Source organism: Staurois parvus, unplaced genomic scaffold (assembly GCF_062004578.1).
Source record: "Staurois parvus isolate SC_StPar_1 unplaced genomic scaffold, SC_StPar_1.0 ptg000647l, whole genome shotgun sequence".
NCBI lineage: Eukaryota > Metazoa > Chordata > Amphibia > Anura > Ranidae > Staurois > Staurois parvus.
In genome coordinates, this window is record NW_028318443.1 from 1,876,051 (window position 1) to 1,947,928 (window position 71,878).

The 71,878-nt window shown below is 43.6% G+C and overlaps 1 protein-coding gene across 1 annotated transcript; it reads left to right on the forward strand.

The window, feature by feature from the left end:
* The first annotated feature begins 7,404 nt into the window (after positions 1-7,404).
* Positions 7,405-46,039, forward strand: LOC149448969 (uncharacterized). Its single transcript, XM_089694021.1, has 4 exons — positions 7,405-7,416; positions 8,116-8,593; positions 34,072-34,368; positions 45,663-46,039. The coding sequence occupies exons 1-4, from the start codon at positions 7,405-7,407 to the stop codon at positions 46,037-46,039; spliced, it is 1,164 nt and encodes a 387-aa protein (XP_089550147.1).
* The last annotated feature ends 25,839 nt before the right edge of the window (positions 46,040-71,878 follow it).

Sequence of the window (71,878 nt, forward strand, 5' to 3'; positions counted from 1 at the left end):
CTGCCACGGTGCGTCTGGGTTCTCTGTCTCCTCCTCCTCCTCCTCTACCAGATGCTCCTGCTCCTCCACTCCTGTCCGCTGAGTGGAAAAACCACCCATTTCACTCAATAATTCCTGAGCACAAATGTCCTCCTCTACCTCCTCCTCTTCTTCCTGTCCTGCCCCCACAGGGGTCATGTGGCGTTGAGATCTGTGCGCCACGTCTACCGCACCCTGACCAGCCATTGTTAACAGCATTTGTTCCAGGACGTGCAACAGAGGAATGACGTCGTTCATCCCATAGTCCTGCCGACTCACGAATAGCGTGGCCTCCTCAAAGGGCCTGAGCAAACGGCAGGTGTCACGCATGAGCTGCCAATGGCTGACATCGAAGTTACACAGGGGAGTACCTTTATCCGCTTGTAACATCAGGAAATCGGTGATGGCCTTTCGCTGTTCGTAAAGGCGGTCTACCATGTGTAGGGTTGAATTCCACCTTGTTGCAACGTCGCAGATCAGGCGATGCTGTGGAATTCCGTTCTGCCGCTGCAGCTCAAGGAGGGTGTGCTTTGCGGTGTAGGAATGGCTGAAATGCATGCAAAGTTTACGTGACATTTTAAGGATGTCTTGCAGTGGGATGGTGGATTTTAGGAACCGCTTGACAACCAGATTGAACACGTGAGCCATGCATGGTGCATGGCACAACCTTCCTTGACGCAGAGCAGACACCATGTTCTTTCCGTTGTCGGTCAACATGGTTCCGATTTTCAGTTTGCGCGGAGACAGCCATCTGTCGATTTCTCTGTTCATTACACTGAGAAGTTCCTCCCCTGTGTGACTACGTTCGCCTGGACCTGGCAGCAGCATGAGGAGGCGGTACAGGGGCCCATGGCAGATTAGGGGCCTGGCAGCAGCTATGGGAGGCCCGTAATCTGCCAGCACCCTATGTCAAAAAATTGAACACACCAGCAGTGTGAGGAGACCTGAAAGTGGCACATGGCATGAGACACTGTGGACCTGGCAGCAGCATGAGGAGGCGGTACAGGGACCCATGGCAGATTAGGGGCCTGGCAGCAGCTATGGGAGGCCCGTAATCTGCCAGCACCCTATGACAAAAAATGGAACACACCAGCAGTGTGTGAGGAGACCTGAAAGTGGCACATGGCAGAGTGTGGCGATGGAGACAGCAGCAATGGGAGGCCGTACAGGGACCCATGAGAGACTCTGGACCTGGCATCAGCATGAGGAGGCGGTATAGGGGCCCATGGCAGATTAGGGGCCTAGCAGCAGCTATGGGAGGCCCGTAATCTGCCAGCACCCTATGTCAAAAAATTGAACACACCAGCAGTGTGTGAGGAGACCTGAAAGTGGCACATGGCATGAGACACTGTGGACCTGGCAGCAGCATGAGGAGGCGGTACAGGGGCCCATGGCAGATTAGGGGCCTGGCAGCAGCTATGGGAGGCCCGTAATCTGCCAGCACCCTATGTCAAAAAATTGAACACACAGGCAGTGTGTGAGGAGACCTGAAAGTGGCACATGGCATGAGACACTGTGGACCTGGCAGCAGCATGAGGAGGCGGTACAGGGGCACATGGCAGATTAGGGGCCTGGCAGCAGCTATGGGAGGCCCGTAATCTGCCAGCACCCTATGTCAAAAAATTGAACACACCAGCAGTGTGAGGAGACCTGAAAGTGGCACATGGCATGAGACACTGTGGACCTGGCAGCAGCATGAGGAGGCGGTACAGGGGCCCATGGCAGATTAGGGGCCTGGCAGCAGCTATGGGAGGCCCGTAATCTGCCAGCACCCTATGACAAAAAATGGAACACACCAGCAGTGTGTGAGGAGACCTGAAAGTGGCACATGGCAGAGTGTGGCGATGGAGACAGCAGCAATGGGAGGCCGTACAGGGACCCATGAGAGACTCTGGACCTGGCAGCAGCATGAGGAGGCGGTATAGGGGCCCATGGCAGATTAGGGGCCTGGCAGCAGCTATGGGAGGCCCGTAATCTGCCAGCACCCTATGTCAAAAAATTGAACACACCAGCAGTGTGTGAGGAGACCTGAAATTGGCACATAGCATGAGACACTGTGGACCTGGCAGCAGCATGAGGAGGCGGTACAGGGGCCCATGGCAGATTAGGGGCCTGGCAGCAGCTATGGGAGGCCCGTAATCTGCCAGCACCCTATGTCAAAAAATTGAACACACCAGCAGTGTGTGAGGAGACCTGAAAGTGGCACATGGCATGAGACACTGTGGACCTGGCAGCAGCATGGGGAGGCGGTACAGGGGCCCATGGCAGATTAGGGGCCTGGCAGCAGCTATGGGAGGCCCGTAATCTGCCAGCACCCTATGACAAAAAATGGAACACACCAGCAGTGTGTGAGGAGACCTGAAAGTGGCACATGGCAGAGTGTGGCGATGGAGACAGCAGCAATGGGAGGCCGTACAGGGACCCATGAGAGACTCTGGACCTGGCAGCAGCATGAGGAGGCGGTACAGGGGCCCATGGCAGGTTAGGGGCCTGGCAGCAGCTATCGGAGGCCCGTAATCTGCCAGCACCCTATGTCAAAAAATTGAACACACCAGCAGTGTGAGGAGAACTGAAAGTGGCACATGGCATGAGACACTGTGGACCTGGCAGCAGCATGAGGAGGTGGTACAGGGGCCCATGGCAGATTAGGGGCCTGGCAGCAGCTATGGGAGGCCCGTAATCTGCCAGCACCCTATGACAAAAAATGGAACACACCAGCAGTGTGTGAGGAGACCTGAAAGTGGCACATGGCAGAGTGTGGCGATGGAGACAGCAGCAATGGGAGGCCGTACAGGGACCCATGAGAGACTCTGGACCTGGCAGCAGCATGAGGAGGTGGTATAGGGGCCCATGGCAGATTAGGGGCCTGGCAGCAGCTATGGGAGGCCCGTAATCTGCCAGCACCCTATGTCAAAAAATTGAACACACCAGCAGTGTGTGAGGAGACCTGAAAGTGGCACATGGCATGAGACACTGTGGACCTGGCAGCAGCATGAGGAGGCAGTACAGGGGCCAATGGCAGATTAGGGGCCTGGCAGCAGCTATGGGAGGCCCGTAATCTGCCAGCACCCTATGTCAAAAAATTGAACACACCAGCAGTGTGTGAGGAGACCTGAAAGTGGCACATGGCATGAGACACTGTGGACCTGGCAGCAGCATGAGGAGGCGGTACAGGGGCCCATGGCAGATTAGGGGCCTGGCAGCAGCTATGGGAGGCCCGTAATCTGCCAGCACCCTATGACAAAAAATGGAACACACCAGCAGTGTGTGAGGAGACCTGAAAGTGGCACATGGCAGAGTGTGGCGATGGAGACAGCAGCAATGGGAGGCCGTACAGGGACCCATGAGAGACTCTGGACCTGGCAGCAGCATGAGGAGGCGGTATAGGGGCCCATGGCAGATTAGGGGCCTGGCAGCAGCTATGGGAGGCCCGTAATCTGCCAGCACCCTATGACAAAAAATTGAACACACCAGCAGTGTGTGAGGAGACCTGAAAGTGGCACATGGCATGAGACACTGTGGACCTGGCAGCAGCATGAGGAGGCGGTACAGGGGCCCATGGCAGATTAGGGGCCTGGCAGCAGCTATGGGAGGCCCGTAATCTGCCAGCACCCTATGTCAAAAAATTGAACACACCAGCAGTGTGTGAGGAGACCTGAAAGTGGCACATGGCATGAGACACTGTGGACCTGGCAGCAGCATGAGGAGGCGGTACAGGGGCCCATGGCAGATTAGGGGCCTGGCAGCAGCTATGGGAGGCCCGTAATCTGCCAGCACCCTATGTCAAAAAATTGAACACACCAGCAGTGTGTGAGGAGACCTGAAAGTGGCACATGGCATGAGACACTGTGGACCTGGCAGCAGCATGAGGAGGCGGTACAGGGGCCCATGGCAGATTAGGGGCCTGGCAGCAGCTATGGGAGGCCCGTAATCTGCCAGCACCCTATGTCAAAAAATTGAACACACCAGCAGTGTGTGAGGAGACCTGAAAGTGGCACATGGCATGAGACACTGTGGACCTGGCAGCAGCATGAGGAGGCGGTACAGGGGCCCATGGCAGATTAGGGGCCTGGCAGCAGCTATGGGAGGCCCGTAATCTGCCAGCACCCTATGACAAAAAATGGAACACACCAGCAGTGTGTGAGGAGACCTGAAAGTGGCACATGGCAGAGTGTGGCGATGGAGACAGCAGCAATGGGAGGCCGTACAGGGACCCATGAGAGACTCTGGACCTGGCAGCAGCATGAGGAGGCGGTATAGGGGCCCATGGCAGATTAGGGGCCTGGCAGCAGCTATGGGAGGCCCGTAATCTGCCAGCACCCTATGACAAAAAATTGAACACACCAGCAGTGTGTGAGGAGACCTGAAAGTGGCACATGGCAGAGTGTGGCGATGGAGACAACCCACCGACTGTTTTGCTCGCTGCCAAGCTGCCACCCTCTTCTCCTGATGATGCGGAAGCAATAGCCTGATGACGACGAGGCTGCCAAGTGCGATCAGCCTCATCATCATCAATTAGGGTCTCCGCCTCACTACTAGCCCCCTCGGCTGCGTGTGGGTCAGGAGACAGACCTGTCTCTAGACCGGCTACCGAGCCACTCTCTTCGCCACTACTTCTTCGCCTGGCTGCTGAAGAGGCGGATGTCTCCCCCCGTTCCTGACCGCCCTCTGTTAGCTCTTCCTCACTGTACTGGATGACACCGGGAGCACTGGCCTCTGGCTGCGAATAGTGCTGCCTCGACCCCTTCCTCTGCTGCCACGTCTGCTCGCTCCTAAAACATTGCCTCCTCTGCCACTCCTTTGCATGTTGTCTGACATACTCTTTAATTAAACGATTCTGTGTCCCTGAGTAACAATTCTGTGTCTGTCCCTGAGTAACAATTCTGTGTCCCTGAGTAACGTTTCTGTGGCCCTAAGTAACAGTTCTGTGGCCCTCAGTAACAATTCTGTGTCCCTCAGTAACAATTCTGTGTCTGTCCCTGAGTAACAATTCTGTGTCTGTCCCTGAGTAACAATTCTGTGTCCCTGAGTAACGTTTCTGTGGCCCTAAGTAACAGTTCTGTGGCCCTCAGTAACAATTCTGTGTCCCTCAGTAACAATTCTGTGTCTGTCCCTGAGTAACAATTCTGTGTCCCTGAGTAACAATTCTGTGTCCCTGAGTAACAATTCTGTGTCCCTCAGTAACAATTCTGTGTCCCTCAGTAACAATTCTGTGTCTGTCCCTGAGTAACAATTCTGTGTCTGTCCCTGAGTAACAATTCTGTGTCCCTAAGTAACGTTTCTGTGGCCCTAAGTAACGGTTCTGTGGCCCTCAGTATCAATTCTGTGTCCCTCAGTAACAATTCTGTGTCCCTCAGTAACAATTCTGTGTCTGTCCCTAAGTAACAATTCTGTGGCCCTAAGTAACGTTTCTGTGGCCCTAAGTAACGTTTCTGTGGCCCTAAGTAACGTTTCTGTGTCCCTCAGTAACAATTCTGTGTCTGTCCCTGAGTAACAATTCTGTGTCCCTAAGTAACGTTTCTGTGGCCCTAAGTAACGGTTCTGTGGCCCTCAGTAACAATTCTGTGTCCCTCAGTAACAATTCTGTGTCTGTCCCTAAGTAACAATTCTGTGGCCCTAAGTAAAGTTTCTGTGGCCCTAAGTAACGTTTCTGTGGCCCTAAGTAACGTTTCTGTGGCCCTAAGTAACGGTTCTGTGGCCCTCAGTAACAATTCTGTGTCCCTCAATAACAATTCTGTGTCTGTCCCTAAGTAACAATTCTGTGGCCCTAAGTAACGTTTCTGTGGCCCTAAGTAACGATTCTGTGGCCTTAAGTAACGTTTCTGTGGCCCTAAGTAACGTTTCTGTGGCCCTCAGTAACAAATCTGTGTCCCTCAGTAACAATTCTGTGTCTGTCCCTAAGTAACGTTTCTGTGGCCCTAAGTAACGTTTCTGTGGCCCTAAGTAACGGTTCTGTGGCCCTCAGTAACAATTCTGTGTCCCTCAATAACAATTCTGTGTCTGTCCCTAAGTAACAATTCTGTGGCCCTAAGTAACGTTTCTGTGGCCCTAAGTAATGTTTCTGTGGCCCTAAGTAACGATTCTGTGGCCCTCAGTAACAAATCTGTGTCCCTCAGTAACAATTCTGTGTCTGTCCCTAAGTAACAATTCTGTGGCCCTAAGTAACGTTTCTGTGGCCCTAAGTAACGATTCTGTGGCCCTCAGTAACAATTCTGTATCCCTCAGTAACAATTCTGTCTGTCCCTGAGTAACAATTCTGTGTCCCTAAGTAACGTTTCTGTGGCCCTAACTAACGATTCTGTGGCCCTAAGTAACGTTTCTGTGGCCCTAAGTAACGTTTCTGTGGCCCTCAGTAACAAATCTGTGTCCCTCAGTAACAATTCTGTGTCTGTCCCTAAGTAACAATTCTGTGGCCCTAAGTAACGTTTCTGTGGCCCTAAGTAACGGTTCTGTGGCCCTCAGTAACAATTCTGTGTCCCTCAATAACAATTCTGTGTCTGTCCCTAAGTAACAATTCTGTGGCCCTAAGTAACGTTTCTGTGGCCCTAAGTAACGTTTCTGTGGCCCTAAGTAACGATTCTGTGGCCCTCAGTAACAAATCTGTGTCCCTCAGTAACAAGTCTGTGTCTGTCCCTAAGTAACAATTCTGTGGCCCTAAGTAACGTTTCTGTGGCCCTAAGTAACGATTCTGTGGCCCTCAGTAACAATTCTGTATCCCTCAGTAACAATTCTGTCTGTCCCTGAGTAACAATTCTGTGTCCCTAAGTAACGTTTCTGTGGCCCTAACTAACGATTCTGTGTCCCTAAGTAACGTTTCTGTGGCCCTAAGTAACGTTTCTCTGGCCCTAAGTAACGATTCTGTGGCCCTAACTAACGTTTCTGTGTCCCTAAGTAACGTTTCTCTGTCCCTAACTTTGTCCCTGAATACAGCCAGGTCTGCCTCTGTTGAATGACTGGAGGCAAATGGAGAATTCTAAAATGGCCGCCATTTATAGCTCGACCATTACACAGTGCTGGCTGGCTGGCTGCTGATTGGCTAATGCGATCACATGTCATGAATGAATGCATTATGGGTCAGCGCACTTTGTCTGCGCGCCTTCCCAGACATCCCCGCTCCGTCGCCGCACATGTCGCCGCCATTTTAGGAAAAATTTCGATTCGCGCATCCGAAGTCTGCTTATTTTCGGATTCGGCTTATTTTCGGAAATTTTCCTAATATTCGAAACGAATTCCACTTCGCCTACTTCGATTCGCTCATCTCTAGTCGTGAACCAAAAATCCCTAACACCATCTACTACCTGACACACTGGGTACCATTTCAAAACCACTAAAGGCTGACAAACGGCTCCTAACCGATCATTTTTAAACTTCAAGTTGTTCGTCAACATGACTCCTTGCGTGAGTCATGTATGTTTCTGTTCCCCCCTTACACAGTAGCAACATCTGCTACATATGTTACTTGTATTTTTCACAAGTTTTTTTTAACCCCCTACCCACCTCAGTTCACCAGTCCCTCACATCAACCTCCTTTCCATCGAACATCTCTACTACAAGCGGAAACAACCTCTTCAGACCAGCGAATATATCAAGATCACTTCTACTACTTCTTTGTTATGGAAGTTTTACATACACGACAAAGAAATATTCAACTTTTCACACAACTTACAAATTATCCCTCCGACTCCATGCAACCCGTATATACCCAACAACATGATTAGCATATCATCTTTGAATGTCCGAGGCCTCAACTCTCCTTACAAGAGATCTCTACTGCAAAAAGAAGCTCGCTCTCTGCAAACTGATGTTCTTTTCCTCCAAGAATCCCACTTTACCTCCTCCAAAATTCCCAAATTTAATCTACACCACTTCTCATCAATATTTATGGCAACCAACTCCAAGAAAAAGAACGGCGTCATCACCGCCATAAGAGACTCCCTCCAATTCCAATATATCTCAGAATGAGCAGATCCACAAGGCCTCTACCATATTTTAATATGCAAGATCAATGAAATCCTATATACCCTGGTCAATATCTATGGGCCAAATACCAACCAACTCCAATTCTACAACAAACTAATCACAATCATTACTACCCAGAGACAAGGCAGACTACTACTAGGAGGAGACTTCAACATCATAAACAACCCACTCCTGGACTCCTCTTCCAGTAAACGCTCCTTTAAACATACGTTTAACCGTTTTCTACACAACAAGGACCTCTACGACATATGGCGATGCCAACACGGTACAGAAAAAGACTACACCTATTATTCTCCGGCCCACCTCTCCTATTCCAGAATTGACCTTTTTATCACAGACAAGTGGACCTTACAACATATCACCTCCTCCAAGATCGCCATCATAACATGGTCGGACCACGATCCAATTTCCATCACTCTGAACCACAATCAACACTCTTCGATCCCTCGAATGTGGAGATTAAACTCAACCTTACTGAAGAATCCAGACCACAGAAAACATATACTAAATGCTCATAACCTGTTTTTTGAAATGAACAAATCACCTGATATTTCTATACCTATACTATGGTCTACCTACAAAGCATACATGAGAGGTATTCTTATTCAACTAAACGCCCGTATCTCTAAACAAAGAAATCAACAAATAGATGAACTCCTCATGTCAATTAAAACAAAAGAAGAATTAAACAAAACATCCCCAGACCCCTCAACCTCTACTTCCCTCGCCATAGATAGAAACAAACTCAAAACCATCCTACTTTATAAATACGACCTCAACCTTCAAAAAACAAAAGCTAAATTTTACTCTATGAGCAACAAAGCTAACGCCTTATTAACCAAAATAATTAAACAACGACACCTAAAAACAAAAATATCCTCAGTTCCCCACCCAACCACACATACTTTAACCACAAATCCAGGAGAAAAAGCTAACGCCTTTGCGACCTATTACCAACAACTATATAATCTTAAAAACGATCCTGACACCATCCAACCAACACTTACATCCATACAACAATTCCTTCACACAACTAAACTCGCCCAACTCTCCCTATCCCAACTTGATGCTATATCTACTCCAATATGTATCACAGAAATAGAAAATATCACCAAAACACTCCCTCTTAACAAATCTCCAGGTAACGACGGTTATACTAATGAATTTTACAAACATTTTGCCCCAAATCTTGCACCATACCTATCCAAACTCTTTAACCATGCAGCCACCACTGGCATATTCCCCAAAGACATGCTACAATCGACAATAACAACAATTATTATTATTATTATTACATCTAGTTTATATAGCGCCAAAGGGTTTGCTCAGCGCTGTACAATAGAGGGGTGGACAATACATGAAACATTACAGCACCTACAAGCATCACACGAGGGGTTATAGGGCCCTACTCTTTCGAGCTTACAATCTAGGAGGGAGGGGGTAGTGGTACAGGAGGAAGTGGCTGTGGGGGATGGAGTGGTAGGAGGAATGAAGGAGAGCAGCAGTTAGGTGAGGGTGGGGTAGGCTTCCCTGAAGAGGTGGGTTTTCAGGGAGCGCCTGAAGGTGAGGAGGGAAGGTGACAGTCTGATGGATTGGGGTAGTGAGTTCCAGAGGATGGGGGAGGACCTGGAGAAGTCTTGCAGACGTGCGTGTGAGGAGGAGACCAGGGAGCAAGATAGAAGGAGGTCCTGTGAAGAGCGAAGGGTATGGGTAGGGTGGTACTTGGGAATCAGGTTGGTGAGGTAGTTAGGGGCAGTGTTGTGAAGGGCTTTGTAGGTCAGAGTGAGTAGTTTGAATTTGATGCGTTGGGCGATAGGGAGCCAGTGGAGGGATAGGCAGAGGGGGGTGGCAGAGGTGGAGCGGGTGGTGAGGTGGATGAGTCTGGCCGCTGAGTTCAGGATGGTCTGAAGCGGGGAGAGCCTGCACTGGGGTAGGCCGGTGAGGAGGGAGTTGCAGTAGTCAAGGCGTGAGATAATCAGGGAGTGTATGAGTAGTTTAGTGGTGTCTGGGGTAAGGAAGGTGCGTATTTTGGCGATGTTCCGGAGGTGGAGCCTGCATGTGTTTGTAAGTGATTTGACATGAGGTTGGAAGGAGAGGTTAGAGTCCAGAATGACTCCAAGGACTTTGGCTTGCGGGGCGGGATTGATGGTGGTGATGTTAGTAGTGATGTATAGGATGGAGGGAAGACGAGAAGCTCGGTTTTGGAGAGGTTGAGCTTGAGGAAATGGAGCGACATCCAGTCAGAGATGTCGTTTAGGAGGTGAGTGATGCGGGCGGAGAATGTGGGGGTGAGGTGGGGGGTGGAGAGGTAAATTTGAGTGTCATCAGCGTAGAGGTGGTAGTTGAAGCCGTGGGAGTGTATGAGTTTGCCAAGGGAGGAGATGTAGATGGAGAAGAGAAGGGGTCCAAGGACAGAGCCCTGGGGGACCCCAACAGAGAGGGGGAGGGAAGGGGAGGTGGCACCATTGTAGGAAACGCTGAAGGAGCGTCGGGATAGGTAAGAGGAGAACCAGGAGAGAGCAGTGTCTCTGATGTCAAGGGAGAGTAGTTTATTAAGGAGGAGGAGGTGGTCAACTGTGTCGAAGGCCGCGGAGAGGTCCAGGAGGAGGAGGACAGAGTAGTCGCCTTTGGCTTTGGCGGTTAGTAGGTCGTTGGTGATTTTGAGGAGGGCGGTTTCGGTGGAGTGTAGGGGACGGAAGCCGGACTGTAGTGGATCAAGGAGGTTGTTGTCAGTTAGGTGGGCGCTTAGGCGGTCGTAGACTAAGCGCTCCAGGAGTTTGGAAGTGAGTGGCAGCAGGGAGATGGGTCTGAGGTTGTTTGGGTCAGAGGGGTCCAGGGAGGGCTTTTTGAGTATGGGGGTGATGTGCGCATGCTTTAGGGGGGAGGGGAATACGCCAGTAGAGAGGGAGAGATTGAAGATGTGGGTGAGTGAGCAGATGAGGGAAGAGGGGGGTGACTGGAGGAGTCGAGAGGGGATAGGGTCCAGGGGGCAGGTAGTGAGGCGGGCTTCTGAGAAGACCCTGGTGACTTCCTCAGTGGTAGCGGGGCTGAAGGAGCGCAGAGCTGGGGGGGTTACGGTAAGCGGGGTCTTGGGTGTGGAGGGGGGCAGTGCGGTTGCGAGGTCAGAGGAGGGAAGAGATGAGGGGGAGATGAGGGGGGGGGGCTAGGTGGGGAGGTAGATTGCGAGTTGACTATGTCCTGACGGATTGCATCAATCTTGTTGTGGAAATGAGTGGTAATTTTGTGGGCGGTGAGTGAGGTACTGAGTGGAGGAGGGGGGGGGGGAGAGTAGGGAGTTGAAGGTGGAGAAGAGTCGGCGAGGGCAGGAGGAGAGGGTGTTGATCAGGTTTACGAAGTAAGCCTGCTTGGCGGCGTGGAGGGAGGAGGTGTAAGTGAGGAAGGCAGATTTGTAGAGGGAGAATGAACGGGGGGACCTGGTTTTGCGCCATAGTCTCTCTAGCGCGCGACTGCGGCGTTTGAGGCATTTAGTGTGGTCGTTCTGCCATGGTTGGAGCGGTCTGGGTTTGATGTAGCGTGTGGTTAGGGGTGCCAGAGAGTCTAGGGTAGCTGATAGTGAGTCGTTGTACGTGTTAATGGCTAGGTCAGGACATGACAGTGGAAGGATGCTGTCGTGTAGGCGGTCGGCAGCTGAGTGGAGGGGGGCCGGGTTCAGGTTGCGGAGGTTGCGGCTGGTGATGGTTTGGCGCTCTGGGGGGGGGGGGGGGGAGTTAGGGGAAGGGGAGATGGAGAACGTGAGGAGGTGGTGGTCGGAGAGAGGGAAGGGGTGTTATAGAACTGGTTGAGGGTACAGAGGTGGGAGAAGACGAGGTCCAGGGTGTTCCCAATGATGTGGGTGGAGGATTGAGTGTGCTGTGTGAGCGCGAAGGAGGAGGTTAGGTGGAGGAGTTGGGAAGTAGCCGGGCTGTTGTCGTTGATGGGGATATTGAAGTCCCCGAGGATGATGGTTGGTAGCTCAGAGGAGAGGAAGAAGGGAAGCCAGGCGGCGAAGTCATCCAGGAAGCGGGGTATGGATCCGGGAGGCCTGTAGATCACTGCGATCCTTAGGGGGGTGGGGGTGAAGAGCCGGATACAGTGAGCCTCGAAGGAGGAGAAGGTTAGGGAGGGAGGGTTAGGGAGGACCTGGAAGGTGCTCAGCGGTGATAGGAGCAGGCCGACCCCACCACCTTTGTGACCGCTCAGTCTTGGTGAATGGGACCAGACGAGACCTCCATAGGAGAGTGCCGCAGGGGAGGTGGAGTCAGTGGCCTGTACCCAGGTTTCGGTGATGGCTAGGAGGTTAAGGGAGTGGGAGATAAAGAGGTCATAGATGGCAGTAAGTTTGTTGCAGACCGAGCGGGCGTTCAGGAGTGCAACCGAGAGAGGGGGGATGGATGCGGGGAGAAGGGGCACAGGTATGAGGTTGAGGGGGTTACGGCAGCTGGCGGGAGCAGGGGGGCCCCTAGAGGAGGGGTGAGGTGGCGAGGGGCCAGGGTTCGGGAAGATGTCCCCAGCGGATAGGAGAAGGAGAAGGGTGAGGAAGGTGGCATGGGGATGGGAAGTGCAGGAGCGTGTGGGTCTGATAGTGGTGGCACGTGGGTCGACGGGGGAGTGGAGTAGCAGGAGGAGGTGGTGAGTGCCGTAGTGGGGAGAGGGGAGAAGTGAAGGGGCAATGTAGAGCTGTTTTGGGGGGGTAGGCGGGTAGAGGGAGTTGATTTTTGGGATGGTGGAGAGGAAAACGAGGAGGAGGAGTGCAGGAGGCATGTTGGGGTGGGTGGAGTGACGGTTGGGTCAGGGGAGGTGAAGGGATACAGGTCAGGGCAGGTTGGTGTGGGGAATCTGTATTACCGTGGGAGACTCATTTGAGTCCTTCTGTAGGGGTAGAGTGAGGGTGGAGGGAGGCAGCTGGTTGGCAGCAGTCTGTGGGTGCAGTAAGCTGGCGACCGTGGGTGCTGTGGCATGTCTTCAGTGGGTACGGTGGTTCGGCTAGCGGAGGGGTCGTAGGGTGCGATGGCTGGGGGTGTTGGTAGGCACGGCGACTGATGATGCTGACGGCTCTGTGACTGGGGTTGTTAAGGCCAGGCGTCGGGTGCTGCGGGCTCGGCGCTGAAGGTGTTGAAGGGCGCAGCATCAGGAGGTGTTGAAGGATCGTCGTCAGGGACGAGCGGGGCGTTGCGGTAGCGATCGTCGGCCCTGCGTGGTTTGTGCTCAACCGTGATCTGTTGCGGCCGGTAGGAGAGACCGCGGCTTCAAGGGTCGTGGTGGGCCACTAGTCGCCGGGGCATCGCCAAATCCCAAATCCCAAAACCTGGTAAAGACCCGCAACTCGTCCAAAATTATAGACCAATCTCCTTACTTAACACAGACATAAAACTGTATGCAAAAATTATAGCTCGTAGACTACTCCCTTATCTTCCTAACTTAATACACCCAGACCAAGTAGGATTCATTCCAGGCCGCCAAGCACCCGATGCCACCAGAAGACTTATATCTCTTCTCCACCATTTAGAACATACCAAACAGCCCTCAATACTCCTATCCTTAGATGCAGAAAAAGCATTTGATCGAATACACTGGCTATTTATGCGATTGACATTACAGAAATTTGGAATTACGGGATGGATCCTAACAGCCATCCTAGCACTATATTCCCTCCCTTCAGCCAGAGTATTAACAGACGGAACATTATCTGAACCCTTTGATATCACCAATGGTAATAGACAAGGATGTCCACTATCCCCCATCATATTTGCGTTGCTCATCGAACCCCTAGCCTCTAATCTCAGAGATAACCCGGCATTTACTGGCATCAAATACCTTAACACCGAACATAAAATTAGCCTATTTGCAGACGACATTATATTGATGATTAGCAACCCAACCAAATCCCTCAAAACAATACGAACCCAACTTCAACAATACTCAATGGTTTCCTATTATAAACTCAATGAACCCAAATCTTCAATTTTAAATCTCCACACACCACACCATTCACAAATATTACTTGCTAAACAATTTCCCTTCTCTTGGGAAAAAAATAGCATTCCCTATTTAGGAATCAAACTCACTTCAACAACAGACCAACTATTCTCATCAAACCACAAAACATTACTTGAAACTATACCCCAAGAAATTGCTACCCTACGCACCTCAGAACTTTCCAAATTAGGCCGAGTTGCGACCTTGAAAATGTACATCCTACCAAAAATCCTGTACATTTTTCGCAGAGTCCCCATACCAGTTCCTAACACCTTCCTTTCCAAATTGCAATCGATTCTCTCCAGATTTTTATGGAACTCTAAAAAACCTTGATGCACTACCAATCTCTTGATACGCTCATCTTCCAAAGAGGCGCGGGCCTTCCACATTTAAAATCCTACTATAACGCTATTCTTTTGGACCAAATATATTTTTGGTGGAACCCAACTAGAGAAAAAATCTGGTCTACAATGGAAACCTCTCCCTTCAATCCACTTAAGCTCCAAAACCTACTCCTAATTCCTACAATACTACAAACCAACTACCAATTAAAACACCCATGTATCCAAGCCGCCCTTCAAGCCTGGCGCGATCTCCTGACCATAGAATACACAGACCCCAAATTAATTCTCACCCCAATTGAAATATTACACTCCATTACACCCTCACTGGATCTAACCCAATGGGAAAAACGAAACATACACAAAATAACAGACCTCTATAAAGACCACACCCTGCAGTCATTTCATATTCTCCAATCCATGTTCAACTTACCATCGACGGAACACTTCATCTACTTAAGGATTGCCCACTGCATGCAAACAAAGAGTATACCTCACACCACCTAATACTGCCTACCTGTTCTTTACAAAACTACAATACCCAGGTAAAGGTATCTCTACTTTCTACAAATACATAACGAACATACAATTTACTTTAAAATCTACCTCCTTATCCAACTGGGAAAAAACCCTCTCAGAAACAATCACAGCACACGCATGGAGCACAGCATTTAACACCACTTACAAATCATCCCGTTGCAGTTCACACTGGGAAGCATATTTAAAAATCATCCACCAATGGTATCTAACCCCAGTCAAACTTGCCATGTATTACCCAAAACACTCCGCCTCTTGCTGGCGACAATGCGGAGACATAGGTTCAACACTACATATATTATGGTCATGCAAATCAATTAAATCCTTTTGGAAACGTATCTTCCAACTAATCTCTGAAATAACCCAAACAGTGATCAACCCAAACCCTCTACTTGCGCTTTAACACATTGGGATTGAAAAATTCCCCCATACCTCTCGCACCATAATTGTCCACATACTTTTCGCAGCAAAAATCACTATAAACAGATTATGGAACACCACTACTGCCCCTTCTCTAAAATCACTAATTACAGATCTTAATTTCCAATGCGAAATGGAAAAAAGATCGTCCCTCAACAACTCCACCCAGCACAAATGTAATTCCCAATGGACTAACTGGTTAAAACACCCCAATTGCTCAGTACAAGCCTGATATTGTACAAACAATTGAATTACCTATCCATTTTAGACTGGTACTCCTCCCCTCATCCCATTATAACTTCCTCCCCCTCCCCTCTCCCTACCCTCTTCCTGTTCTCCCCATGTTTATATCCCTCTACCATTCTCTACACCTCACCAAAGTTCAGTATATATCCATATCTACCTATGTTACTATTGTCTTATTCCTTGTCCCCAGCCAAATGGTGGGGTACACATGCTCCAACAATATATTGTTTGAATACGATTTTTATTGAACTGAACGTTGTTATTATTATAACATTACCCTGTTATTGAAAATCTTCAATAAAAACATTTTGAAACAAAAGTAGTATTATTACAATGCAAATACAGAATTTTACCAATACAAAGAAAGATGACTATAGGAAAGAATGTTACAGAAAAGAAACAGAATAATACATTACGCAGACATCCTGATGACTGGGCTTCCAAAGAAGCAAGGGACAAAGCGGACGTTGGGCGTTTTGCTAAGGTGTTATATACACTCTGCAAAAGACCACCCCTAGACTCACCCACCCAAGTAAATTCACACCTTTCCACATATCTTAACCTCCAATGGATGGGCTCAGAACACTGGTCAGTTTAGTTAAAGAAAACCAGGAATTCCCAGTTGCCTTCTATCCCCATCACCTCGATTGAGTTCACAATAACCTTCATGAAAGTGAACATTATTATAGGCCCAAAATAGCCATCACATCCCTGAAGAGTTGGTTGTGGCCCGCTCAGTGGATTGCTTTAAAAATGTCCTGGATTCTTTCTTGGATACACAGAATATAACATTTATAGGTAAAGTTGATCCAGGGAATATCCGATTGCCTCTCGGGGGATCAGGAAGGAATTTTTTTCCCTGCAGCAGCAAATTGAATTGTGCTTTGCTGGGTTTTTCTGCCTTCCTCTGGATCAACTGTGGGTGTAGGATTATAACTTTTTTTTTCTTAATGGTTGAACTGGATGGACTTTTGTCTTTTTTTCAGCCAGACTAACTATGTAGTAAGACCTCATCTGGAATATGCAGTTCAGTTTTGGGCACCAATTCACAAAAAGGACAACCAAACTGATAAGAGGCATGGAGGAGCTCAGCTATGAGGAAAGATTAGAGGAACTGAATTTATTCTCTCTAGAGAAGAGGAGATTAAGGGGGGATAGGATCCCCATGTATAATACATAAGGGGGGGATATGATCTCCATGTATAATACATAGGGGGGATATGATCTCCATGTATAATACATAAGGGGGGTTATGATCTCCATGTATAATACATAAGTGGGGATATGATCTCCATGTATAATACATAAGGGGGGATATGATATCCAAGTATAATACATAAGGGGGGATATGATCACTATGTATAATACATAAGGGGGGTATGATATCCATGTATAATACATAAGGGGGGATATGATCTCCATGAATAATACATAAGGGGGATACGATCTCCATGTATAATACATAAGGGGGGATACGATCACCATGTATAATACATAAGGGGGGATACGATCTCCATGTGTAATACATAAGGGAGGATATGATCACCATGTATAATACATAAGGGGGGATACAATCTCCATGTATAATACATAAGGGGGGACATGATCTCCATGTATAATACATAAGGGGGATACGATCTCCATGTATAATACATAAGGGAGGGATATGATCTCCATGTATAATACATAAGGGGGGATACGATCTCCATGTATAATACATAAGGGGGGATATGATCACCATGTATAATACATAAAGGGGGGATATGATCTCCATGTATAATACATAAGGGGGGGTATGATCTCCATGTATAATACATAAGGGGGGGATATGATCACCATGTATAATACATAAGGAGGGATATGATCTCCATGTATAATACATAAGGGGGGATATGATCCTCGTGTATAATACATAAGGGGGGATATGATCTCCATGTATAATACATAAGGGGGGATATGATCAACATGTATAATACATAAGGGGGGATATGATCTCCATGTATAATACATAAGGGGGGATATGATCTCCATGCATAATACATAAGGGGGGATATGATCTCCATGTATAAATACATAAGGGGGATATGATCTCCATGTATAATACATAAGGGGGATATGATTTCCATGTATAATACATAAGGGAGGATATGATCTCCATGTATAATACATAAGGGGGGATATGATCTCCGTGTATAATACATAAGGGGAGATATGATCACCATGTATAATACATAAGGGGGATATGATCTCCATGTAGAATACATAAGGGGGGAGATGATCTCCATGTATAATACATAATGGGGGATATGATCACCATGTATAATACATAAGGGGGGATATGATCTCCATGTATAATACATAAGGGGGGGATATGTTCTCCATGCATAATACATAAGAGGGGATATGATCACTATGTATAATACATAAGGGGGGATATGATCACCATGTATAATACATAAGGGGGGATATGATCTCCATGTATAATACATAAGGGGGGATATGATCTCCATGTATAATACAGAAGGGTGGATATGATCTCCATGTATAATACATAAGGGGGATATGATCTCCATGTATAATACATAAGGGGGGATATGATCACCATCTTTAATACATAAGAGGGGATATGATCACCATGTATAATACATAAGGGGGATATGATCTCCATGTATAATACATAAGGGGGATATGATCTCCATGTATAATACATAAGGGGGGATATGATCTCCATGTATAATACATAAGGGGGGATATGATCACCATGTATAATACATAAGTGGGGATATGATCACCATGTATAATACATAAGGGGGGATATGATCTCCATGTATAATACATAAGTGGGGATATGATCTCCATGTATAATACATAAGGGGGATATGATCACCATGTCTAATACATAAGGGGGGATATGATCTCCATGTATAATACATAAGGGGGGATATGATCTCCATGTATAATACATAAGGAGGGATATGATCACCATGTATAATACATAAGGGGGGATATGATCTCCATGTATAATACATAAGGGGGGATATGATCTCCATGTATAATACATAAGGGGGATATAATATCCATGTATAATACATAAGAGGGGATATGATCACCATGTATAATACATAAGGGGGATATGATCTCCATGTATAATACATAAGGGGGGGGGATATGATCTCCATGTATAATACATAAGGGGGATATGATCTCCATTTATAATACATAAGGGGGGATACGATCTCCATGTATAATACATAAGGGGGATAGGATCTCCATGTATAATACATAAGGGGGGATATGATCTCCATGTATAATACATAAGGGGGATATGATCACCATGTATAATACATAAGGGGGGATATGATCTCCATGTATAATACATAAGGGGGGGATATGATCTCCATGTATAATACATAAGGGGGATATGATCTCCATGTATAATACATAAGGGGGGTATGATCTCCATGTATAATACATAAGGGGGGATATGATCTCCATGTATAATACATAAGGGGGGATATGATCTCCATGTATAATACATAAGGGGGGATATGATCACCATGTATAATACATAAGGGGGATATGATCTCCATGTATAATACATAAGGGGGGGGGATATGATCTCCATGTATAATACATAAGGGGGATATGATCTCCATTTATAATACATAAGGGGGGATACGATCTCCATGTATAATACATAAGGGGGATAGGATCTCCATGTATAATACATAAGGGGGGATATGATCTCCATGTATAATACATAAGGGGGATATGATCACCATGTATAATACATAAGGGGGGATATGATCTCCATGTATAATACATAAGGGGGGGATATGATCTCCATGTATAATACATAAGGGGGATATGATCTCCATGTATAATACATAAGGGGGGTATGATCTCCATGTATAATACATAAGGGGGGATATGATCTCCATGTATAATACATAAGGGGGGATATGATCTCCATGTATAATACATAAGGGGGGATATGATCACCATCTTTAATACATAAGAGGGGATATGATCACCATGTATAATACATAAGGGGGATATGATCTCCATGTATAATACATAAGGGGGATATGATCTCCATGTATAATACATAAGGGGGGATATGATCTCCATGTATAATACATAAGGGGGATATGATCTCCATGTATAATACATAAGGGGGATATGATCTCCATGTATAATACATAAGGGGGATATGATCTCCATGTATAATACATAAGTGGGGATATGATCTCCATGTATAATACATAAGGGGGGTATGATCACCATGTATAATACATAAGGGGGGCTATTATCTCTATGTATAATACATAAGGGGGGATATGATCACCATCTTTAATACATAAGAGGGGATATGATCACCATGTATAATACATAAGGGGGATATGATCTCCATGTATAATACATAAGGGGGGATATGATCTCCATGTATAATACATAAGGGGGGATATGATCTCCATGTATAATACATAAGGGGGGATATGATCACCATGTATAATACATAAGGGGGATATGATCTCCATGTATAATACATAAGGGGGATATGATCTCCATGTATAATACATAAGGGGGATATGATCTCCATGTATAATACATAAGGGGGGATATGATCTCCATGTATAATACATAAGGGGGGATATGATCTCCATGTATAATACATAAGGGGGATATGATCACCATGTATAATACATAAGGGGGGCTATTATCTCTATGTATAATACATAAGTGGGGATATGATCACCATTTATAATACATAAGGGGGATATGATCACCATGTATAATACATAAGGGGGGATATGATCTCCATGTATAATACATAAGGGGGGATATGATCTCCATGTATAATACATAAGGGGGGATATGATCTCCATGTATAATACATAAGGGGGATATGATCTCCATGTATAATACATAAGGGGGATATGATCTCCATGTATAATACATAAGGGGGATATGATCTCCATGTATAATACATAAGTGGGGATATGATCTCCATGTATAATACATAAGGGGGGTATGATCACCATGTATAATACATAAGGGGGGCTATTATCTCTATGTATAATACATAAGGGGGGATATGATCACCATCTTTAATACATAAGAGGGGATATGATCACCATGTATAATACATAAGGGGGATATGATCTCCATGTATAATACATAAGGGGGGATATGATCTCCATGTATAATACATAAGGGGGGATATGATCTCCATGTATAATACATAAGGGGGGATATGATCACCATGTATAATACATAAGGGGGATATGATCTCCATGTATAATACATAAGGGGGATATGATCTCCATGTATAATACATAAGGGGGATATGATCTCCATGTATAATACATAAGGGGGGATATGATCTCCATGTATAATACATAAGGGGGGATATGATCTCCATGTATAATACATAAGGGGGATATGATCACCATGTATAATACATAAGGGGGGCTATTATCTCTATGTATAATACATAAGTGGGGATATGATCACCATTTATAATACATAAGGGGGATATGATCACCATGTATAATACATAAGGGGGGATATGATCTCCATGTATAATACATAAGGGGGGATATGATCACCATGTATAATACTTAAGGGGGATATGATCTCCATGTATAATACATGAAAAGAATTTCATATGGGCACAGTGTTGCATGACCGCGTAATTGTCATTCAAAGTGAAACAGCGCTGAAAGCTGAAAATTGACCTGGGCAGGAAGAGGGTATAAGTGCCCCGTAGGCGATGGGTTAAAATGTGGTCCTTTCATTTTTGTTTGAGCAATGTACATTTGAAAATTGATCAGCCCTGATTTGAAAAAAATAATATGTCCCTACATGTAAAGCCATCATGAATGTTGATGAATGCCAGCAGCTGAGAAAATGACTGCCCATCAAACACGACCAACCCGGTCCCAACAATCATTGAATGACAGCGTTGCTTTACTATGTACACAAAGGGGTGACATCACAGGCCTCCCCCTGAGACCCCACCCATAGACATCATAGTAACCATGACCGCATGCTTGGATAAGGGTCTTGTATGAATTTTGGGGGGAGGCCATGTTTTCGCCATGGGGTTCACCTTAAAATTCATACCTAACTAAAGGGCCTGGTATGGGTTTTGGGTGGTGCCCATACATTTATTTTTTTTGCGGGTTCCTAACAACCAATTAAATCACTGCAAAAAAACTAGAAGCTTTAACAAAAAAGACAAGAGGGGGAAAAATGCACTGGAACGTATTAAAACGCATGAAAATGTATCAAACACATGCATCTGGATCACAAAAGCATGGTGTGAATCAGCCCTTATTACTAGATGTACAATGCTCTGTGTATTAGTACTTCTTCTTGAAGAGTGTTATGTAACGATACTACAGGTTTGTGCCAATATCTACTTCTATCTTTGTCTGTGAAGAGTCGGGGAGAAGAGGAAGTCCATCTGCGTCGGCGTCTTTCCACATATAATGCAGATATTGTAACAATATAAGTTCCTCTTTGGATGTTTTATAATCAGCAAAGATTGTCCTGATATCAGTTACTAATCATGATGTCCCATGTGCTGGTCCTGCTCATGCTGTGTCTATGGGGTATGTAGTATATATAGTCTGTAGTGATTCTTATATACAGTGTGCTGGTCCTGGTCATGCCGTGTCTATGGGGTATGTAGTATATACAGTCTGTAGTGATTCTTATATACAGGGCGCTGGTCCTGCTCATGCCGTGTCTATGGGGTATGTAGTATATATACAGTCTGTAGTGATTCTTATATACAGGGCGCTGGTCCTGGTCATGCTGTGTCTATGGGGTATGTAGTGTATATACAGTCTGTAGTGATTCTTATATACAGGGCGCTGGTCCTGCTCATGCTGTGTCTATGGGGTATGTAGTATATACAGTCTGTAGTGATTCTTATATACAGGGTGCTGGTCCTGCTCATGCCGTGTCTATGGGGTATGTAGTATATACAGTCTGTAGTGATTCTTATATACAGGGTGCTGGTCCTGCTCATGCCGTGTATATGGGGTATGTAGTGTATATACAGTCTGTAGTGATTGTTATATACAGGGCGATGGTCCTGGTCGTGCCGTGTCTATGGGGTATGTAGTATATACAGTCTGTAGTGATTCTTATATACAGTGTGCTGGTCCTGCTCATGCCGTGTCTATGGGGCATGTAGTATATACAGTGTGTAGTGATTCTTATATACAGCAGTAAATTTATATATGGCCTGTAGCAGGGGTGGACTGACAACTCATGGGGCCCCCGGGCAATAGGGGATCATGGGGCCCCTGTGTCCTTGCCCAAACTCAAAAAAGCCTATGAAAAAGGTACCAGGGGCATCTCATGGGGCCCCCTACTGATCCCGGGCCCTTGGGCAGTGCCCGAGTTTCCAAATGGTCAGTCCGCCTATGGTCCTGTAGTATTATATGTAGCATTGGCTGCTAATTCTGTGCTCTCTATACACACTGATCAGCCATAACATTATGACCACTGACAAGTAAAGTGGATAACATGGATTGTCTGGTTACAATGACATGTGGGAGTCAGTGGGATATATTAGGCAGCGAGTGAACATGTCCCTGACGTTGACGTGTTAAAAGCAGAAAAAATGGGCAATTATAAAGACTTGGACAATTGCTCAATGGCTGCATGACTGGGTCAGAGCCACTTCAACGTGGCAGCTCTTGTGGAATGTTCCCGGTCTGCAGTGCTGAGCACCTTTCTGAACTAGTCCCGGAAGGAGAACATGTCAACTGGGGACATGGGGCTACTATGGGTGGCCAAGGCTCACTGATACACGGGGAGAGCGAAGGCTGACCCATGTAGTCTGATCCAGGGTACCACTGTCCATGCTGACCCGTGTCCACAGTCAAAAGCAGAATTTGGAATCTGATGGTTTGATTGCTCCTGTGGACAGGTGTCTTTTATACAGGTAACACAATGAGATTAGCAGCACTCCCTTTAAGAGACTGCTTCTAATCTCAGCTTGTTACCTGTATGAAAGACACCTGGTAGCCAGAAATCCTGCTGAATGATAGGGGATCAAATACTTATTTCCCTCATGAACATGCAGATCAGTCATCATTTGTTAGACATGTATTTCTGCTGAATTTGTTGTTGCTATTCTGTCTCTCAGTGTTACAATACACCAAACATTCGATTTTTAGACCAATCATTTCTTTGTGAGGGGCGAACATTCAAAATCAGCCGGAGCAAATACGCATTTCCTTCACTGTATGTGTGTGTATATATATATATATATATATATATATACACACACACAGTATCTCCCAGAAGTGAGTCCACCCCTCACATTTCTGTAAATATTTGATTCTCTCTTTTCATGTGACAACACTGAAGAAATGACACTTTGCTACAATGTGACGTAGTCAGTGTACAGCTTGTATAACATGGAAATTTGTTGTCCCCTCAAAATAACTCAACACACCGCCATTAATGTCTAAACCGCTGGCAACAAAAGTGAGTCCACCCCTAAGTGACAAGGTCCAAATTTGGCCCAATTAGCCAATTCCCCTCCCCAGTGTCATGTGACTCGTTAGTGTTACAAGGTCTCAGGTGTGAATGGGGAGCAGGTGGGTTACATTTGGTGTTATCGCTCTCACTCTCTCATACTGGTCACTGGAAGTTCAACATGGCACCTCATGGCAAAGAACTTTCTGAGGATCTGAAAAAAAGAATTGTTGATAGTGGAATATTCTCCCAGGTAGGGAGCAGGGGTGTTGTTGGTCAATGTCAGGCTCTCTCTGTGGGAGGGGGAAAGGGGGGGGGGTGTTGGTCATGTCCATGGGGCCAGACGATTTTTGTGTTGCCTAGGGCAGCACAAAACCTAAATACACCACTGCCCCTGCAAGACTTCTGTTTCAATGGAGAGACAGTTGCAGTTATTGAAAGAATGTCGTTTAGAAGCTTCTTTCAGAAATACCGAATAACAACATTATTATATTGTTTGTCACGTTTTCTAGCAGATTCAAATGAACAGCAAATTATTTATTTATTTCAGATTCTTATATATCACCATCAATTTACATATATATTGTATATTCACATCAGTCCCTAACCCTCAAGGGGTGTACAATCTAAGGTCCCTAACCCTCAAGGGGTGTACAATCTAAGGTCCCTAACCCTCAAGGGGCATACAATCTAAGGTCCCTAACCCTCAAGGGGTGTACAATCTAAGGTCCCTAACTCTCAAGGGGCGTACAATCTAAGGTCCCTAACCCTCAAGGGGCGTACAATCTAAGGTCCCTAACCCTCAAGGGGCGTACAATCTAAGGTCCCTAACCCTCAAGGGGTGTACAATCTAAGGTCCCTAACCCTCAAGGGGCGTACAATCTAAGGTCCCTAACTTACATTCATACACATATTAAGAATAATTTAGACAGGATCCAGTTAACCTACCAGCATGTTTTTGGACTGTGGGAGGAAACGAGAGTACAGTACCTGGAGGAAACCCACACAGGCACAGGGAGAACATACAAACTCCAGGGAGGTGATGCTGTGGTTGGGATTTGAACCAACGATCCGAGTACTGCCAGGCGGGAGCGCTAACCATTTAGCCATTGTGCTGCTTAGATACAAGTAAGAATTTCAAATACACAACTTTTCTATGCTATGAAAAGAAAAGAACCACAAAAAAACCCTGTAATTTCCCCTTCCCATTTGACTCCAATGCGTTTTGTCAAAACAGAAAATTTACTGAAGTCATCAGATTTTTCAGGTTTCATAATTTGTTTTAATTTTAGGGAAATCAGAACTCTCGGTTTCCCTCACAATATAATTGACATAAGCGCCGGGACAAATGTTTGTTGGAATAGACACACAGATATTGGAAAGCGAATGTCCACCTTTTAAAATATGATTTCTTGTCCTTTTTCCTACCTGAGTGATAATCCCGATATGTTCTTTTCATAGGCGGGTTCCATGAAACTTCCACACAATACTGCATCGATCAGCCGAGAGGAAGGGAATCGGTGGTTGGAGGAGCGATAACAATCCCCTGCCAGATTGCCTTTCCAGTAGAGAACAAAATCGCGTCTGTAAATCTTGCAGTAAAAGCATCACCCACCGAAAATTATTGTGGACGTCAAGAAGATGAAATTTACAATGACACAGAAACCCCCAACATATCCCCCAGCTATTCAGGCAGACTAAGCGTCCATCTGGATCCAAACTACAGAAATGCGACCATAACTATAAATAATTTAATTCCTTCTGATGCTAAAAATTATTGTTTCCGTTTAAAATTAAAATTTCAAGACACTGAAGAGATTCTACACCGGCAGAATCCATATGGAACTCGCGTTTTCGTAAAAGGTAAGGCAAGAACAAATGTTTTAATGGCCAACATCAGCCCCCCCTTTTTCCCTTTTAGCACAACACACTTTTTCTGTTAGGCCCCATGAACACGGGACGCTTCTGAACGATGGAAACTGACTGCTGGAAAACGTAGGTTAAAAAATGTCTGTTTATGCGCATTTCAGTTTAGAAGCGTTTTTTAAAGCTAAGCACACACCTCCCACATGCCCAGAATGCACTGAAAAGTGGTAAATTATGAACTATCTCAGACTGTTTCCAAGAAATACAGAGAGTAGAAGCAGAGACAGCAGTATGTGCTGAGATTAGCTTAGGTGTGAGTTGCTCACAGGGGCGGACTGACAACTCATGGGGCCCCCGGGCAATAGGGGATCATGGGGCCCCTGTGCCCATGCTCAAACTCAAAAAAGCCTATGAAAAAGGTACCAGGGGCATCTCATGGGGCCCCCTACTGACCCCGGGCCCTCGGGCAGTGCCCGAGTTTCCAAATGGCCAGTCCGCCCCTGGTTGCTCATTAACATTTCTTTTGTTTCCAAGGGTGGGAAAGGTGTCTGGTGGAGGGAGTAATTACTGCTCACCCATTGGTAGCTAGAGATTACTGCATATCAATGGATTGGTTGCATATCAATCATTGATTGGTTGCTAGAGGTTACTGCACATTATTACTGCTCACTGATTGCTCCCTACTGTTCATCCCACACCTTTACTACCACTGTACCCCATCCCACACCTTTACTACCACTGTACCCCATCTCACACCTTTACTACCACTGTACCCCATCCCACACCTTTACTACCACTGTACCCCATCCCACACCTTTACTACCACTGTACCCCATCCCACACCTGCACTCCTATGCAACCCATGTGCCCCCTGCCATTACTGCACTTTGCCTCTCTACCACTGCCACCAATACTCCTCCTGCATACCTCTGTACCCTTAGCATATCTCACCCATACTCTTTGTCACCACTGTACCCCCAGCACCATTTTTTCTTCTTCTTTTTTCGACAGCCTAACCGTCCACCAGCATGCAATACAAACAAGCTGTGCTTCTGAGGAGGAGGAGGGGGTGGGACCAGGATGTTGTTTTCTACAGATTCCTTGCAAGAATTGGCACCTGCCTGCAGACCTGCCCACTTTCTCCCCACAGTGAAAGGGATGAGATACTAATGCCGCGAACCGCGGCTCCAATGTCCAGTCACCATGGTAACCAGGGCAAACATTGGCATGCTGCATATTACTGAAAATTGGGACCCAGCCTGTCAGGACACAGACATCCCGGGACAATGGACCAATTAGCGGGACCAGGGGCGGACTGACCATTTGGAAACTCGAGCACTGCCCGAGGGCCCGGGGTCAGTAGGGGGCCCCATGAGATGCCCCTGGTACCTTTTTCATAGGCTTTTTTGAGTATGGGCGAGGACACAGGGTCCCCATGATCCCCTATTGCCCGAGGGCCCCATGAGTTGTCAGTCCGCCCCTGAGCGGGACTTTCCTGAGACTGTAAGTATACTATTTGTGGGCTCCAGGGGCAGATGCTTTGGGCCTCATAACAATTTCATGGCTTAGGGCAGCTGCCCCCTTTGTCCCGCGTTAAAGACAGCCTTGTCCTTACTAAATAGTTGATCCTGCAAAGAGAACATGACGTACCATGCTGCCCAACATCCAATTTAAACACTGATCACCCAGGACAGAAATCCTTCTACCTTCCTCTCTCAGCAGTCATGGATGGTGCTGAGGGACCAGTATAGTGCTCCATTGCTACACAGACAGCTCAGGTCCTCCCAGGTAGAAGCCAATTCCTCCTAAAAAAACAACACTAGTTATTGGAGAGTGACAATGGTTTCTAAAACGTTGTATGACAACAACTTCACCATGGATGGTCCCAGAAAGGTCATCAGACAGTCCAGCCTTCTCGGGTTGTTTCTGTTTTTTTCAGTGTTGGGCAGCTTATGAACATCTTGTCTTAAGTCAGGTTTGGCAATTCCTGAAGAGGTCTAGAGATGACCCATATTCCTGGATGACCTGAGCCCCGGCTCTGTGCAGGCTAGAGGAGGCACAGCAATGGACAGGACTCGGCAGCTTTTTTTGCGCACATTATAATGTATCATTGGAGAGACATTAGTTACAAGGACTATAAAATTATGTAACAAGTCAGGCAGGTCGGTAGGCAGCTTTACAGTCGGATAAAATAGTAGTAGTAGACAGGGGCATCCCTAGGGTTGGTGTCAGCAGGTGTGGTAATACTTGGTGTCACCCTTCTGACAATCCCCACAGGATGAATCGGATATGCGGATTGAGCATAATGGATCGGAGTCGGATCCATTATGCTCCCCAATCCGCAGATCCGATCCATCTTGCGAGGATCGTCGGCTTGCAACCTATACGGGGTTAACTGATCTTTTAACACCGGTTCGGTCTGCAAATGCTCAAGAAGTGGTCAGATGGAGGAGGTTCCTGCTGTCGTGGCTCCATTTCCTGGTTACGGACAAGTCCTGGATCTTGCACAGCCTTACCTAGATCAGTTAACCCCGTATAGGTTGCAAGCCGATGATCCCCGCAAGATGGATCAGATCTGAGAAATCTTTTTGAAAAACACCCTGGCATTTCTGGCAGTGGCCATCTTGAGTAAGGGCAGATGATTCATTTAGCATTTAATTCCTGGAATCCATCTGCCTTTAGCTCAGGCATTAGCTGAACTGAGAACTCTCCCTCCCTTCCTGAAGACTGCTGGGATGTATGACATCACTTGCCTAGGCATGGAAACCAGGAAGAAAAGAAAAAAAAAATATGATATACTTTCCTATCCATGTACTAATGCTAGCAGTGTAAGGATTGACAATCGTCCATGTTGACTGAAAGAGTGAAGTTCCACTTTAAGACCAAACCTTTTCTGACACTTTTTGTTTCCATGTAAAAATCAGTTTTAATGCTAGAAAATTACTTAGAACGCCCAAACATTATATATTTTTTTAAAACCGGAGGCCATAGAAAATAAAATGGTTGGTGTTGCAATTTTTTGTGTCACGCAGTATATGTGGAGCGGTTTTTCGAACGCAATATTCTTGGAAAAAATACACTTTTTAAAATTTTTATGGACAAAGAACACCATATAATACCCAATTGTTTGGTAAAATATAAAAGATGATGTTACGATGAGTAAATAGATACCAACCATGTCACACTTTAAAACTGCGCACATCCACGCAACTGCGACAAACAACCTACATTTTATTATTCATAGGCAACGCTATGAAAGATTTTACAGGTTACCACTTTAGATTTACACAGGAGGTCTGGTGCTAGAATTACTGCCCTTCATCTGACCTTCACGGTCATACCTCACATATGTGGGATGATCACTGTTTGCGTGCATGCGGACCATGGCTGGGTCTAAGGGGGTGATGGGGTGGGCTATGCCCCCCAAGATTTTAGTTGTGCCCCCCAAAGCCAATCCTAACCTGCCACTAAACAACCCTAACCTGCCACTATACTGCCATAATCTGACATTATACCACACTAATCAGATACTTTACTGCCCTAGCCTGACACTATACTGCCCTAGCCTTCCACTATACTGCCCTAGCCTTCCACTATACTGCCCTAATCTGACATTATACCACCCTAATCAGATACTTTACCGCCCTAGCCTGACACTATACTGCCCTAGCCTTCCACTATACTGCCCTAGCCTTCCACTATACTGCCCTAATCTGACATTATACCACCCTAATCAGATACTTTACTGCCCTAGCCTGACACTATACTGCCCTAGCCTGCCACTGTACTGCCCTAGCCTGACACTATACTGCCCTAATCTGACAGTATACCACCCTAATCGGATACTTTACCGCCCTAGCCTGCCACTATACTGCCCTAATCTGACATTATACCACCCTAATCGGATACTTTACCGCCCTAGCCTGCCACTATACTGCCCTAATCTGACATTATACCACCCTAATCAGATACTTTACCGCCCTAGCCTGCCACTATACTGCCCTAATCTGACATTATACCACCCTAATCAGATACTTTACTGCCCTGGCCTGACACTATACTGCCCAAATCTGACATTATACCACCCTAATCAGATACTTTACCGCCCTAGCCTGACACTATACTGCCCTAGCCTGTCACTATACTGTCCTAATCTGACATTATACCACCCTAATCAGATACTTTACCACCCTAGCCTGCCACTATACTGTCCTTGATCTCAGTTATGCGTTGTGTGGGGAGGAGGAGTTCTGCTGCCTGTGCCCAGGCTGTGTGCAGTGCAGGGACGGGAGAAGGAGCAGTGCCCCTGTCCTCTGCCCTGCTGACCTCCTATCCTCTGCCCCCTGACATTTGTTGATGCACCCCCACATTGGACAGGCTAGATCCGGCCCCGATGCGGACCAACATGCGCGTTTGCCTTTTGCGCGCAAGCATGGAGGGATGGGGGCGCCCTGTTACACTGTCGCTTGTAGTTTTTTTAATCACTTTTATTGTTATAATAGAAATATCTATATATGAATAAAAATATCTCCATGTGACAGCAATAGGCAGTGACAGGGACTCTTTATTCCTCTGACCTTAAAAACATCTGATCACACCAAGATCACCATCACTCATTTCTTCCAGTTTCCTGTATCATAGAGGTGATCAGAGATGATCTGGTCTCTGTTTGCCTCTATGACCAGCCAGTGGAAGTGCTGTCTCGTCACCCGGGTCTCCTAGTGAGATGAGAGCACGATATGACAGACCCAAGGAAAGTGGTCGGAGGTGGTGGTGGGGGGGGGGACGTTTTCTGCTGTCTGTAAAAGCACTCCAGTGGCTAATTATCCTAAATATACAACACCAGGATGATGCCTGAAACAATCAATATTGGCAGAGCCAAGATATCAATATTATCAGGGCCTAGATATAGTAACTAATTATAGGAGAAGACAAGATAGTACATATTTATAATTCAAGGAGGGGGAAATCCGAAAAAAAACCCACCCCTATTTATTTCACCGAAGGAAACCCACACAGGAACAGAGAGAACATGCAAACTCCAGGCAGGTAGAACCACGGTTGGGATTCAAACCTATTGCTTCCAGACAGAAGTGCTAACCACTTATCCCCAGCGCTGCTCACTGCTTGATTAAAAACACGTTTCACTGCTAAAACGGCCTGAAACACAGACTTTTTTTTTTCAAAAGGAAATTATTCAGATTGGGGTGTTGCTTTATGTAATCCTGCCAATTGTGAAAGGAAATAAAATCAGTTCTGCAGTCTAATAGGCACCACCAGTGAACTTTGTCAAACTGAATGCGGATAGATACTCTCAACTTTACACCGCGTTCCAAATTATTATGCAAATTCTATTTAAGTGTCACAAAGATGAAATATTTTGTTCTTCAGTTTAACTCATGGACGGCATTGTGTGTCAGGGCTCTTTTGATCACTGAAAACAATCTCGGACACCTGTGATAATTAGATTGGCTGGTGAGCCCAATTTAAGGAAAAACTACTAAAGGAGGGTGTTCCACATTATTAAGCAGAGCACCATTTTCAAGCAATATGGGGAAGAAAAAGGATCTCTCTGCTGCCGAAAAGAGTGAAATAGTTCGATGCCTTGGACGAGGTATGAAAACATTCGATATTTCACGAAAACTTAAGCGTGATCATCGCACTATTAAGAGATTTGCGGCTGATTCAGAGCACAGACGGGTTGGTGCAGATAAAGGCACATTGAGGAAGATTTCTGCCAGATCCATGCATCGGATCAAGAGAGCAGCTGCTAAAATACCATTACATAGCAGCCAACAGATATTTGAAGCTGCTGGTGCCTCTGGAGTCCCACAGACATCAAGGTGTAGAGTCCTCCAGAGTCTTGCAACTGTGCATAAACCTTCTATTCGGCCACCACTAACCAATGCTCACAAGCAGAAACGGCTGCAATGGGCAGAAAAATACATGAAGACTAATTTTCAAACAGTCCTGTTCACTGATAAGTGCCGTGCAACCCTGGATGATCCAGATGGATAGAGTAGTGGATGGTTGGTGGACGGCCACCCTGTTCCATCAAGGCTGTGACCTCAGCAAGGCGGTGGTGGAGTCATGTTTTGGGCTGGAATCATGAGAACAGAGCTGCTCGGCCCATTTAGGGTCCCCGAAGGTGTAAAGATGACCTCTGCAAAGTATGTGGAGTTTATGACTGACCACTTTCTTCCCTGGTACAGAAGGAAGAACTATGCTTTCCGTAATAAAATCATCTTCATGCATGACAATGCACCATCTCATGCTGCAAAGAATACCTCTGCATCAATGGCTGCTATGGGGATAAAAGGAGAGAAAGTCATGGTGTGGCCTCCATCCTCCCATGACCTCAATCCTATTGAGAACCTTTGGAGCATCCTCAAGCAAAAGATCTCTGAGGGTGGGAGGCAGTTTACATCTAAACAGCAGCTCTGGGAGGCTATTCTGACATCTTGCAAACAAATTCAAGCAGAAACTGTCCAAAAACTCACAAGTTCAATGGATGCAAGACTTGTGATCTGCTATCAGATGTTACAATGTAACGTGACCGCTTCAAATGTTTAAAAAGTTAAAATGTTGTTAAAAGTTTGATTGAAATAGCTTTTGATTTCAGTAAATATGCTGCAAACACAACAAATGACAATTTTCAGTTCTTTACAACCTATAAAGTGTTTTGAAACTTCCTGTGCGGAATAATTTGGAACAAAAATCCTGTTATCATTAGGAGGTTTGTTCAATAAAATGTGAATTGTACTCTTATAGTTGATAACATGAGAATTATGCTGACTGTTATTTACATCAATTATTTAGGTAAATGAGAAAAATATAATTTGCATAATAATTTGGAACACGGTATAGTTGAAAGGTTGGAAGTTCACAATTGCCTAAAATGACTTTGTTTATTGTAGCATGAAAGGCACCCTTGACAGTAAACACCTGATCTCAGGGCCACATACTTTTGGTCCTAAAGGTTAGGTGTTCACAGACCTAATTGTGCGAATTGGATAAACATAACATCCGGACTATTGGAATTTTGAGAAGGACAGGTGAGCAATGTTGGCCTCGTACTGACTGAGTAATGCATATATGCGGTGGCAGAAATGGTGGGCTTCAGCACCCAATCATCGTACATATGCAACAATGCACACTCCCGGCACACTGACTGAGCTGTCAATGACAGCTCTTGGTGACAGATTCTGATTGGGAGCCATCGAGATAGGCCAATTATAGCAGTCACATAAAAACAGAAGGCACGCCACTTCCTGGGCATTAAAGCCCACTTAATGGACCGTTGTGAGCAGGCATTATGGAGTTAGCTATTAAATTAATTATATGAATGGCATTCAAATCAAACCGGGACTTTTGAGTTTATATAATAAAAGAACAAAATTCAAGAAGTGAAAACTGCATTCATTTTTCAACATACTCCCCTGCTACATGTATGCACTTATCCCAGCATTTAACCTGGAAATCTTCAGCATAGAAAGATTTGTCAGTACACCTGAACCATCCTAGGACAGCCGTCTTCACTTCGGCACCATTGTGTTCACCGTTCCCACAGAAAGATTTGTTTCCTGTGTGATTTCACAACAGGTTATACATCGATTATCCAGGATCAGGTGTTCCACGCGCTGAATGTTCACAGTAATGACTGCTGTGGGCTGGGAACCACCATGGCGAGGATCGTCACTGATGGACATACAGCCATCTTTGAAATGTTTACACCATTCAAATGTTTTACTGAACGTCTGATCACGATACTGTGCTTGAAGTCTTCTGTAGATATCCGCGAGTTGCACCATTCAAATGTCTTACTGCGGCTGAACGTCTCATCACCGTGCTGTGGTTGAAGTCTTCTGTAGATATATTCTATAGGTTTTACGCCTTCGTTTTCAAGAAACGTCATCACCACACTCTGTTCCATACACTTACTAATGTTGTCTGCCACCTTGATTAACGGTCTCTGGACTGGCCCCGGACATGCGCCTATCAGTAATAGGACATACTTGCCACTTACTACTGAGTGTTGCATTCCTTTTTATACCTGTAAAATTTAAAGTCCCAGTTTGACTTGAACGCCCCTCGTAAAAAGCATTCCATTAGAATTTGCTGTTTTGTTCTGTGCGTTGCTTTATACTTTCTATACTATACTTTATATCTTTGAATCCGTCAGGTGAACATGACCCCAGTGTGGAGACGATTCCTGTTATCTTTTCTGCTCCTGGAGAAAATGTGACACTTCTCAGTCGCATCAGAATTAGGAATGTAAATACTTTACCCAACGTTACTGCCTGCCGTATAAGATCTAGGACAAAAACAGGAAACTGCGTGTTCAAAGATTCTATTTTATCTTTCAAAATAAATCAAGTGACTCATTCACACCAAGGATCTTATTGGTGGAATATAGAAACTTCTACAAGTCATGGAAGAACATCATCTAACCTTCTTGGACCAGAACTTCAAATTATAGGTACATTTTATGTATTTTTATGCATAATTTATTGTTATTAATTTTTTTAAGTTGAAGTGACCCGTTTTGATAGGAGCAATAATAGCAACAGAACAGTTTCACTAGCAAAACTATTTTCTCATGTTTTCTTTATTTCCAAAGGTCAGGGCTGAACTTTAAAATATATATACTGTTTATTATTATTATTATTATTATACAGTGTTTATATAGCACTAGAAAGATTTGCTCAGCGCTGTACATTATAGTGGGGGACAGAACATGAGACAATACAGTAACAAAACAAAACACAAGGGGTTCGAGGGCCCTGCTCTTTCAAGCTTACAATTTAATGTACATTTTTAATTTTAGCTGGGTAAACATGAAATATTGATTTCCAGTACCTCCTTACCTCATGGTAAAAAAATTCAGTTGTTTACAGGGCACAGTAGTGCAAGTTGAAATTTACACAGTGTCTCCTCACCTTGCTACATTCCTTTTCTTCAGCTTTGTCTGAGGTTCCTATCAGGTATAGAGTGCCTGTAAGGAAATGACTACTGCTAGGCAGTCTCTTTAGCTAACTTGTGGTGCTTTTTGGATCCTTTGTCACATAATAAATGTTTAGGTATGGAACAAAGATAATAAAATATTGCAAAGTAAAGAGGACTAAAATTCATTCCCTTTAAAAATGTATACAACTTACTCATTACCAATATAGGTACATTTGCGTGTAATTGTAATGCAAAATTTATTGTTGTTCATCTTTTAGGTGGAAGTGACACATTTTACAAAAAAAAAAATAATAGCAACATGCAAAAATATGTTACTAGTTTTCTTTATTTTCAAAGGTCAGGGCTTAAATATTAACTATAAAAATATTTACATATTTATATATATTTATATATTTTTTTATTTTGCTTTCCAATTTCTCCTTATCTAATGTTATAAAAATTCAGTTGCTTACAGGCCTCAGTAGCTCAAGCTGAAATTTACTCACACAAGTAAATCAGTGCAGGGACTCCTCACCTTGCTACCCCCCTTTTCTACAGCTCTGTCTGAGAAGGAGTGTCTGAAATCACATGACTACTGCTAGTCTGTATCTTTAGATAACTAGTAGTGCTCTGTGAATCCTTTGCCATGTGTCAAAAGCTTAAGTGTAGAGAAAAGATGATAACATAAACTGATGCAGCAGGTTAGTCCATTTTGCTGACATTTCATTGCAGCAACTCAGAATGGTCTTCAGTAGTTTGTATGGTCCCCAAATACTTGTATGCATGCCTGACAACGTCGGGGGAGGCTCCTAATGAGACCACGGATGGTGTCCTGGGGGATTTCCTCCCAGATCTGGACCAGGGCATCACTGAGCTTCTGGACAGTCTGAGGTGCAACCTGGCGGCGTCGGATAACCGAAACATGACACATCAGAGGTGTTCTATTGGATTTAGGTCAGGCGAGCGTGAGGACCATTCAATGGTATTAATTCCGTCATAAGAACTGCCTACATACTCTTGCAACATGAGGCCGGGCATTGTGGTGCACCAGGAGGAACCCAGGACTCACTGCTCCAGTATAGGGTTTGACAATGGTCCAAGGATTTCATCCCAATACCCAAGGGCAGTCAGGGTGCCATGTTCTAGCCTGTAGAGGTCTGTGCTTTCCTCCATGGATATGCCTCTCCAGACCATCACTGACCCACCACCACTGGTCAAGTTGAATGATGTTACAGGCAGCAGAACGTTTTCCACGGCTTCTCCAGACCCTTTCATGTCTGTCACATGTGCTCAGGGTGAACCTGCTCTCATCTGTGAAAAGCACAGGGTGCCAGTGGTTGACCTGCCAATTCTGGTGTTCAATGGCAAATGCTAATCCAGCTCTATGGTGCCAGGCAGTGAGCACAGGGCCCACTAGAGGACGTCTGGCCCTCAGGCCACCTTCAAGAAGTCTGTTTCTGATTATTTGGTCAGGTGTCGCCTCATGCTACCAGTAGTGACACTGACCCTAGCCAAATGCAAAACTAGTGAAAAATAGTCAGAAAAGATGAGTAGGGAAAAAATGTCAGTGGCCTCCACCTGTAAAACCATTCCTGTTTTGGGGGTCATCTCATTTTTGCCCATCTACTGCACCTGTTGTTAATTTTATTACCACCAAAGCAGCTGAAACTGATTAACAACCCCCTCTGCTACTTATCTGACCAGATCAATATCCCAGGAGTTTCATTGACTTAATGCTAGACTCTGATTAAAAAGTGTTCCTTGAATTTTTTTGAGCAGTATATACAGGTGAAACTCGAAAAATTAGAATATTGTGCAAAAGTTCATTTATTTCAGTAATGCAACTTAAAAGGTGAAACTAATATATGAGATAGACTCATTACATGCAAAGCAAGATAGTTCAAGCCGTGATTTGTCATCATTGTGATGATTATGGCTAGAGATGAGCGAATTATTCAAAAATTCGATTCGGCTGATTCGCCGAATTTGCGGGAGAAATTCGATTCGATGCGAATTTATTCGCTGCGAATTTAACTTATTAAAAGGGTTTCTAGGCTTCAGAGAGCCTTTATATTAGTGCAGAACACTGTACCTTTAATTTAAATACCCTTGGAGTCTGCTGGGGAAGAGAAATAATACTGACAGTCAGTATGACATGCAGATGAGTGCCGTCGATCTTAGAATCACCGCACACTTCACTCATTTGGGCAGTCACGGGGCACGACGAGAGAAGAAGAAGAAGAAGAAGAATGAAAAGAAGAAGAAGAAGAATGAAAAGAAGAATGAGAAGAATGAAAAGAAGAAGAAGAAGAATGAAAAGAAGAATGAAAAGAAGAAGAAGAATGAAAAGAAGAAGAAGAAGAATGAAAAGAAGTATGAGAAGAATGAAAAGAAGAAGAAGAAGAATGAAAAGAAGAATGAAAAGAAGAAGAATGAAAAGAAGAAGAAGAAGAATGAAAAGAAGAAGAAGAAGAATGAAAAGAAGAAGAAGAAGAAGAATGAAAAGAAGAATGAAAAGAAGAATGAGAAGAATGAAAAGAAGAATGAAAAGAAGAAGAAGAAGAAGAATGAAAAGAAGAATGAAAAGAAGAATGAAAAGAAGAATGAGTAGAATGAAAAGAAGAATGAAAAGAAGAAGAAGAATGAAAAGAAGAATGAGAAGAAGAATGAAAAGAAGAATGAAAAGAAGAATGAAAAGAAGAATGAGAAGAATGAAAGAGTCTTCTGACTCTTGTTCACTGTCCAGCTGCACACTGTCCTCTTCTCTGATAACCCCATGTACACTGTCCTACAAACTAATGGCTTCTGTAGACTGCCCTATAAACTGCTGATCCTATCCTCTGCCCTGCTGACCCTCTGTATACTGCCCAACTGACCCATCCTCTGCCCCCCTGACATTTTTTACTGCACCTCCACATCAGATAGGCTAGATCAGGCCCTGCCTGCAAAGCAGGGATAGGAAACTTAGAGATATGTTAGTAAAAGCAGCACACTTTACAAACATTACACACAGGTATACATTTAACCCTTTGATTGCCCTAGATCAGACATCACTAAATGGTGGACCGTGGTCCAGATCCAGACTGGGTTATTGTCCCATCTGGACCATCTGAAGTCCCGCTATTTAAGAGCCGGCTTTTCCTCTCAGCTGCCATCACTGCTGTCATCCTCATCCAGCTGACATTGGAGGCAGGACAGCTCCGAATGAACAGTGGGAGTACATCAGTATACAGGTGACATGGGAGGCAGGACAACTCCAACTGGAGGCATATCAGTCTAGAGCGGAAATTGGAGGCTCTGGATGGAGGGCAGGAACTGTCACATTAACATTTCAAGTTAAACAGCAGATGATTGGTTGCAAGCAACCAGTCACCTTCTGGTTACCAGGAAAAGTTGTGCAGCTTCCACCATCCATCCGAAGCTGTCCTGCCTCCAATGTCCACTCTAGACTGATGTGCCTCCCGCCATCCATCTGGAGCTATCCTGCCTCCAATGTCCGCTCTAGACTGATGTGCCTCCCGCCATCCATCTGGAGCTGTCCTGTCTCCAATATCCACTGTAGACTGGTGTGCCTTCTGACATCCATCCAGAGCTGTCCTACCTCCAATGTCAGATGTATACTGATGTGCCTCCCTCTGTCCATCTGGAGATGTTCTGCCTCTGATATCAGATGTAGAGATGAGCGAATTATTAAAAAAAAAGAATGAGAAGAAGAATGAAAAGAAGAATGAGAAGAAGAATGAAAAGAAGAATGAAAAGAAGAATGAGAAGAATGAAAAGAAGAATGAAAAGAAGAAGAAGAATGAAAAGAAGAATGAGAAGAAGAATGAAAAGAAGAATGAGAAGAAGAATGAGAAGAATGAAAAGAAGAATGAGAAGAATGAAAAGAAGAATGAAAAGAAGAAGAATGAAAAGAAGCAGAAGAATGAAAAGAAGAATGAAAAGAAGAAGAAGAAGAATGAAAAGAAGAATGAAAAGAAGAAGAAGAAGAATGAAAGGAAGAAGAAGAAGAATGAAAAGAAGAATGAAAAGAAGAAGAAGAAGAAGAAGAATGAAAAGAAGAAGAAGAAGAATGAAAAGAAGAATGAAAAGAAGAATGAGAAGAATGAAAAGAAGAAGAAGAATGAAAAGAAGAATGAAAAGAAGAAGAAGAATGAAAAGAAGAATGAGAAGAAGAATGAAAAGAAGAATGAGAAGAATGAAAAGAAGAATGAAAAGAAGAAGAAGAATGAAAAGAAGAATGAGAAGAAGAATGAAAAGAAGAATGAGAAGAAGAATGAGAAGAATGAAAAGAAGAATGAGAAGAATGAAAAGAAGAAGAATGAAAAGAAGAAGAAGAATGAAAAGAAGAATGAAAAGAAGAAGAAGAATGAAAAGAAGAAGAAGAATGAAAAGAAGAATGAAAAGAAGAAGAAGAAGAATGAAAAGAAGAATGAGAAGAATGAAAAGAAGAAGAAGAAGAAGAATGAAAAGAAGAATGAAAAGAAGAAGAAGAAGAATGAAAAGAAGAAGAATGAAAAGAAGAATGAAAAGAAGAAGAAGAAGAATGAAAAGAAGAATGAAAAGAAGAATGAGAAGAATGAAAAGAAGAATGAGAAGAAGAATGAAAAGAAGAATGAAAAGAAGAATGAGTAGAATGAAAAGAAGAATGAAAAGAAGAAGAAGAATGAAAAGAAGAATGAGAAGAAGAATGAAAAGAAGAATGAGAAGAAGAATGAAAAGAAGAATGAAAAGAAGAATGAGAAGAATGAAAAGAAGAATGAAAAGAAGAAGAAGAATGAAAAGAAGAATGAGAAGAAGAATGAGAAGAATGAAAAGAAGAATGAAAAGAAGAAGAATGAAAAGAAGAATGAGAAGAATGAAAAGAAGAAGAAGAAGAATGAAAAGAAGAATGAGAAGAAGAATGAAAAGAAGAATGAAAAGAAGAATGAGTAGAATGAAAAGAAGAATGAAAAGAAGAAGAAGATTGAAAAGAAGAATGAAAAGAAGAAGAATGAAAAGAAGCAGAAGAATGAAAAGAAGAATGAAAAGAAGAAGAAGAAGAATGAAAAGAAGAATGAAAAGAAGAAGAAGAAGAATGAAAGGAAGAAGAAGAAGAATGAAAAGAAGAATGAAAAGAAGAAGAAGAAGAAGAATGAAAAGAAGAAGAAGAAGAATGAAAAGAAGAATGAAAAGAAGAATGAGAAGAATGAAAAGAAGAAGAAGAATGAAAAGAAGAATGAAAAGAAGAAGAAGAATGAAAAGAAGAATGAGAAGAAGAATGAAAAGAAGAATGAGAAGAATGAAAAGAAGAATGAAAAGAAGAAGAAGAATGAAAAGAAGAATGAGAAGAAGAATGAAAAGAAGAATGAGAAGAAGAATGAGAAGAATGAAAAGAAGAATGAGAAGAATGAAAAGAAGAAGAATGAAAAGAAGAAGAAGAATGAAAAGAAGAATGAAAAGAAGAAGAAGAATGAAAAGAAGAAGAAGAATGAAAAGAAGAATGAAAAGAAGAAGAAGAAGAATGAAAAGAAGAATGAGAAGAATGAAAAGAAGAAGAAGAAGAAGAATGAAAAGAAGAAGAAGAAGAATGAAAAGAAGAAGAATGAAAAGAAGAATGAAAAGAAGAAGAAGAAGAATGAAAAGAAGAATGAAAAGAAGAATGAGAAGAATGAAAAGAAGAATGAGAAGAAGAATGAAAAGAAGAATGAAAAGAAGAATGAGTAGAATGAAAAGAAGAATGAAAAGAAGAAGAAGAATGAAAAGAAGAATGAGAAGAAGAATGAAAAGAAGAATGAGAAGAAGAATGAAAAGAAGAATGAAAAGAAGAATGAGAAGAATGAAAAGAAGAATGAAAAGAAGAAGAATGAAAAGAAGAATGAGAAGAAGAATGAGAAGAATGAAAAGAAGAATGAAAAGAAGAAGAATGAAAAGAAGAATGAGAAGAATGAAAAGAAGAAGAAGAAGAATGAAAAGAAGAATGAGAAGAAGAATGAAAAGAAGAATGAAAAGAAGAATGAGTAGAATGAAAAGAAGAATGAAAAGAAGAAGAAGATTGAAAAGAAGAATGAGAAGAAGAATGAAAAGAAGAATGAGAAGAATGAAAAGAAGAATGAAAAGAAGAATGAGAAGAATGAAAAGAAGAATGAAAAGAAGAAGAATGAGAAGAGGGAATGGGAAGAATGAAAAGAAGAATGAGAAGAATGAAAAGAAGAAGAAGAAGAATGAAAAGAAGAAGAAGAATGAAAAGAAGAATGAAAAGAAGAAGAAGAAGAATGAAAAGAAGAAGAATGAAAAGAAGAAGAAGAATGAAAAGAAGAAGAAGAAGAATTAAAAGAAGAATGAAAAGAAGAATGAGAAGAATGAAAAGAAGAAGAAGAAGAATGAAAAGAAGAATGAAAAGAAGAAGAATGAAAAGAAGAAGAAGAAGAATGAAAAGAAGAATGAAAAGAAGAATGAGAAGAATGAAAAGAAGAAGAAGAATGAAAAGAAGAAGAAGATGAATGAAAAGAAGAAGAAGAAGAATGAAAAGAAGAATGAAAAGAAGAATGAGAAGAATGAAAAGAAGAATGAAAAGAAGAAGAAGAATGAAAAGAAGAATGAGAAGAAGAATGAAAAGAAGAATGAAAAGAAGAATGAGAAGAATGAAAAGAAGAATGAAAAGAAGAAGTATTCCAGTACAGCAAAAAGTGTATCTGCAGAGAGCTCCGCTATTTCTGACAGTTCTCTGACAGTTCCTTCACATTTACAGCGGTTGAAACATTGTATCTATTTGTTTCCGAATAAAAACATCTGTATCCTAAATGGAAACAAATAGATACAATGTTTCAACCGCTGTAAATGAACTGTCAGAACTGTCAGAGAACTGTCAGAAATAGCGGAGCTCTCTGCAGTGACACTTTTTGCCGGCTGATCGGGGAAAATTCGATTCGTGCACCCGAAGTTGGCTAATATTCGGATTCGGCATGAATCGAATTTTTCCTGAAATTCGAAACGAATTCCACTTCGCCTGGTTCGATTCGCTCATCTCTAATTATGGCTTACAGCTCATGAAAACCCCAAATCCACAATCTCAGAAAATGAGAATATTACATGCAATCAATAAAACAAGGATTGTACATAGAACAATATCGGACCTCTGAAAAGTAGAAGCATGCATATGTACTCAGTACTTGGTTTGGGCCCCTTTTGCAGCAATTACTGCCTCAATGCGGCGTGGCATGGAAGCTATCAGCCTGTGGCACTGCTGAGGTGTTATGGAAGACCAGGATGCTTCAATAGCGGCCTTCAGCTCTTCTGCATTGTTCGGTCTCATGTCTTTCATCTTTCTCTTGGCAATGCCCCATAGATTCTCTATGGGGTTCAGGTCAGGCGAGTTTGCTGGCCAATCAAGCACAGTAATCCCACGGTCATTGAACCAGGTTTTGGTGCTTTTGGCAGTGTGGGCGGTGCCAAGTCCTGCTGGAAAATGAAGTCAGCATCCCCATAAAGCTCGTCTGCGGAAGGAAGCATGAAATGCTCCAAAATCTCCTGGTAGACGGCTGCGGTGATCCTGGACTTAATGAAGCACAGTGGGCCAACACCAGCAGATGACATGGCTCCCCAAATCAACACAGACTGTGGAAACTTCATACTGGACTTCAAGCATCTTGCAGTGTGTGCCTCTCCATTCTTTCTCCATACTCGGGGTCCTTGGGCCTCTCCATTCTTCCTCCATACTCGGGGTCCTTGGGCCTCTTCATTCTTCCTCCATACTCGGGGTCCTTGGGCCTCTCCATTCTTCCTCCATACTCGGGGTCCTTGGGCCTCTCCATTCTTCCTCCATACTCTGGGTCCTTGTGCCTCTCCATTCTTCCTCCATACTCGGGGTCCTTGGGCCTCTGCATTCTTCCTCCATACTCAGGGTCCTTGGTTTCCAAATGAGATGCAAAAGTTGCTCTCATCAGAAAAGAGGACTTTGGACCACTGAGCAACAGACCAGGGACTGTTTTTCTTTAGCCCAGGTAAGACGCTTCTGACGTTGTTTGTTGTTCAGGAGCGGCTTGACAAGAGGAATACGACAGTTGAAGCCCATGTCCAGGATCCGTCTGTGTGTGGTGGTTGTTGATGCACTGACTCCAGCCTCAGTCCATTCCTTGTGAAAGTCCCCAACACTTTTGAATGGCCTTTTCCTGACAATCCTCTCCAGGCTGCGGTCATCCCTGTTGCTTGTGCACCTTTTTCTTCCACACTTTTCCCTTCCATATAACTTTCTATTAATGTGCTTTGATACAGCACTTTGGGAACATCCAACTTATTTTGCAATTACCTTTTGAGGCTTTCCCTTGTTCTCTGCACAACTCTCAGGTCAGCAGTCTTTCCCATGATTGTGATTCCTACTGAACCAGACTGAGAGACCATTTAAAGGCTCAGGAACCCTTTGCAGGTGTTATGGCTTAATTGGCTGATTAGAGTGGGACACTTTGAGCCGAGAATATTGCACCTTTTCACAATATTCTCATTTTCTGAGATTGTGGATTTAGGGTTTTCATGAGCTGTAAGCCATAATCATCACAATGATGACAAATCACGGCTTGAACTATCTTGCTTTGCATGTAATGAGTCTATCTCATATATTAGTTTCACCTTTTAAGTTGCATTGCTGAAATAAATGAACTTTTGCATGATATTCTAATTTTTCGACTTTCACCTGTATAAATACAGTGAAGGAAATGCATATTTGATCCCTGGCTGATTTTGAATGTTTGCCCCTCACAAAGAAATGATCGGTCTAAAAATCGAATGTTCGGTGTATTGTAACACTGAGAGACAGAATAGCAACACAAAATTCATCAGAAATGCATGTCTAACAAATGATGACTGATTTGCATGTTCATGAGGGAAATAAGTATTTGATCCCCTATCATTCAGCAGGATTTCTGGCTACCAGGTGTCTTTCATACAGGTAACAAGCTGAGATTAGAAGCAGTCTCTTAAAGGGAGCACTGCTAATCTCATTCTGTTACCTGTATAAAAGACACCTGTCCACAGGAGCAATCAAACAATCATATTCCAAACTCTCCACCATGGCAAAGACCAAAGAGCTGTCCAAGGATGTCAGGGACAAGATTGTAGACCTACACAAGGCTGGACTGGGCTACAAAACTATCGCCAAGCAGCTTGGTGAGAAGGTGACAACAGTTGGTGCAATCATTTGCAAATGGAAGCAACACAAAACAACTGTCAGTCTCCCTAGGTGTGGTGCACCATGCAAGATCTCACCTCATGGAGTGTCAATGATCATGAGAACAGTGAGGAATCATCCCAGAACTACACGTGAGGATCTTGTCAATGATCTCCAGGCAGCTGGGACCACAGTCACCAAGAAAACAATTGGTAACACACTACGCCGACAAGGACTGAAATCCTGCAGTGCCCGAAAGGTCCCTCTGCTCAAGAAAGCACATGTCTAGGCCCGTCTGAAGCTTGCCACTGAACATCTGAATGATGCAGAGGAGGACTGGTTGAAAGTGTTGTGGTCAAAGGAGACCAAAATTGAGCTCTTTGGCATCAACTCAACTCGCCGTGTTTGGAGGAGGAGGAATGCTGCCTATGACCCCAACAACACCATCCCAACTGTCAAACATGGTGGTGGAAACATTCTGCTTTGGGGGTGTTTTTCTGCTAATGGGACAGGACAACTGCACCGCATCAAAGGGACGATGGACCAGGCAATGTACCCTCAAATCTTGGGTGAGAACCTTCTTCCCTCAGCCAGGGCATTGAACATGGGTTGTGGATGGGTGTTCCAGCATTATTATTATACAGGATTTATATAGCTCCAACAGTTTGCACAGCGCTTTACAATATAAGGGAGATGGTACAATTACAATACATTTCAGTACAGAAGGAATAGGAGGGCCCTGCTCATGGAGCTTACAATCTAAAGGAAGGGGGAGGTGATACAAAAGGTGACAATGACCCAAAACACAGGGCCAAGGCAACAAAGGAGTGGCTCAAGAAGAAGCACATTAAGGTCCTGGAGTGGCCTAGTCAGTCTCCAGACCTTAACCTGATTGAAAATCTGTGGAGGGAGCTGAAAGTTCGAGTTGCCAAATGTCAGCCACCAAACTGACTTGGAGAGGATCTGTCAAGAGGAGTGGGCCAAAATCCCTCCTGAGATGTGTGCAAACCTGGTGGCCAACTACAGGAAACATCCTGACCTCTGTGATGGCCAACAAGGGATTTGCCACCAAGTACTAAGTCATGTTTTGTGAAGGGGATCAAATACTTATTTCCCTCATGAACATGCAAATCAGTCATCATTTGTTAGACGCATTTCTGCTGAATTTGTTGTTGCTATTCTGTCTCTCAGTGTTACAATACACCGAACATTTGATTTTCAGACTGAGCATTTCTTTGTGAATGGGCGAACATTCAAAATCAGCCGGGGAGCAAATACGCATTTCCTTCAATATATATATATATATATATATATATATCTTCATTATTATGGAAATGATCAATATTACTTACTACTATTGGTATTATTTAGTACACATCTGTAACAGGCACCACAGATGGGACCCCATTAGGGTTCAGACTGGTTAACCAGGTTTTAGTTCTAGCAGCTGGCGCAGACAGTGCTGGACGTCGTGGAAAAGACATAGAAAGTTCAATGTTCCCACTTGATTATCAAAGATAAAAGCCCTTAGACAGGACAGGAAGTGAAGGTAAATCTTCCCAGAGGGGACCAAGGGAGGAAAAAAAAAGCTGCCGGGAGTTTAATACTTTTCTTGACGCCTTAGATATGATTTCACTGAATACTACACAGGGATGTAACTCTTAATTTTTGTTCTTAACTGTTAGATAAAACAAATTCATTAAACATCAGTCAGCCAGAGGAAGCTGAATTCCATCGACCCACAACAATCACTTGCAGCTTCACAGTACAGAATAAGAGCAATGTATTAATGACTGAAGTGTACTGGATGATCGGAGACCCAGGAGAGGACTACGTCTACCATCCAAACCCGGACTACATACACCCGGATTACAGGGGAAAGACCAGACTGGTAAATGGCTCCAATCTTCTCCTGCAAGACGTCAATGGTTCAGATAACACCACCTTCTACTGCCGAGTGATAATACGAAGATGTTTGGCTACCATGAATGACCCGAACTTTGTGGGGACAATCTTAGAAGACGGTGCTGGAACACGTTTAAGAATTAGAGGTATGTACTAACTTGTAAATGACAAAAATTTTAAGTAGTCTTCTGCTATTGCAGCAGCTGTTATTAGTTTTGCTTTTTGTTTTTCTTACGTTTACAAATTTTTGATAATTAAATTTTTTTAAGTATTTTGACATGTTGCACAATATTTGGGTTACTGTTCCTTTTAAATGGCTATTTCTTTTAATCTTCGAATCACAAAATACACAAAAGTGCTGAAAAGGATCTAAAATGTTTTGCTTTATTTTTTATTATTACAGTTTTGTTAACTTTGTGGATTTAGTTTTGCAGTAAAATGTCATTCAGTGACTCCAGCTAATGTAAAACGACTGCTTCATTCATCTCGTGTTCTCATTTTACCTTTTCTGTGTGTAACCAATGGTCCACTTAACCCCTTCCAGTCCGGACACTTTTATCCCCCTTCCTGCCCAGGCCAATTTTCAGCTTTCAGCGCTATCACACTTTGAATGACAATTGCGCGGTTATGCAACACTGTACCCAAAGTGGTCTACATGAGTAGCACAGTGGCTAAATGGTTAGCACTTCTGCTTGGCAGTACTAAGGTTGTTGGTTTGAATCTCAACCATGGCATCACCTGCCTGGATTTTGCATGTCCTCCCTGTGCCTGCGTGGGTTTCCTCCAGGTACTCCGGTTTCCTCCCACACTCCAAAGACATGCTGGTAGGTGAATTGGCTCCTGTCTAAATTGTCCCTAGTATGTGTATGTATGTATGTAAGTTAGGGACCTTAGATTGTACGCCCCTTGAGGGTTAGGGACTGATGTACAATATATATGTAAAGTGCTGCGTAAATTGGCGGCGCTATATAAGTACCTGAAATAAATAAATTAATAATAATACTCATATGAATTTTTTAGCATTTTTTTGAGACAGATAAAACATTATTTTGGTGGTATTTATTCACCACTGGGATTTTAATTTTTTTTTCCTATGTAAATGAAAAAGTCCAAAAATTTTGAAAAAAAGTGTTTTTCTTATAAAATTTTGCAAATAAATAATCTTTCTTCATAAATCTTGGCCAAAATGTATTCAGTTACCTTTTTAGTTAAAAAAAAAAATAACCCAAATTTGTTTATAACCAAAAATTATAATTTTTCAAAAAATTGGTCACAGCTTGTCACATGGTCCAAGGCTGTTGTGAATAGCCCTGTACCATGTGACCTCTGTGATCATTCACAGATTTCACTAGTAGTAAGCAATGATGTCAGGAAGTGACATCATTGCTTACTACTCTTCATGTGATCACTGATTCCCGTACAATGATCAATGATCCACACCGGAGGACACAGCGGGCACCGGATCGCAGTGCTGCCTGCTCCCAGGGAGTGCGCACAAGCAGGGAGCATGGAGGCCGTTTATAAGTGGCCACCCGCCCCTGCACTGCTACCGTCCGGCCGTTTATATACATGGGCAGGACGGGAAATGGTTAAGGACCGGGCCTATTCGGACGCATTTTTTTTTTTTGCTAGAAAATTACTTAGAACCCCAAAACGTTATATATATTTTGTTAGTAGAGGCCCTAAAGAATAAAATGTCGGTTGTTGCAATTTTTAATATCACCCAGTATTTACGCAGAGGTTTTTCAAACGTAATTTTTTGGAAAAAATACATTTTAGTGAATAACAAAAAACCAAAACACAATATATAACCCTATTTATTTGTAAAATATGACATATAATGTTATGCCGAGTAAATGATACCTAACATGTCATGCTTTAAATTTTTGCCCGCTCATGGAATGTCGTCAAACTACGGTACTTAAAAATCTCCATAGGTGGTGCTTTAAACATTTTTACCAGTTATCAGTTTAGCGTTGCAGAGGGGGTCCGGTACTAGAATGATGGCTCTCACTATTACATTTGCAGCGATACCTCACATGTGCCGTGCAAACACAGTTTACATACGTGGGCGTGATCTACGTATGTGTTAGCCACTGCATGTGAGCACAGGGGGATGGGGGCACTTTAAAGAAAAAAAAAAATATTTATTTTATTACATTTTTTTAACATGCTGACAACCAGTGAGTCCTCCCCACCCAGCCAACTCAGCTGTCAGCTTGGGACTCCTGGCTGTTGGCTGAATGTAAGCAAAGGAGCAGGAATGGTGCTAAACAGAAATGAAACACTCCCCCCCCCCCCCCGAAAAAAAATGTTTATATTAGACTCATTCAAAATAAAAGTGTGGGCCTACTCCAAAAATCCATATTAGATCCTTATCAATGCATGCAGGCAAGGGAAAGCATGCTGTCGCCAAGCCCTACAAGGCCACAGGTCCTCACCATTGGGACCATTCCTGGACAGGGAGAATCTCTCCTTGGCAATGCACCTTATCCCCATGTTGATGAGGTCAAAGGCCTCTTCCCCACAACCCGGACCTGATGGTGGAGTGGGTCTGTGGGTGGGGTGCTTATCGGGATCTGTGGACAATAAGGATGTGTCTTTTGAAGAAGGGGGCCCGGGTCTTTAGAGGATCTTTTCCTTTTGGTATTGGCTAGCAATACAAACCCACAACTGATGAATGCAAATTACTTCTTATAGAGTGACCAGGCAATGATGGTGGGGACATCTTAACGCATTAAATTGTTTATATGATAAACGAAGGGCAACCAAACTGATAAGAGGCTCAGCTATAAGGAAAGATTAGCTGAAATTAATTTATTCTCTTTTGAGAAGAAGAGATTGGGGGAGGGGGGGGGTGATCACTGTCAGTCTCCCTAGTTCTGGTGCACCATGCAAGATGTCACCTTGTGGAGTGTCAATGATCATGAGAACAGTGAGGAATCATCCCAGAACTACACGTGAGGATCTTGTCAATGATCTCCAGGCATCCGGGACCACAGTCACCAAGAAAACAATTGGATTGAAATCCTGCAGTGCCCGCAAGGTCCCTCTGCTCAAGAAAGCACATGTCCAGGCCTGGCAGAAGTTCTCATAGACCCCTTAGACTCATAGACTCATAGCCCCCTTCTGTCTGTATCACCCTGCAGGAGGAGGACAGACTCATAGCCCCCTTCCGTCTGTATCACCCTGCAGGAGGAGAACAGACTCATAGCCCCCCTTCTGTCTGTATCACCCGCAGGAGGAGGACAGACTCATAGCCCCCTTCTGTCTGTATCACCCTGCAGGAGGAGGACAGACTCATAGCCCCCTTCTGTCTGTATCACCCTGCAGGAGGACAGACTCATCCTGCAGGGTGATACAGGGAGTCTGTCCTGCTCCTGCAGGGTGATATAGTCAAAGAAAATTAAAAATGGGAGCAATGCTTTCAGGATCTTTGAAGAAATGAAGATACAATCAGCATAGTATACTGTGGTAACCCTTGCATGCGCAGATCCAGTAACATATGAAAACCAGAAGCATTAAACAGACATAGCATTGAAATATAAGGAGCCATAACTACCTTGACAATACATAACATAGAAACCATGAATAAATTAATAGTTCACCTGGGGAACCTGTGAAAAGGTCTATGGGTATACGCAATCACTTCCTGAGGGATATATGGCGTTATCTGCATTAGAGTAGGGTATCACACCTGCAAGAGCCTGTCTACTAACAATTAGAAGGGGCAAGCCCAGGTACATCTAGCCAGCCTTGCCACACATTCTGAAATTTACGGTGGGCATTGTGGAGTTGCTACGTGAGTTTTTCTCATAGGAGTAGTGAATTGACATAGTCTATCCATTGCTTTTTAGTTGGTGGGACAGAAGACAGCCATTGCCTAGCAATTAATTTTCTAGCTAGATATAGTAGCCTAGAAACCATGGTATACATTCCAGGTTGTAGTGTCTCCTGATCCAAAGCACCCAACAGACAAGTAAAGGGATCCTGGGAAACAGTATATTGTGATAATAAGGAAATGGTCTGAAGGACCTCCCTCCAGTACCTGTACTGTTTTGGGCAATGCCAAAGCATATGGATAAAGTCACCCCGGATGCACCCTGCATCTCGGGCAATCAGAGGAGTCTCTCCTGCCCTACCGGTGCAGTTGCACAGGGGTCCCATAAGCCCGATGGAGAATAAATAATTGTGATAATTTGTGTGAGGGAGAGAGAGAGATTACTGGTTAATTTTAAATCCTTAGAAACCGCCAAAGTGATCTTTTAGAGACATAACAGGACCTAAGGATGTAGAGGTATTAGCCAAATAAAATAGTGTGTCATCTGCATAAGGGGATATTTTTTTCAGTGAGAACTCCTCTATTGAAACCCACAATGTCCGGGGATTTCCACACTAGGATTGCCAAGGGTTCCAACACCAAGGTGAAAAGCAGGGGTGAAAGAGGACACCTCTACCTTGTCCCCATCTTAAGCCGAAATGAGTCAGAGAGATCCCTATTAATGCGTATACGGGCTGTAGGGGCCACATATAAGATGCGCACCCACTTGATAAACTTTGCATACATAGAATGAATTTAGGTGATTTAAACTAAAAATTCAATTGGGTTTTATAGGAGTTACCTTCATAGCACAAATCTGGTGTTTCTGGCTAACCAAAATCTACATCTCCAAACATCTTAGGTTCAGTAGAATATTATAGGCATGTATGCTAGCACTGTGATAAAGGGGAGTGGTGTGACGGGAGTGACCTTTGGGGGTGGGGGGACCCCTGTCTCAGCTCCCATATCCCTATCATGTGTAGGTCACCCTGTGCCAGTTAGGGGTACAGGGTGAAATGTCCTGCTATTGTGTAGACATGTATAGGTAGGGTGTGAGGGTTGTTCATTGTTTACTGCCACGTGGTCCCATTGTTCTATTGTGTGTCTTGCTTGGGAGCAAACTATTATGGGATGTATGGGTTTGTGCATTGTCTTCTGCCACATGGTGTATCCCATTGTTCTATAGTGTGTCTTGCTTGGGAGCAAACTATTATGGGATATATGTGTTTGTACTGACTTGACGGGGGGTGTTTCCGGCAGCCCTTCCCCCTGATGGGAAGGCCTGCTGATGTGTTTCCTGTTACTGGGTGTATTTCCCCGCCCTGTGTATATATCTTGTATCTATGTTAAAATAAAGCAGTCCATTTCCTGTTTTAATACGAGTCTGGTGCTGTCTCGTCTTGTATGGTCAGCGGTGGGGTCCGTGGATCTGTGTTTGGACAGGGAAGCGGGAGCGGAAATACCCTAGTGCAGTTGGAGTCCAGTTCCGTTACAGGTGGACTCATGAGCTGCCAAAGATATAAAAACGAAGAAGCTGCTGCCACCTAACTAGACTAGAATGGATGAAATATAAGTAGATAAGGTGGTGTAGCGCTAATACCATGTGATAATAGACATAAAAATATAAAGGACTTGATGTTAAATGGGTGAATAAGTAAATTATATGAATAAATATATAGGTGTACAGTGGTGCACCTAATGTGTAGCCCAAAAACATGCCATCAAGAATGTGACTAAATATAAGCGATAGGTGATATAGGTGAAACAAATATTAAGAAAATATTAATACATGTGATTATAAATGAACAATATTCATAAATCATATAGCACAACGTATAACTGTGATGAATCAATCTTCAACCGTGAAAATAAATACATGCTCAAGTGCATCAGACCATCTGTCACCGTCTAGCGTGCACGCTTACCTCCATTCTTTGACCCTCAAGGAGTCATAAGGCATGACAGATCACCAGTTAGTCCTAGGTGGGATGAATCTCACTCTCTGGATGGACACAGGATCAGCTTCCACAAAGCCCATGGTTAATCAACCATCACAATGGTAAGGCACCTTTACAAAACTCCTCCACTCTCCCATGGCTCATAAACAGGGAATCAGAGAAAAAGCCACCATAGTGTAATAGAATAAAGTTTATTATACCATACACAAATGCCAAAGACCTACTCACACATTATAATTGGGTCATAGACCCACCAGGCATGAACTGTATAACCCACAGTCAGGGTGCTTGCATAGGGAGTCCAAAGATGGCTGCCGACTGTGCGTAATTGTGTCACCACGCTCTAGTCCAACATGTTGCGTCACAATAACACGTGACTTCTCCAGGGATCTGGAGGTACTGGTAACATCAAGCACTGTGATTTGGTTTCATGTTTGCAATATATACAGTAGTTTCATGAGATAATTAATTCACATGATGTAAAATGGTAATCAAAGAAGAATCCGTTTTAATTATTACATAGTGATCAATACCCAACTCCCACTTTTTTTATTGGAATTTTGAATATCATGGGGTTAGATTTTTAAGGCTGCCTGTGTTCCCATCATTTCCCTTCATTTGCTGTTCGTCTTGAAACCCAAAAAATATGGAGTGAGGTGCAATCGCCCAGATGGAGACACACACAGCAACAAAAGCATGACCGAAATGCTAACACAATCCCAATTTATGAAAAAAAAAAATGTCCGTAGTAGGGCATTAATGGTTCATTCAAAATTATGTGAATTGTTGAATTAGTAATCATTCATTGTATTCTAATATTTATTTTCTGTCATCACAGGTCAGCAAATTGTAATATTTACAGCTTATCTTGGGATCAAAACCGTTTTGCTTGTAGTGGGTATTATACTGTGTGCCATCTACGTGAAGAGAAAGTGAAGACACCAATGCCCATTCTGAACTGATAAAACTGAATGAATCAATGAGGAGAGCAGTTGGAACCCAGGGACACCTGAAAAGACAGCTTTGAATTGCCAATTTGAGGTGACAGGGTCTCCACATTCTGTTCCTGGAAAGTCTGTTTAAAATATCAAAATGTGAAGCCCCTCCATTGTTATTGGCCCAGTGGGCATAGGTGGTGTCTGGTTTATGCCCCCCCTTTCTGAGACTTTTAGATGGAAACTGTAGCACCTTGGTGGCTGAAAAGAAATCTAAAAATATCTGTCATGATATGGTCACCCATCCATACTACTCCTCCATTAACAGTCTGTATTTGGCTAGTTATCTCTAGTGAAGTGAAAAGTGTCATGGAAATTTTGTATTGTTGGTCGAACTTTAAATGTGTCATATATTCGTGTTATTCATATGTCTCTCGTGTGGCTTAATTAAAGCTCTGAAGGCTGCAATTGGGCCATGCGCATGTACAATGTATGTATTACAGTACTCAGCTTGGTAATGGATGAGATGGCAGATCTGCGCTTATAGACCGGCGTGTATACCACCACGGCATTCCATGCGAATGCTGCTGTCAGTAGACCGTGGGCCTGTATCCACATATCAGCAGCATGGTACCACATGGACTTCATAACGCAATGCGCAAGCGGTGTGAACTCCACGTGTAGGCTTATGCATATCTTACAACCCATTACTAATCTGAACTGTATCTGGGATGGATGTGTTTTAATAAAGATCGTATCGGGCCCATCCAGGTACAGACTGATATTTTTAGGGAGATGCTTGTGCAGAGAATTTTGCATACCAATAGAAGCTAGTAGGACAGGAAATATGACCTCAGATGGCTCATAGGGGGGAAGGGGAGGAAGTCTGCTGACCTCAGAAGACTCATGGGGGAGGACCAGTGATAGATAATAGCAAAGGCTATGCTCCAATTGGAATGTACATCCTCTGTATAAGCAATCCCCATTGCATTGTTCGGTGGGAGGGATTGACTTTATTCATGTGGGGGGCATGTGTGTATTCTTAATAAAACAGAGAGCTGAGCCTAAAGCCGCCCCTTATGTGAGTTGCAACCAGCCTTAGAGTGTCGTGTGATCATTCTAGGGTAACGGAGCTCCAATCACCCACAAATTCAACAGAACCAAAGTATTTGGATGGGCAGGAATCGTGTAGTTTGGCTGCAGTCGTGGTAAGCGAGATTCGCACAGCTTTATGGGGGATTTCTGCGCATCCAACTGCGAGTACTCACGGTAAGGAGAAATTCGTTAAAGCGAATTTCCAAGACAGTTTGGCGAGCCTGGTGGATACTAACGCGTATTCTTGCGTAGCTAACCTAGAACGAGGGGGGAATGGCCATCATGAACTAGCAAAAAGTATGCCGGCACATTTCAGGTCTCTCTGCCATTAAGAGGATCGCTTTTTGCGTGTTCGTGTGGCTGATTTCGCTCTCTGTTAGCTAACAAGAAATACTGCTTAACAAGGACCTCGTTTTTTGTCCTAAACTCTTGATTTGTGGGTGAAAAGACGAGGGTTTGTCTCTGCTGAGAGCAGCAGGGGGGGTGGGTTTGGTTGGCTGGATTTGGTCAAGTTTAAAAATCTTCCAACCAAAAATTAAACGGGTATATGTTTTAGTGGGTAAAAGTTGTTGCATAGTGTTAGGTAAGTATTTGTGGGCTGTAGGTACTGTGGTGATTGCTCTACCCCCCTCCACGTGAGGTAATTATTACAGTGCTGAAAGGCTTAGGTTAATTGTTAACTGTTGTAAGATCTGTGTGTATGTAGTCTGTACAATGTTTTGTGGTACTACTGCTCCCAGCAAGCATGCAGCAGGGGGTCCTTTCTGTTACATGTGCATGTTAGTGTGATATGTTGGTGTTTTATGTCCGTTCTGTGATTGACTTCATATTGTTGTGTAATTGTCCAGTGTATGTTCTGTCTAAAAGTCTGTTTTATGTAAGAGGCAATTTTGAGGCTAGAGTCTGCCGTGTGTTTCCCTGTGGGGGGGTCATTCTAGTATTACCATGTGCTTCCCTGTGGGGGGTCATTTTCTTGACTAAACCACATGGACTCCTTTTGTTTGGTGGCCATTTTGTTGGCTACCAAATGTGCAGTAATCTCTATGCAATGTGCATGAAGTTTCCTATATGCATTTGACCCATATTACAGTTTCATTTGTTTGCTTTTAGCTTTAAATTTGCGTATTGCCAGCCAATTTAAAGTGTATTAAGCGAGTTTTGAGCGCGGTGTAGTCTGGGTTTTTGCACATAGATTTCTTGTATAGTGATTATGTTTTTCTTGTGTTTTTCCTGTTAAAAGTAGTTCCTTATTGTAAAGCGGGTTTGTTTTAAGCTGCTGTGTCGCGTGTTTCACGTCCAGCAGACTTTTTGTGTAAACGGTTCTAGGTGGTTGCAGTAAAGATTGCGTGTATAACGTGGATCGTTTAGCGGTGCTGATAGGAGTGATTTTTGCGTCAGCAACAAGGTTACTTTTGGCGCAGTTTTCCGGTTTACCTCTGTGTAATTGTTTTACTGTGAAACGTCCCGTGTTTTTCATAAGGATCCACTTTGTCCTTTTTAACAGTTTTTCAGGTTGAAAAAGGGTTTTTCTGTGTGTATTAGGAAAGTTTTTTTCTTTACACAAATTTCCTAAAGGTCAGTTAGCAGGTTTCTGCCCAACCAGTGACCCCTAAGTAACATCCAAGAACCCCTCTTTTTGTTTTGACTTGTGTTAGCTACTGTGTGCAGGGAGAGAAAAGCCACTTTCATCATTGTGCGGTGTGGCCTGCCAAACACAGTGGGTGATGAGAACCACATAAATTACGCTGTGCGAGTGGGCGGTCCAGGGAAGTCCTGGTCACCACAAACACTTCGGGTGGTCAGGATCACACAAATTGCGCTGTGGGAGTGGGAGGTGTGCTCTCAGTCTGACCGCCACTTGATGCGCTTCGGGTGATCGATAAGTATCACATAAATTACGCTGTGCTGGGAAAGTGGTGGAATCAGGCCTCTCGGTAGGATCCCACCGAGTGCTCCAGGGGGTAAACAGGTACCCGGACGCGGGATATATACCAGTGACTAGTCACGATGGGCAGTAGTCAGTCCATGAAGAGAGAGGGGGAAGCAGCCCTCTTCAGGGTAAGGACAGCTGCACAACTGATGAAGGTGAGTTTGGGGGGGAAGTCTACAGAACCCCTCAAAAGGTGGAATAAATGGTCGAAGGGTACCAGATGGGAAATTCCCCGGGAAGGTACATTTGACGCATGGAGGTGGGAAAAATTCATCTCTGAATTTGAACCACGGATGCAGGCGTCAGAACTAGAGATCGCACAGCTATGGCTTCACAGGTCAATCCGATTAGGGAAGCAGGGCATACATAAACTGGTGTCTGTCCGGAAGAACCAGGTGATGTATACCTGGCCTCCAGAGGGAATAAAACAGGAGGATCCAGTGTCAGAGGTGGAGGAAGCTCTTTCAGGGCTGACTCTACTAAGGCAGGCAGGATCAGGGTCTACTGGGGTCCCCCAACAACCAACAGTGGCTGAGATAAGTATAACTGCACCTGTCTCTTCTGTTAGTGACGTCACTCTTGACATACCTTCTGTGTCTTCTGTCTCTATGCCTCAGCCTCTGCCTCTATCTCTCCCTTCTCCCTGCTTCACCCCAGCTCCTTCTGTTTCCAACTATGAAGCCTACTCAACAACCGATTTGCAGACTATCTGTGAATCAAGGGGAATAGACACCCGGTTAAAAAACAGGGCGGATTGTATCAAAGCGCTACGAACCACTGATCAGACCCCTGCCCCCCAGCTATACCCTGATCTGAGGGACCTCAAACCTGAAGGTGCAGTAAGCGAGGTGGTTAATCTAAGCCCACCGATGATGCTGGGTCAGCCCTTGCACTCTTCCCGGACCGAGGCCTATCCAGTCAGGGTGCAGCAATTTGAAGGTCCTCCCAATGCACAGGGGGAACGGACTTTAGGGGAACGGGTAGTTTGGCATGTCCCCTTCACCCCGGCAGAGATCCGCACTATTCTGGCTGAGCTCCCGGACTATCGAGTCAATCCGAGAGGATTTGCTCGAATGTTTGGACAAAACCAGTTTAGCTATGGTATGAGCGGGTCAGATTGTGCACAGATCCTACGGGCAAAGGTGGGCATGGAAGTGGCCAGTACAGTGATTGCAGGGTGCTCTATAACCACGCATGAGGAGATGACTTCAGGGGGCAAAGAGTTCTGTACACAGCTAAAGGCAAAGCTTCCAGAAATGTATGGTGCTACCTCTACTACGGACATGATGAAGCTCACCCAGGGTCCTAATGAGGAAAGCGCCTGCTTCTGGCGCCGTCTCAAGCAGACGGCACTGGATGCAGATCTGGAAGTTGGACCTGATGCTCCAACTGAAGGGGTAAAGGTGACCGCGACGCACATTCTGTTGCGGGCCAAATTTTTGGAAGGCATCAATATTAAAATTCGGGAAAGGCTGGTTCTGGCCCGACCCGAATATAATGAGATGTCTATCCCTGCTATCCTTTCCACTCTTGCGGCAATAGAGAGGGAAATGGATAGAAGAAAACAAGACAAGGCCAAAGTTCTTATGTCCCAGACCCCACACGAAAAACCAAGGGATCTGGGTCACAGGAAGGATAGGCCCCCACCCAGGTGCTTCCAGTGCCACCAAACGGGGCACATGAGGAGGAGCTGTCCCCAATTACCTAAAGGTCGGTGGCAGTTCATTCCTGATGAGCCCTCCTAACCCCTACTAACCTCACTATCAAACGATGCACTATTCTTAACCCAGCTTCTCTTCTTCCTGTGTCGGAAGATGAGAAGGGGGGGGAGGACAGCAATGACAGTGCTGAATTTTGCAACACGACTAACAATACTAACACCTCTTCTGCTAACATGTCTTCTTTGTCCACTACTAATCTCTCTTCCAAAGGACACGACTGCATCTCTTTGGTGGAACTGGAGTCAGCGGCGACACACCCCATATCACCCCGAGAGTAGCGGTAAGGTTGAACGTCTTCCGATACCCAAAAACCTTGGCCTGAGTGTCTCCCCATTGCCCCCTATTCCATCCGGAATGCCCCTCGGCAACCACATGGGCTGTCACCCTACGAGGTGTTATTTGGGGGACCTCCCAAAACAGGGTTGTACTTTCCTCAACAGTTGTTGTCTTTGCATTCACAGCTTACAGGTTATGTGCAATCTCTGCAACGGGAGCTGCAGAAGATACACCATCGGGTTCGCGAATCGCTCCCCGATCCAAATACAATAACAGGTGTTCTTTCTATTGAGCCAGGTGATTGGGTCGTCCTAAAGAAACATCAAAGAACCGGACTCGAGCCACGGTTCACCGGACCATACCAAGTCCAGCTGACGACACCTACCTCACTCAAGCTCGAGGGACGAGACAACTGGGTGCACGCAAGCCACTGCAAGAAGCTTCTCAGCTACACCAGAGAATGAGGGGTGTCATTTTCCTTTTTCTTTTTGTTTGTATGTCATACATGTGTGTGAACGGAGGAAAAGATGGCAGATACCCCAACCTTTTATTTAAAATGCACCTACGTTTAGCCAGAACCGCCAACAAAACCAACTGTTGGGTATGCTCTAAGCCCCCACCCAGTCATCACATGTCCGCAATGGCCGCTGTTCATGCCCTATATGACATCCGCGTCGGCATGAAAAAGCAAGGGACCCCTGGTCAGCCCCCACGTAGACATTTATCGGTAGAACTTAATGACACATTTTTAGCAGGTAACATCAGTTTCAGCACCAATATTAGCTCTAGCTCCTGTAGGGCCCTCATCAGTCCATTATGGGTAACTGGGCAGCTAGGCAGCCCTCAGGTGTGCTTTAACATCAGCTTTGGCACAGGTAACAAGTTTGTTGGGACTACCACCTGCGAGGGAGGTATAACTGTCAATCTGACTAACCAGACTTCCTTTCTGAGTAACCACACTGACCGACCAGACCACGTGTGTTGGAAGGACGGATGTGATGTGCAGACTGAGGGAGCAATCCCCCAGTCTGTGCAACTGTTGCTCAGTGCCAGAGGCCGAACGAGGAACTCCTCCTGCTCTGCTCTGACAGGTCCATACTATTTTCTGTGTGGTTCGGCAGCCTATAGAACATTCCCCCAGAACGCGAAAGGTTCGTGTGCCCTCATAAAGCTAGTCCCCGCATCCTATGTAGTGATGGACCATGAAGAGTTGATGGTCCACAAGAAGGTAAGGATGGCAGGGAGAGTTCGCAGGGAACTGTTCTCTGAGGGCGACCAGGCATGGGCTTGGTTCCCCTCATGGACAGGATGGGGAATAGAACTTATGAAGCGCCTGAACAATTTTTCTGTCATCGTGGATAGTATGTTTATTGAGACCGTAGAGGCTGTCAGAGAAATTGCCCAAGAACAACGGCAGATGGGAATTTTAGTGCTTCAGGAGAAGATGGCCCTTGATTATCTTTTAGCCGCCAAAGGGGGGTTCTGTGAGTTCATCGGAGAGGATTGTTGTACTTGGATAGAAGACACCGATGACAAGGTCCAGGCCCATATGGACAAAGTTGGTGAACTACAGGGAAAAGCTAGAGCTATAGCTAGTGAGGGTTGGAATCCGTTCAAGGGTTTGGGAGGATTGGGAGATTTCCTGTTCTCCATCGGATCTTGGTTGAAGGAAGTGGGAGTGTATATCCTGATGCTTCTCTTTTTCATCTGCCTTTTATATGCCGCGGTGAGATGTTCCTGTTGCCTCATCGACCGTGTAAGCCAAGCTCGGGCAGACGACCACATCTCCATGCCCGCTCCGGGGATCCCACTCCAACCACTGATCGGGGGAAGACCTCACCAACCAACCACCTTCTCTACAGATTACGTCCTGGCTTCCCTCTAATTTATCTCTCTGAAGACCACATTCTCCAAGACCTTCAAGCAAGCTTCAAGCCTCATCATTGTTTGTGTCTGCGATTTGGAAAACTGTCTGGGTCGAGACCAGCCTTGTGTGGCCCCGTCTGCAGGGGCAATTTGAGAATCTATTGCTGGATCTCCCCAGACCACCGTGGGATCACAAGCTTTATTCATACCACAAGTCTGTTTGTGGTTTTTGCAAGAGCCTTCCTGTAGTGAAGGTTCCAACGCTCTTGAGGATCATCGCTTCAATCAAGCCTGTTTGCGTCGAGTCTGCGTCGGGTCTTGTTGTTTCAGGTACCCCGTGGAGCTTTATTCTCAGGGACAACTACAGGAACTCTTTGAAGTTTGAGACTACACCCATCAAGCTGAAGAAGATCAAGAAGGGACACGAGGAGAATATGATAAAACAGGAGGGAATGTCATGGAAATTTTGTATTGTTGGTCGAACTTTAAATGTGTCATATATTCGTGTTATTCATATGTCTCTCGTGTGGCTTAATTAAAGCTCTGAAGGCTGCAATTGGGCCATGCGCATGTACAATGTATGTATTACAGTACTCAGCTTGGTAATGGATGAGATGGCAGATCTGCGCTTATAGACCGGCGTGTATACCACCACGGCATTCCATGCGAATGCTGCTGTCAGTAGACCGTGGGCCTGTATCCACATATCAGCAGCATGGTACCACATGGACTTCATAACGCAATGCGCAAGCGGTGTGAACTCCACGTGTAGGCTTATGCATATCTTACAACCCATTACTAATCTGAACTGTATCTGGGATGGATGTGTTTTAATAAAGATCGTATCGGGCCCATCCAGGTACAGACTGATATTTTTAGGGAGATGCTTGTGCAGAGAATTTTGCATACCAATAGAAGCTAGTAGGACAGGAAATATGACCTCAGATGGCTCATAGGGGGGAAGGGGAGGAAGTCTGCTGACCTCAGAAGACTCATGGGGGAGGACCAGTGATAGATAATAGCAAAGGCTATGCTCCAATTGGAATGTACATCCTCTGTATAAGCAATCCCCATTGCATTGTTCGGTGGGAGGGATTGACTTTATTCATGTGGGGGGCATGTGTGTATTCTTAATAAAACAGAGAGCTGAGCCTAAAGCCGCCCCTTATGTGAGTTGCAACCAGCCTTAGAGTGTCGTGTGATCATTCTAGGGTAACGGAGCTCCAATCACCCACAAATTCAACAGAACCAAAGTATTTGGATGGGCAGGAATCGTGTAGTTTGGCTGCAGTCGTGGTAAGCGAGATTCGCACAGCTTTATGGGGGATTTCTGCGCATCCAACTGCGAGTACTCACGGTAAGGAGAAATTCGTTAAAGCGAATTTCCAAGACAAAAGGTTGGCACATTATCCCTCTATTTATCTTAATATTATTATTATTATTATTATTATTATTAATATTATACAGGATTTACATAATATTATTATACAGGATTTATATATTATTATTATTATTATTATTATTATACAGGATTTATATATTATTATTATTATACAGGATTTATATATTATTATGATTATTATTATACAGGATTTATATATTATTATACAGGATTTATATATTATTATTATTATACAGGATTTATATAATATTATTATTATAATACAGGATTTATATATTATTATTATACAGGATTTATATAATATTATTATTATTATACAGGATTTATATATTATTATTATAATACAGGATTTATATATTATTATTATTATTATACAGGATTTATATATTATTATTATACAGGATTTATATATTATTATTATTATTATACAGGATTTATATATTATTATTATTATACAGGATTTATATATTATTATAATACAGGATTTATATATTATTATTATACAGGATTTATATAGCACCAACAGTTTGCTCAGCGCTTTACAATTTAACGGGAGACAATACAGCAACAATACAGTTCAATACAAGAGGGATAGGAGGGCCCTGATCCTTGCAATCTAGCAGGGAGGGGCTAGTGGTACAAAAGGTAGTAACTGTGGGGGAGTAGTGGCCATTGGTTTTAGCTGTTAGAAGATCATTAGTGAGTTTTAGTAGGGCAGTTTCAGTGGAGTGAAAATCAGTCTGCCATCAAATAACTGTGTGTGGGTGTAGCAGGGATGCTCTGTTGAAGGTGGTGGGTGGTAAGAAGTAGTAGGGCTGTGGATAGGGAGGTACCACCAGTCCTTCTGTATAGGGCCCAGACCAGCAGGGGGGCCCAGGCAGCTGGGTGAGTTGAATGTGGGCAGGGAAGGTGAAATATTTCACATTTACCAACCCCTTCCTTTCCTGAATTAACACAATGAGTGATTGGTACCAATCATTCACTGTGTTTGTTCATAATTAAAGTATGTTAAACTGTGTTTTCTTTTGGGGGGGGGGCTGTCAGTTTGGCTGTATGGGGCCCTGTGGTTTCTAACAGTAGCCCTGAGTAGTAGCCACTAGAATGGTGAGAGGTTCGGATACCGTGTCCTGTGATCATCTCCCCACCATTAGGAACAGGGAGCATGAGACCTGAATGGACAGAAGGATGGTATGCACAATGGTAGTTGATAAGGATTGCCTTCCCAATCAGCTGTTTTTGTTGATTTCCTGTTGTCCTGAGTGCCCCTCTGAAATTGTTTCCCCCAATAGTGTTTTGATCTATCTAATATAGAAAATGTACTTCTCCTTGTGATGTTAAAAAACTTAATTTTATATGCTTGTGCTATTTTACTAGATTCTAGTAGATATGCAACAGCCATTTGATATACTGTACATTTATGAGCATATTTTATATCTGCATGTTTGTATATCTATATAAAGTGTGTGTGTGTGTATATAATATATATATATATATACAGTATAATTAGATTCTTAAAAATAACATAATAATTTATATATACACACATATATATATATATATATATATATATATATATATATATATATATAAAATTATATTATTACACAGGATTTATATAGCACCAACAGTTTGCGCAGCGCTTTACAAAATTATATATATATATTTATGTTATTTTTAAGAAACTGATTATTCAAGTTGGGGCATTGGGAAAATGTTTGGGGTATAAAATAAAATGCTCTGTACTTCCACATATAGTAGCTCTAAGCTGGTTATGTAGTGCCCTATTATAATTATAGGGTATTTGGAGAATTAATTCTTAGTATATCTATCTATACTTACTATACCTACTACAAGGGGCGGACTGACCATTCGGGAGGACCCGGGGCCAGTAGGGGGCCCCATGAGATGCCCCTGGTACCTTTTTCATAGGTTTTTTTTGGGTATGGGTGAGGACACAGGGGCCCCATGATCTTCTATTGCACGGGGCCCCATGAGTTGTTAGTCCGCCCCTGCCTACTACATATATTATATACACTGTGCAAAAACAGTTTCCACTGTACATGTCCATAGCATACAGGTATGTGTTACGTGCATCAGTCTTCTAGTTACGCCACTATATATAATTTTATATATTTTACTTTTTTTTAATTTTAACTGCTTGTAGCTGTTATTATTTTCTGTATATACATCTTAGTTTAATGGAAAAATATTATAATTTTGAAATCAAATGTTTCATGTAGTACTACAGTCTCCAGTATATCTGTAAATATGACATAGTTACATATACAGCGTGTGTTTGTGTATTAATATAGTTGTTGGTATTTCATGTCATTGTTATACATCGTTTTTTTTTTCTCTATGTGCTGTAAACAATCTGGTGATCATGCCATTTCTCCTTATTTCAATTTTTTAATCTGACCACAATGAGCACAAACGCAGATCCACACTGGCGCAATCAGTTAGGAGAGGTAAAGGAAGTTTGTTTTACATTTTGAGGATTATGCATTCCATAATAGCTGAATTGTGGTACTTGTTTAGATTTTCATATGGGAAACTTTAGTTGTACTTTCATTTGAACTTTATTGCAAAAGCATGTGTGTACTGAATAAAGATGGTCTTGGCACTAACAGACATGGGCAAGATTCCTTCTATTCCCATCAGTCTAGGCTGTCATGGATATACCCTTCTGGGGCTTGCAAACACCATGTCAGCCTGGGCTCCTAGAACAATACTCACTTACTGTCTGTTAGGAATATGTTGTGGTGGTTTATGAGATAATTTATTCTAACTAAATAGGGCGGTGTCCGATTCCCTTAAACAATATATTGCAGTGCCTCCAGCCATTAAATACGGCAAATAATTAATAATCCAATAATATGGACACCGTAATAATTTGATCACCACGTTATAATTTTCCTTGAGTTCTTTTCACCAATGTGATTTCTTACCATATACACAAAATTTGCCTTTTTGATAAATAAATTATTTATTTATGTACAAATATTTATAGATATATTAATACAAACAAAACTACTGGTGATGAGTATATTCCTACACACAATCAAAACTATATCACACTACCCTCTATGGTATAAAAACACAATATATGTCTATAAAATAATGCAAAAACTATTTTTAGAGGGGTTAGTATTAACTGAGAGTGCTTCAGATATTATTTCCAATTTCTCACAGCCGTAGGGAAATAAGAAAGAATACCTGATAAAATGCACCGCAAAATACTACAAATAGGTTAGTACACAGTATATCAGTACCCAAAAAGTTATATCAATTATTATCCAGATAAGCTCCGTACACCATGCAAATTATATAGATATGCGCACTGTTATTCTAACCAATACTATAAAATATGATAAGAGTTCTAATCAGTTTTAAATATACAGGTGAAACTCGAAAAATTAGAATATGGTGCAAAAGTTCATTTATTTCAGTGCAGCAACTTAAAAGGTGAAACTAATATATGAGATAGACTCATTACATGCAAAGCAAGATAGTTCAAGCCGTGATTTGTCATCATTGTGATGATTATGGCTTACAGCTCATGAAAACCCCAAATCCACAATCTCAGAAAATGAGAATATTACATGCAATCAATAAAACAAGGATTGTACATAGAACAATATCGGACCTCTGAAAAGTAGAAGCATGCATATGTACTCAGTACTTGGTTTGGGCCCCTTTTGCAGCAATTACTGCCTCGATGCGGCGTAGCATGGAAGCTATCAGCCTGTGGCACTGCTGAGGTGTTATGGAAGACCAGGATGCTTCAATAGCGGCCTTCAGCTCTTCTGCATTGTTCGGTCTCATGTCTCTCATCTTTCTCTTGGCAATGCCCCATAGATTCTCTGTGGGGTTTAGGTCAGGCGAGTTTGCTGGCCAATCCAGCACAGTAATCCCACAGTCACTGAACCAGGTTTTGGTGCTTTTGGCAGTGTGGGCAGGTGCCAAGTCCTGCTGGAAAATGAAGTCAGCGTCCCCATAAAGCTCGTCTGTGGAAGGAAGCATGAAGTGCTCCAAAATCTCCTGGTAGACGGCTGCGTTGACCCTGGACTTAATGAAGCACAGTGGACCAACACCAGCAGATGACATGGCTCCCCAAATCAACACAGAATGTGGAAACCTCACACTGGACTTCAAGCATCTTGCAGTGTGTGCCTCTCCACATACTCCATACTCGGGGTCCTTGGGCTTCTCCATTCTTCCTCCATACTCGGGGTCCTTGGGCCTCTCCATTCTTCCTCCATACTCGGGGTCCTTGGGCCTCTCCATTCTTCCTCCATACTTGGGGTCCTTGGGCCTCTCCATTCTTCCTCCATACTCGGGGTCCTTGGGCCTCTCCATTCTTCCTCCATACTCAGGGTCCTTGGTTTCCAAATGAGATGCAAAAGTTGCTCTCATCAGAAAAGAGGACTTTGGACCACTGAGCAACAGACCAGGTCTGTTTTTCTTTAGCCCAGGTAAGACGCTTCTGACGTTGTTTGTTGTTCAGGAGCGGCTTGACAAGAGGAATACGACATTTGAAGCCCATGTCCAGGATTCGTCTGTGTATGGTGGCTCTTGATGCACTGACTCCAGCCTCAGTCCACTCCTTGTGAAAGTCCCCAACACTTTTGAATGGCCTTTTCCTGACAATCCTCTCCAGGCTGCGGTCATCCCTGCTGCTTGTGCACCTTTTTCTTCCACACTTTTCCCTTCCACATAACTTTCTATTAATGTGCTTTGATACAGCACTTTAGGAACGTCCAACTTCTTTTGCAATTACCTTTTGAGGCTTTCCCTCCTTATGGAGGGTGTCAATGATGATTTTCTGCACAACTGTCAGGTCAGCAGTCTTTCCCATGATTGTGATTCCTACTGAACCAGACTGAGAGACCATTTAAAGGCTCAGGAACCCTTTGCAGGTGTTATGGCTTAATTAGCTGATTAGAGTGGGACACTTTGAGCCGAGAATATTCCACCTTTTCACATTATTCTCATTTTCTGAGATTGTGGATTTGGGGTTTTCATGAGCTGTAAGCCATAATCATCACAATGATGACAAATCACGGCTTGAACTATCTTGCTTTGCATGTAATGAGTCTATCTCATATATTAGTTTCACCCAGGGGCAGACTGACAACTCATGGGGCCCTGGGCAATAGGGGATCATGGGGTCCCTATGTCCTTGCCCAAACTCAAAAAAGCCTATGGAAAAAGGTACCAGGGGCATCTCATGTGGCCCCCTACTGATCCCGGGCCCTAGGGCGGTGCCGAGTTTCCAAATGGTCAGTCCGCCCCTGGTTTCACCTTTTAAGTTGCATTACTGAAATAAATGAACTTTTGCACGATATTCTAATTTTTCGAGTTTCACTTGTATATAAAAGTTACGCTGTTCTGACACAGTTCTCACCACACCCAGAATTGCGATTTCTGAGGTCTTCCAGTGGGATGCAGTTGGCAAAAATAAAATGTCGCTTGTCAGTCAGGCACAAAAATTGGATCAGTAGCAGAGAGTCTTTCCTTTAGCAAAAATCTTCTTAAAAATAATTTCTTCAAAAATAAAATGGCAGCAGGTAGTTCTCAGCAGTGGGAAGTTCTTAGCATGTGTAGCATATAGCAGGTAGCAAGTGGTATATGGTATGTGGTATGTCTCTTTTATATGGTTCACGTCCATTGTTCTGAAAGACCTCCCAAGGGGCTTGGTGATTGGATGGTTAGAAGTCTGTGTACTTTGGACGTTCTTTACCTGTCCACCGGGGACAGTCAAGTACCATGAATGAAATGGTGACCTTAATGATGACTCATCTTTTATCCGAAGTATGATAAAATGTAGGTGTCCTGTTAAGATATAAAAATGACTTTTCCCAATATCTTTTTAATAAGGTCCACATATATATATATGAGTAGATTTAGCGGCTCATCTTCCTAATATGAGAGTTGTATTTTGATGTCTGATTTTTGTCCAGAAATGGCGGATCTCTGTATAATAATTCCATAATTTGTTATGGTATTAAGTTTGATCTTGTACCCAAATCACAAACCATTTTATATCCGTATGACTTCATGATATTCAGTTGAGTGATATGCAGTATCCAACTTTATTAAATGGACCTTGGTGTGTTGGTATATACCTTGATAATATTTCAGTTTAGATATATGCCAAACTTTTTGTAATATATTAACTGCAATCTTTCTTCATATAAACAAAGTTCATGGTGACATGGCCTTCAGGAAATCTCCATATAATTAACCCTATTGTTGGGTAATTAGAGTACAATTTTGTTTCCCTGAGATGTCTGACTCACTATAATTGAGGTTGACCTTCTGGCTTTCAATGGACAATTGTGACAACTTGGCTTGCTTGTTTGGCTAGGAAACATCCTGCAAGGTCCTGAAAAATCTGTAGTAAATAGTACTGAGTCCCAAAATTGTCAATTTATGGTACTTCTTGTTTGAGAATCTGCAAGGTAGTGTAATTGGTCTCCATTGTATGTCAAACGGGTCTCTTTCCACTCAATACTTTATTGTTAGAATGGCTTCATGGATGGATCTCTTGAAGTTTCACCAACTAGTTAACCCTTAACAGTCAGCTTTGTGATTCTCTTTTGGGGACAATTATTTTCTTTAATAAAGAGTCCAAAAATCACTACAATGTAAAACTTTGAATGTTCCCATATGAAAGAAAAATATATTTGAAATATATTTTAAAAACATTCTTCCCAAATATATTGACATGTATTTGAAATACTTCAATTTTGGCCATATTCAATATATATATAAAAAAAAAAATATACACACACACACATATATATACACACACACATATAAAATATTTTTAAAAATACAAATCTACATTGGAATGCATTTACAAATATATGTAAAAATATAAAAATCAGGAGTATAAATCATAATAAAAAACAATGTTGTAAATACATGAGGTAATACACATTCATAATAAATGTCCATATAAACATATAAGTCCCAAATAAGGTGGTATTTCAACAGCTGTTAAAGCCAAGTTGTGCAGCTTACAGCTCGGTGTTCCGTGGAATAGTAGTACAGTAATCTGGTTTTTATAAATTTAGCGCTGCATACCCAATACCTTTCATCTGCTACTGAGGTGCCAAGGAATACCTTTATATGCTAGCAGCTCCCTATCAAGTCTGACCAACCTTTATCAAGTAGCGCTCGTTTATTCTGTATATTTATATGTAAAAATATATTTTAAAATGACTTTTTTAGATGTTAAAAAAACTGCAGAATATATTTTAAAAAATATATTTTTAAAAATATTTTTCATATATTTTGTAATATGTAATAAACACATTTTTACATGCAGTATGTGTGTGTGTATGTGTGCCTTCCTCTGGATCAACTGTGGGTATAGGATTACAACTTTTTTTTTTTCGATGGTTGAACAGGATGAACGTTTGTCTTTTTTCAGCCAAACTATGTAACTAATATATATATATATAAATATATGTATGTTTATATATATATATATATATATATATATATATATATATATATATATATATATGTGTGTGTGTGTGTGTTGTTTTGGCGGTTTTTCTACCGCACTTATTTCTATCTAAGATTATAAATGTAATAAGTGATTACAAGCTTTTGTCTATACATGAATTTAGCCAATCCTCATGTGGCTATTATCAATAATGTTAATACCAAAAGATAACAACTGTGCAAAAATAAAGATCTAATTTACTTACACAGCAAAGAAACTGACTACTAATCAATTATGACAAAATAAATAGTAGCCGGTATAACTTTAAAAGTAGTAATATTACAATGAAAATACAGAATTTTACGAATACAAAGAAAGACTACAGGAAAGAAATAAAGTTACAGGAAAGAGACAGAGCAATGGTGATACATTACACAGACATCCTGATGTTCTGAGGTCTGGGCTCTGGAATAGACAAAGGGACACAGAGGCAGAACTTTATACCCCCTCCCTCCTCCCTTCAAAGTAGTCCCACCCTTCTATAGGTTCCAGTATTTTGCCATTTCTGTTCAAAGGGGGCTCTGTGATTTGTGAAAGACATTGGCCAACTGTAGTTCATCAGATGGAATTTAGGATGGGCCAATACCCAGGAAGCATACCTCCTTTGAAGCCAGCTCCCACAGGAAAGTCTATGACAAAACTTCCTAGGAGGTGTTAGAAATGATGGCTCCAGGGCTTATTCAGCTGGATGGCCTTACTATCATAAACCTCTACAGGAAACCTAAGGGAGGTGTTGAGGGGATGCAACAGACGGTAAATAAGGTACAGGAATTGAGACCCCTATCAGAAGTTCACAATAATATTAAAAATTATTGTAGGCCCAAAATTGTCATTACATTTCCCCCTGAAGTTAATTGGTGAACATATGCCCTCCCTCAATGATTTTGTACTCACCGATGACAGCCCAGAAGGCCAAACCACCCCACCACTACTGCGGCCTCCTCTTCTTTCTTGATCACGACGGAACTCCTTATCTGTCCTGAGTAAACAAAGAAGTCCTGGTGCCTCCGAGACCTCACATACGGACCATGAATGCCTGTGCTGCGATGTTTCCTCGCCCCTCTGCCTTGGAAAGACGGAACTCCAACATCGATGGCGGGATCCTGGTATCTTTAGTCCCATAGCTTGTGCGATGTTTGCAAAGATTGGATCAGACCGCGAAATGGCACTATTCAGCATGGTGAAAGACAGTTGAGGTAGGTCTAGCTTTTGCACCCTTGTCTCAAGAGATAACGTGGTGGTTGTTGTTTCTTCAGGTGGTGGTAGGGCAGACCTCCAGACAATCATACATGGATACAAAAATAAAGAAAGAGAATGTTATTGGGGGGAAATCAAGAGTGAAGCAGCTTGTTTGGCCATTAAAGGTTGTTAAGCATAGGGGTCTTCATGTGGTCAAGTAAAGTGGGATCCCCACAGGATGCAAAGTCTGAGCAACAGCCGGTATTTACCAGGGCCCCTGAAGGTGGGGATGGCCGATGCTGTATGCTATTGCCAGGTCTCGGTCCCTGGGTTCTCCCCACCCACTCACAGTGCTCGGGGTGAATCCATAGTCAGATTGAGGGATGTCTGCAGGAAGCAATTATAAGCCTGTGGATCCCTGCCAGACTATTGAAGCTGAGTCGGGCATGAATGCCACAGCCTTATAATTTACAGCTCATTTATCTAAAAAAGTATATGCTTAAACAAGGAAAAAGAAAGAAAGAGGGAAGAGTAATAAACGCAAAAGCATAAACAAAATTATAGAAAAATAAAAAGGGTACAGATTTAATGCTCCTCCAACTACGACTTTTACTTTACATACTTCACTTTAGTGATGGATAACGAAATTAACCCCCAAGACATCTCGCACCACCCACTCCACAAAAGTTAATGGATAACGGAATTAACCCCCAAGACATCTCGCACCACCCACTCCACAAAAGAACTGAACGTCTCGAACAACGCGTAGGAGACGGAACACCCCATGGGAATGCACCAATCAACATAAAACGAGCCCTGCCAATGACAGCCCAGTAAATGAAAGCTGTCAGGATGCATGCACGGCTCTTTTTCGGACACAACCCCTAAGGGAGAAACAACCAGATCCAGAAACGGAGCACAAGAAGACCCATGTGTCCCAACCCTACTTCCTTACGCAACTTAGCTGAAACCACCTCCGAATGCTGCAAGGCAGACCGTAAATTCCGCGCCAACGATGGAATTGAAGCCAAATTACAAGAGATGCGAAAACCCTCAAAAAACCCCGCCACCAGCAGCAAGGCAGCCTCCCGATCAGGGTATCTATTTAGGAAAGGCCGCATCCTTTCCACCCTCACCGGCGTCATCCCTCTTACCCGCATGCTCGCCAGCATGTCCTCTACCCTGCTTGAAACAGCACGACAAGGAATGAGAGCCACCGCAACCGGAACATTTGTGTTTAAACTGGCAGGACCCACCAAACCGACAGGATCCCTCATCGAACTGCCAGCAGAAACCCCTACGCTTTGCGGCCGGTTGCCCCGGGGAGAACGAACTGCCAGCCACACCCTGAAAAAACTGACTGGGGCCCATGCTGGATTTATAAAACGCATCCAAAGGCCAATGTCCTTGTGGTTCCAAAGTAAAGACAGGCGGGCGGCCCTACGCTGCCGAAACTGTTCATCGTAACGGAGCCAAGCAGTGCCCCCATAAACCATGTGAGCCTCGCTAATAGCATCGAGATAACAGAAGACAATGACACTGGCCATAATAGCGAACGCCTGCAACCAGTTAGAGAAGATCCGTGGGATAAACCAAAAACGCCGCTTCTCCGTCTCCTCCCACCTACCCTCCTCAACCCGTGACCCATCCACAGGAAAGCGCTCCAAAGGCCGGAGCGTGAAGATCTCCACATACTCACCTCTCCAAATCTTCTCCTGGACATCAGGCTGCAAGTGCGCACCTAACGGGCCCGCGAAGCAAACATACACCTCACACTTAGCAGAGTCCGCCAGGCAGACCGGCTCCAAAACCCGTGCACCTTCACCCAAAGGCGTGGATAGGCAAGCAGGGCCAAGAGCACAGGCCTCCACTGGAACCACCCCTAGCCCGGAACATGGAGAAGAAGAAAACGCCAACCCCTGCACCTCACCAAGGTACCGCCCCGGGACCCTGACCACATCCCCACCAGCACAAGGAAGCCACGCAGAAGTCGACACTACCACCCCGCTCAAGGCGCTGCAGCAAGTCCCGCAACCCAGAAACCAAGACCCAGACCCGCATCAAAACCCGACGGGGAAGCACTGATGTCCGCCACCGCAGGGGCGGAGGCCGCGCCGCCATCTGACGCCACTAAAGGGGTGGCCCCACCCCCCAACAGATCCCACAGAGCTGAACAGAAAGAGATAGAAGAACCAAAAACATTCAACTCACCAGGCTGCCCAGGAGAGGTCCCATCAGCCGCAGGTTCGGACTCCACCGCTGCCGAGCAGCCGGCCACCGCATCGGATCCAGACA

Bases quoted from the DNA above. Each gene is read 5' to 3' on its own strand.
- LOC149448969 (XM_089694021.1), top strand. The intron at 8,594-34,071 runs GTATTCTTATTC...TGAATCCGTCAG, and splicing joins CTACAAAGCATACATGAGAG to GTGAACATGACCCCAGTGTG. The intron at 34,369-45,662 runs GTACATTTTATG...CTTAACTGTTAG, and splicing joins ACCAGAACTTCAAATTATAG to ATAAAACAAATTCATTAAAC.